The sequence below is a fragment of the Silene latifolia genome, chromosome 3 (assembly GCF_048544455.1).
Source record: "Silene latifolia isolate original U9 population chromosome 3, ASM4854445v1, whole genome shotgun sequence".
Lineage (NCBI taxonomy): Eukaryota > Viridiplantae > Streptophyta > Magnoliopsida > Caryophyllales > Caryophyllaceae > Silene > Silene latifolia.
The window spans coordinates 16,324,112-16,396,200 of NC_133528.1; the positions used below are offsets into that span (position 1 = coordinate 16,324,112).

Here is a 72,089-nt window from a genome sequence, read left to right on the forward strand (position 1 = left end):
TGGTTAATTTAAGTGACTTACATGTGACAATGTTTTGATTCATTTGTCAAGTTTTTACCAGGTTGATGTTTTATTTTGGTCAATGTATTTTTTATATAACTTTAAAGCACCATGAAACGTATGTGAATGCAAATAAGGCAAACCATCATGTGGGTAATCTAAAGAGGGAAGAAATACAAAGGCACGAAACTGAGGTAAAATTAATGGTAAAAAAAATGTAAGGTAGAGACTGATAAGTAATGGATGATTATTGATCTCAAAATAGAAGTCTTATAATATTTATTTTAATTTGTTATTAAACGTATATTGTAGTGTAATTTTACTATTATACTTTTCCGATCAACCTATTTGAATTTGTATTTTTTTATTCCCGAGTATAATCATCTCTAACATATATTTTTCGTTTTCATTTTATATGAACTATTATCAAGGCATGTAATAAAAGGAAGTGAAAGTGAACCTTCAGGTAAATATTAAATAGTATGATTTCTAAATTCTACTTCGTATGTTTTTAAGTTTATATGTTTTTTTTCTATCAAAACAGAAATAATACATAAAACTTACTCTCATAATCTACCAAAAAAAAAAAATTTATGGTAAATAAATAAGTACAAATAATTGAATGAAAAATCTTTAAAATTTCACAATTTACTTTTTGAACCATCATGACAATAATTAATCATTTTAATTATGTCATTTCCTCTTCCAATTTAAGTTTTCTCCAACTCTCACCTTTTGATTGTTTTTCTATAAAATTTTCTTTATTTTTTTAAGTGGTTGATGCTTTTTTAATTATTATAAGATGATCGTTGATCTCAAAATGGAGATCTTATAATATTTCTTTAAATTTTTTATTAAGAATATATTGTTGTGTAATTTTACTATTATGCTTTTCCGATCAACCTATTTGAATTTGTATTTTTGTATTCTTGAGTATAATCATCTCTAACATATATTTTTCTTTTTCATTTCATATGAACTATTATCAAGGCATGTATTAAAAGTGTAATACTACAGTTTTATGAGTCTTTGGGTACTCTATCGAGTGGGGCTTACTCTGTCGAGTAAGTAGTTTTTGACGCAAAATAGTAGTCTGCCTGTAGGGGACTCGATCGAGTAAGTTGGGTACTCGATCGAGTAGGGGGAACTCCATCGAGTAAGTGCCTTACTCGATCGAGTAAGTGAGTTTACGGGTTGAGTTTTGACGGGTTTTGTTAATGATGCGAGATTAATATATAATGATACCGTCACTTTTCTTAAACTTTTTTAACTATTCTAAAAACCTAATTGAGAAGAAAGGAGTTACGTAAGTTCATCTCATCGCATCATTAGCAAATCCCCAAGGCTACGTTCGTTGGATCATCTTGTTCTTTACGCCGTTGTGATCCTTGTGTCGAGGGTAAGCTTTTCATATAAATTTTATAATATTTTATTAAAGTTGGTTAAACCCTAATTGAGTGATTTGGGAGTTTCGAGTGATTTATGTGAATATGGTTGTGATTGTATGTATGTATGATAGGAGGAGGATTCGTTGAGGAGAGATTCTGACTTAACCGCTTGATTATCTGTGGTGTTTGCTTTCCAGGTAGGGTTTCCCTACTCAGTATTAATTACATGATGTGTTTGGTGGTTTCGTTTTAATTATTGTTAAAGTATATTGTTGGTGGTTGTGACGGTTGTTGGTTTTATTGTTGATTAATATCGTTGTTGTTGTATATAACTGTCTGTGATCTTCGGGGTGCGTCCCTGGCTGAGTGGAGTCAGTTGTGGGAGTGGCTTCACGCCCTTAATTCGCCCTCTATGGAACTCGCCACAGGAGGGGATGTGCACATTAATGAACTTGGGTTTATAGCTCGATGGAGATGAGCGGAGATTTGGTGGGTACGGCTGCGGTCCCCCACTGGCGGCGTGGAGTACTTGTTGCGATGGGTACTCTGGAAGGACTACACACTTTAGTGTGTAGTCAGTTATGTGGAGTTTGGAGATGGAGATTGGGGATTTGTGTGAGCTGCTTGACCTGTTTGTGACGTTGTTTCTTCGTGGCATTTGTTTTTATGTAATCAGTACTAACCCCGTTTAAATGTTTTAAAAACTGTGGTGAGCAGTTATTGAGCAGGTATGAGCTGATGCGTATGGGATAACTGGGAGGAGTCACCACGATGCAGTTTAGAAGTCTTCCGCTGTGTCTGATAGTTTTATAGTCTTCTGATAGTAGACAGTTTTGGAGAACTTGTATCTCTTTATCAGTTTTAGTTTTTGGCATGTAATCACGTTAAACGTTATTTATTATTTAAGTATGTTTCTTTATTGTCTGATGATTATCATTATCTCGGGTAACCGAGATGGTGACGTTCCTATACCTGAGTGGTCCTGATAAGGCACTTGGAGTATGGGGGTGTTACAAAAAGGAAGCGTACTAAAAGGAAACGAAAATGAACCTTCAGATAAATATTAAATAGTATGGTTTCTAAATTCTAATCCGTATATTTTTAAGTTTATGTGTTTTTTTTTTCAAAATCGGAATAGATTATTTTATAGTCTTTAATACTATTTTTATTTTTACATAGGATCGTGGACATAAGTATATAACAAGAGATTGATCAAATTCTTGAAATAGTAATAAGGAACTTAAAAAATTTTATGAAACTTTTGGAATTCGGATTTAGGGAATATAGTTTTTTTTAGATTATTGAGCAATTGAAATGTAAATTTAATTCGTAATACATGGAGTAGATACCGACCATACCGTTGAATCGTATCTAATATTTTTCTAACGATATAATAAATGTTTTTCGGATGTAAATAATATTTGAAGTATGCACGTGGTGATAAGACTTCAAAGATGACTATACTGAGATATTGAGTTTACAACCTTATAAGGCGTCATTGAATATTTTTCCATACGGAATTTATTATATACGGATGGTTTCAACTTTTAATATTTAAAACTCACTTTATTATATCGGAAAGTAAAAACACGTATATATATAATGAGTCGTCTTTGTCATTGCTCAGTTGTCAAGTTTCTCAAAATTAGTAGCTAACACATTGTCAATTGCAGGATTCGATTTAAAAAAATAAATCAAAGTTGTCTAAGAAATAAGATATCAACTAACTATTTTTTATGTATTTTAAGACTGTATATTTTTAAATGGATCAACAACTAATTGCTCGAACAAATATTAACAATAAGATAAAAATATCAAAACTAAAATAGATAAACCCATGAATTTCACGGGTCACAAACCTAATTACCTCTCATTTAACACCAAAAAATTACTATCTTTGTGTCAACGGTCTTACTCAAAACTAAGTGTTTCAAAATAACAAATCATATCTGCTTTATAAAATCCAATCCAATAAATGAGTAGGATCCAGATTCATAAACAAAAGCATCTATGAACTTCCAACTTCCTTCCTTCCTTTATTCCTTCCTATCTTTGGCTTAGGATAGGATCATATTTGTGTATATAGTAACCTCCCTATCTCTCCTCTCTATCTAAGCAAAACAAAAAGCCAAAAATCAAATCAATAATTTCCAAAATTAGAAACCAAAAATATAAAAAACAAAAACAAAAAAAGTGAGACAACAAAAAAAAGTTTGTTATGAGCATTTGTACCAAAAGTAACAACACATTCTCTGACCTTTATTCAATGGAAGAACACATGTACTCTTCCATTCAAGCATTTCATCAAACACCTTGCGATCTCAAAGAAGCCGATTTCAACCTTACATCGTGTACGGAAACCTTAGGATCAGAGAGTTCCGACGAAATGATCACGAGTTTTGGTTTCGATTCCGATTTCTATAATTGCAGTAGTAGTAATAGTAATTGTAAGGAATCGTGTCAATCATCGTATAATTCACCATTAATGACGCGTGGCAATATGAGAAAAGAGAATAAAGGAGGATCGGAGAAGAGGAGGCTTCCGCCGCCATTGACGTCATTGAGCGAGAACGGGCGGAGGAATTTTACGTTGAAGTCTGTGAGGAAAGATGGACGATTAGAGATTTTTGAGACGATGATTGAAAGGCCGGAGATTTTGTGCACTTTTCGCCAGAATGGACGGCTTAGAATGCACTTTGTGCAGACGGAGTTTGAAGACGATGACGATGTGGAAGACGAGACGGTCGAGGGGGATGAGGAGGAGAGGGATGAGTGGAAGGTGGTTACAGGGGCGGGGTTGAGGCGGTGTTATGATTTGCGTGAGTCGCGAGTTTGGGGTGAACAACATCGTTATGTGACTAGTGTGTGACATCACATATCTGGTGTAACACATCATCGCCCAGATATTAATTGTCGTTTACGTCATCAAGATATTAATTATTGTTTTTGAAGATATTAATTATAGTTTTTGTTTAATTAGAAACTAGTTGAGATCCCGTGCTAAAGCACGACATTTGTGAGAAACATTAGAGAATTTAACAATTATTTAATTATATTTAACTTATTTTAACTCCATTTGAAATTTTAGTAAAGAATAAAACTTAATATTAGTAATGTTTTGTATTAAAAGATAGAAAAAAAGAAGGTTCAACATTGCTACTCTATATAAAATTGCTGAAACTATTTTGTGTGTATATGTGTTGTAATAAATATACTTATGTATACATTAAATAAAAATAAAAAATAAAAAAATTAACCAAAATTTAAATGCTCGCGTTGTATAGAGTAGAAATAGATATTAAATTAAAGTGTGAGAAATATATATATATTATTGGCAATTTTTTTCGTTTTAGAAGTAAAAAGAATATATGAATGCTCTTATCTTGTAGTAGGTTAGTTGTTGTATGTAATTAATTAGTATTGGCCTAAATGTAGGTATATAAATGTGTATGGAATTAAGTAGTTTGGCCCAATTGTAAATAGAATATAATGAAGCCCAAATATGGAATATTCATTTAGGCGGAAAAATATTAGACTTTTCTTATTCTTTTAGTTTAGTGGGGATTTGTAATATTGTAGAGATTTTTAATAAATACGGAGATGGAATAAATATAATAAATGAGTCGAGCGCTATTATTAAGTTAAGTGTATGTGTACTCAAAATTTAGGATGGAGAATTGGAGATTACGGAATCAACAAACACAAATTCTCATTTGTGACGGCGATATCCGTCACAAGCTTGTGACGGGTACCGTTTCCTCTCATAAAATGTCCATTGATAGGTGAGTGGGAAGCACATGGGGGTGCCCAACCTTTGTCCCCTCTCCCTTTCTATGAGAGGTCACAAGCTTGTGACGAGATTAGCCAATCCCGTCACAAGGAAGACTAGCTGATTAACAAATCGGAGAGGTCAACCTATTGTGTGTGTCTCCGGCGACTTGGGGAGTGGAACCCATAAATACACAAGTGAACTGATAATTAATTTCCATAAATACGTGGCAATTTCCAATTCCTTAAACCTTCCTCATCAAAGATGGTTGGAGAGATATTATGGGGTCAAGGTATCATTTGAATCTTGAGGCCTTGAAACAATGACCACAAATTCAACCATCAATAATTCAATAACTCCAAGTGACCCAATCAAGTAGCCCTGGTTACAAGGCAAGAGTGATTAAATACGCATCCTGAATGATATGCTTTCATCGATTTGCTGACTCGTTTTTAGTCAGTCAATAAACTTGTCTTCTAAAACAATGGGAATTGAAAGCATACATACTTGTAAATCACGCCCTTATTTTATACTCTACGTCACCCTCGTTAACTTTTTTACAGGTGTGGAATATCATACGCACCCTTTTGTTTCTGTTGACATCGGTAAGAGTCAACACGTCGTGAATCCCATGGCTTATACTTAATTTATGCCACGTAATTAGGTACAATTAAATGATTGCATAGGACCGTCTTATACAATAAGACTAACTTGTTATGACAAACAATTAGTGCAACAAAAGTAAACTCATTGTACACGAGCAAGTTTCATGTGAGACTATCTCAGTATATAAAACTTCGGCATATAGGATACTTTTTATATTTGGTAGCACGGATGCATCTCATTTATTCATTGGCATAATAGCTACTTCTGTTCATACAACGGTCTTATACAAGACTAATAGAATGAATGTTACCAACACTTGTGAGGAGTAATATGGTTAATGACTTGGCTATATGCAAACAATCGTCTCACATAAGACTTATTGGCGGAATGTTGAGTCAAACCTTGACGGGGAGGTGACCCATCTTTATCCAATTATTTCTCACTATTATTTACTCTCCGAAGTCTCCGTTACTCCCACAATGTACGAGTATTTGCCAGATCGAAGTGCCATGCCGTGTTGGAAGACGTTTCATGTGGACAACTACAGTGAGTCAAAGTGAAGAGTCGAGGGAACATAGTTACATAGGGCATACGTATTCTTGCAAATAACAAATTGAATTTTTTGAACAATATGATATTATGATGTAAGAATACCCTTTCAGGCTGTCAGTCGGGTTTTGTGTACTCAAGCAGCATGTGTGGTGATCTGTAGATCTTAACCAGCGTCCAGTAAAGGACTTCTTCAACTTCAAGCTCTCCCTCAGCTCTGGCGGTGTAAATGTTCTCGCATATTGCCAACAACCTGCGTTGAACGATGGAAGAACTTTTAAGTATTAGACTAGAAGTCTTGAACCCTGAATTTCAGTATGGACGAGAACGGATAACAAATCACTAAACCCAGATCCGTTTATACGCTTAACAACAAACGTTACCTGTCACAAGAAGGGAGATTCTCGAAGGGTATCCTCATTCTTAAGTCAGCACATTGAAGTCTGATAAACCGTCCAACTGCTAGAACAAAGGTAATGTAAAGACCCCATATGCTTGAATGGCTGAGAGTTTCACCAAGAATGCCTTCTGCAGAAGCACAATGTTAAATTACTCAGATAGTCAGGAGAAACTAGGTCCAAGGAAGAGGGGAGGGGGAAGGGACTTTGTAACTATCATGCCATTCATTCATCATTATTATCTTTGACATCGCAAGCCACTAAAAACGAATCTTCCATGACTTACGTGGAGTTTCCTCAGAAACAATCACAGCAACAGGTCCAGCTGGTCCACAGTGATCACTCACCCCTAGAGGATCGAGGTCATCAAAAGACCACCATCCTGGACTGGCTCTATGGAGGGTGAGATTTGCGCTGACCAACTCCACCTGTATTAAGCTAATATGATTGATTATTAGAAGATAAAAAAGGAACCAAGATAAAAGAAAACCAAGTTCATAGACATACCGCCTCTTCAAGAAGTCGCACATCTCCAGATCCAGTGACGCGAAAGTATCTAGGATAGATGTCGTAAATTGCAAAACTGTCGGTATTACCCTGTAAAACATCCGTGACTTGTTCTACTCTTGGAGAATCATGATCCTGAAGAATCAATTCATATCTGACAACCTCCTTGCCTTTTGGTCGATCCCTTGTAAACTTCCAAGAAAATAGAATGTCCATACTCCAGCCAAGAGACTGGATGAACCTAGATTGGACTATAGGTGGGACAAGCCACATGGAACTTGCATCAGCTTGGCAGCAAATCACCTGAATATCATTCTCGTCATATGCTTTCAAATAACCACGAGGGTCGAGATTAGTTCGTATATCAAGGTCCTCCCCTGAGAGCATTTTGCATAAGGTGGTCTCATATAGAGTAAGCCTTCCACTGACAGTTTTTATATCTACTCGGACACCGGCGTCTTTGATAGGATTCGCAATGTTAGTTGGGTTTCCACTGCTGTACATCTGTTGACAGAAAATATTTAGGGGAAAAAAATTTGAAGTTTCATAATAAAATTTCCTTTTTTAGGCTCTACAGAATATAATATAAGAAGAGAATGAAGCAGGGAATAGGAACTAGGAAGAGCAGGGGATAATTGGCATTTATACAATGGAAAATTAGTTACGTAAAGGACGACTTTGATTTTCCCTGCCATTCGTACAAATCAAAGTCATCAGACACAGGAAAAAAAAATTGAAATCTGTTTCTAGGAAAATGTTCATCCCCGAGTCAATCAAGGCCCCTCCTAATATGAGGTGAGGCACACACAAAATCCCAATAGATAGAGTTCTTAACCTATCATTCTCTAGAAGCTAAGAAAACTATTCATCTTTGTTAAAGTTATCAGAAAACTTGTGAAATGGAACCAGTGCATTATTGTATTAATCAAGTCTTGAAGATTACTTCAGAGGCTATTTTAACAGTAGTACAGTTTGCTGGCCTGCTCTCTTTTCCCTGATTTTCCATGGAACTTGGAAGATATCATATCCTCTATTGATTTTCATTATTTTCATATGATATGATCACGGAGAAAGTCAAGAGTATGCTACTGATTTACTAGATGAAAATATGTTATGCTGAGCACTTACCAGCATAGGAGCCCATATAACACCAATCAGCACAAGGAACAAGCAAATACCATTGCAAAATTTCGTTGTTTTCGTTTGTTTCTGTCCTTGCTTGTGGTTTGCTCTATTCAAATCCGCATCACACTTGGCAAGAAACAAGCTTGCGTGAATATCTTCTAACTGAAAACACGAGTTGTGTTATGTTCATAATTTCATACTTTAATTCTTGGTCAATACTAAGAAAAAAATGAGCAATAATAAGGACAACAAGAAGATAACAGCAGAAGATTTGTTTGTGTTGGAAGTATATGAGCATGTGTAAAATATGTCCAACTTTCCCATGATGTCTGATACGCTCCAAAGGGGAGAGTGGTCCGAAATTCCGGGAGGGAGGAATTGAACCCCTCTCATAGAGCAGCGAGTTGACTACTTTCCTAGAAATACTTCATTTTGTGTTTTGTTTTGAACCCTCTCATGCCCGAATACTGTGTGCACTAAAAGAAGATGCTATGTTTGTCAAAAAAAAGAAGATGCTATATCAAAATAGAAGTTCAAAAGTGAACAATAATATGTTTTTAGGAAAATGTGTCTACCTTCAACCAGTCATACATCGTCAAGGATGTAGTAGTGCAGGACCAGTCAAGAACACACCGTAGTTCATGGAGGAACGGCAGAGCACGGTACACTCTGAAGGCAAGGTAATTAATTCTGGAAACATTGCTTGTCAAAAATTGCTGGTATAAGGTGCCTCTATTAGGAATACCAAATCGAATTTGAACAGCCTGAAGTGCTAAGGAGATTGTCTTCATTAGGTATATACAGCGCAATCCAAATCTTCCTGAATGATGTGGAGAAGTCTCTGTTGACCAAGCATACTTGGTCACAGCAAAGGTAAATAGAACTAGGTTGAAGATATACAAGATAACTTTCCCAGTGGCATATATGCGAAGGTATGTAACACGATCAAGAACAATTAAGAAAAATATTATCTGTAAGGAGAATACAAATTGTCAGCGAGCAGAAAAAAACTGCTAAATTAAGAAAAAAAAAAATCGGAACTGCAGGTATACTGAAAGAGGCAAGTGCACAACTCTGCATTCTTTATTCACCATTAAGTTATTATTTTACCTCCTTTTGCCTACATTTTGAGGTTTATTGTTCTACAAGAACAAGTTAAAAGGTGGTCAGGTGGATTTCAGACCGAGATTTTGGGGTGATTCAAAATTTTTAGTCATTCCTGAAAGTTTCTAGCTTTCTTTAGCGACACGTAAAATTTTCTCATTTGGATAGAACACAATGTCTTATATTGTCAGAAAATTTACGTGACGCTAAAGAAAGCTAGACAATTTCAGGCAATGACGTCCGAAATCCACCTGACCACCTGCTCAGATTGGTAATGCAGCTCTAAAGGACTACCATCAGCTCAAGGGTACCCAAATAAAAGATATTCCAGAAGAGGAACTTACCATCAAGATGAAAACAAACTCCTTTGGGAATTGGTCTTCAAGCTGATAAACTTCAAGAAACTCAATTTTGTTTTTTATGATAGATTGGTAAAAGATGGCAACTAAGAAGAAAACAACCAGGTCAGCACAAAACACATAAGCGTATAAATCAATCTCCTTCTTTCCTCCCCAGACGATAGAAAGTACGTGATAAGGAAATCCAATCTCTTCAAATAATCCTTCACGTTGGCCTTCGAGCAACTCCTTAGCCACATCTTCTGCTGGTGTTAGAGAGTGGTGCCATTCCACTGGGATACCTTCTACCAAGGAGGAAGCATATAGCACTTCTAGAACAGCAAGAGCTATATTCGGGTTTTCTGGACTTTGCTCAATGCTTTGAACACGAATCCTGCTAACAGGATAACGATTCGAGCAGTCTCTGGATCTCCGATCATTAACAATTTTGAGCAACCGGTTGATTCTGAACCCTATTTTTTCTGGTTGAATCCCATCCTCTGGCCACACATTGACCCTCATAGACAGCTGTACAAAGTAAGGAGGTGTTTCTGCACCCTCTATTAACGATCTCCAATACCTGTATAGAGTACTTAGTATCAACTTTGTCACCTTAATTAAGGAGAGTAATAGCCTCTCAACTTTCTCCAACCAATTTGAACTCTTATGATCTTCACCCTTGTCAGAATCTTTCTTTCTAAAAGAGCCTAATTCCTTAATAACAGCCCATTCACAATCTCTTGCGGTTATAGAAGACTGCAATAGTGTGAATAAATAAACCAGAAAAAGAGGCCAATTGCTGATTACGAGAGATGACGTCACTTTATACCCAGGAAACCCTATCTCCTGCAGAAAACTAAGTTCAATGGTGAAACCACAATGCTGAATGTTGATCTGGTATAGATACTGTAGTAATATGCAGAACTCAGCATACATTAGTGTTATTATCCAGAACACATTGCTTGGTCCGGCATGAACACATAGTGCATACAAGAAAAGTCCAGCAAGATAAAACATTGATTGCAGACTGAAGTTCCAGAGAAATATTAAGACAAAGCAGCAATAACAAACTACATCATTATGTGACCGCATCTGGGCCCACACGTATCGCAAGAGCATGCTTATATAAGCATGCAAAGCTTCTACTGTTCCACAATCAGAATTAATAGAAAAAGTACTCGTGCTTTGAGACTGTAACCCATAATATTCCACATTTTCAACAGACTGCTCTTCTGAAATCAGCTCCTCGACATCAATGTTTAGAAGATTTACAATATTGTTAACCGCCAAATTCCCAAGAGACTGTACATGAGAAACACCATCACCAAATAGCTGCAGAGCAGACTTCAAAGGGCTTTCCCTATCTTGAAGTTTCTCTATTTCTTTTCTGTCCAAGTTGTCAAAACTCACTAGATTGACCTCTTTATGTTCCCTAATATCCCGAACAGAGACTTTCAAATCATTCTTCTCCGCTGCAGATTCAGTGATTTCAAAATTTAATGAGTCGAAACTCCTGCAAGGGTTCTCTTCGTTATAGTTATTTCCATTGCATGAATTCATTGATGACATTCTCCTGTGTCCACTTTTTGATGAGGTGTTCCCACAATCTTTAGGGCTGGTGGTTCTTTGCAACTCTGTCTGCAAGTTAAGCATCTCTGCCTTCATTTTCTCAACCTGCAAATTCCGTTGATTTTTCAGCTCTTCAACCCTCCTAATGTGTAGAAGCTGTTTAGTCTTCCAAGCCGCTTTCTTCTCCTGCTCGCGAAGTGCAGCTTGAATTTGTTCCGCTTCAAGATACATTGATACATAATCAAATTCCTTGGATTCAAACATATATGACTGTAAAGATACCAATGCAAAGATTATGATCTCAACAAGGGCTGATCTTGATGTTATCTTGAATCCATAATCGTACTTATAAAAACCAATGATCTCATAAATGTAATTTGATGTGTCACATTTTCCTTCATTTGCATCCCCAACAAACGGAGACTGGTAAGCCAGGGAGAGAACAATTAGGGCAAAGTTGTATACACGCAACCAACTAAAAATTTGGTTCTTCTTCTTCAAGATCTCAAGCCTCATACGAAAAAATACAAGTGCGAACCCAAGATATCCCAAGTGAAGAATGTCAAATTCAAGGGTACCAGTAACCAAAACTAAAGTAAGAACAAAATCCAGCAAATGGCAGTAACTTTCAAGCCTCAAGAAGTCAAGTGATGTCCACATGCATTTTGTTTCAAAAGAGAGATCACTCAGTACACATGTAACATTTCTGAAGGACTCTATCTGCTTATACAAATGTGTATTAGATAGATTGGAAAGTTGATCAGCACGTAATTTGAAACAAGAGATCATGAAAACAGCCCAATAACTAACAAGCATCCGGTGATCATCAACTATTATACCTGAAGATAGATCAAACACAAAGCCAAGTAAGACTTCTGCAATATCACTTCACGAAAGACATATATCCAGAAAAACCTCTCGAAAAAGGTCCTCAACATGTGCAAAGATGCAAGTTAGAGCGCTTTTTTGGGATCATCCTATGGGGTGAAGAGGGACCGAGGTTCTGTTGACCAAACCTATACGTTGATTTCTTGCACTGAGACAAGAAGGATAATTGTTAGTTAATTGCATCTCCACATAAAATCATTCTGACCCCCCACATGCATTCCGTTTTGACTTTTGACCATGGAAGGGATCGTCCCAAACCTAAAAAAAAAAAAGGAACATGAATCCTCCTTTGGAAGAAAGTCTTGTCACCCCGAACCATAGGGATAAGCTCCATATCTTCGACCTCCCTAACTTCACTAAGATCTAAGGCAAAGTACATATGGGGTGGTAGGTAGTGGTGTACTGGTGTTACATACTAGCCAAGGAGCGGATGTCAGCTATAGCATAGCTGGTATAATAATTGATTGGTACTCATGACCCTGGTTCAAAAACCCCATCAAAATTGCACTTGCAACTCCTTTTACACCAAAAAGAAAACACTCCAAAACATGATTAGCCAAGGACATTCCAGTAGATTGGTGACAATACACTAGATTGGTGAATATAATAGCAATTCAATATTAGTCCATCACTTTCAGAACAAAAACCAAGAATCAATTAATTAATCAAACAGAAAAGGTAGATGAACAAAGTAAACATACCTAGCCAACATTTTAGGCAGTAGTCAAAGAAGACATTCGACTTTTTCCAACAGTCATGGCAGGACAAGTCTACATACAATGTGTCTACTTTTGTTGGAGATGTTAGATACTTGCAAGCTGCCAAGTACTCGAGGATGAGGACTGAGCCAAATGCAAAGACAAAAATAGGCCATGATTTTTGTATGACATGTCTCTTCATAAGAATACATGCAGCTAAGGCTGCTATGTAAAGCAAAGAAATTGAATTCAAAATAGCAAAGCTGCAAAGGAGTAATATTATCATGTTTAATTCAAGGCCAAACAAGTTAAACATATTTTCTATCCAGAACTTCACATACACCTTTAGCAAAGTCTTCTGCATTTGCAGCCTCTCCTTCCTCAAAGATATAATGTGTTTCTTGTTCCACTTTCCACTACCTTCTGAAATGCCAGAGAATTTCTCGTTAGGCTTATCGGCATCCTTAAAGCTTCTTGTTTCTCCAGAATGCTGAGTATTTGCGTCTAGGGATACACGGGATTTGAAAGACAGAAACACTTTCTCGTTTTCTTTTTGTGTCTGTAAAAGAGGCTCGCTAGTTATAGGTAGTTTAGTTACAGTTTCAGAGGAAAAGACCGAAGTAGGAGTTTCATAAGCAGGACCAAACAAAGTGAAGACTTCTTCCCATTTCCCTTCTCTTCCAAGTGTGCCAGGTAAATTTTCCACCCAGCGAAACACCACATACTGAAGCATGCAAGAAATTATGACAAAAATCTTTCCTCGCAAACCAAATTCCAGACTCCAAAAATCTGGCTTAAATAAATGTAAACCAACCAACTGGGACAGGCGATAGTGTTTTTGACCAGGCAACATTCCAGCTTGGCCACCCCACATTTGGAAAAGATATTCAACCATCAGAAGAATTCCCGAGTAAACTGAAAAGAATTTTGATGGGACCCGACACGATTTCTGTAAAGTTGAACTGATAACCAAACCAATAAGATAAATCAAACCAAATATGCTTACAGGAGACAAAGATGCATAGAATAAGGCAATGAGCAATATTTTCTCATTGTGCAAGACTAGAAGGCGCCTCATGAAAGAACATGTGTTGTAGTCTGGTTTATCGTAATCATCTGAGGAAAATGATTTGCTTTGTCTTCTTTCATAACTATGTAGTTGCATGACTATTAGCACAGCCAAGGAATCCCAAACATTTTCAAAAGCTGAAGCTTGTGGGTTAAACCCAAATGAGGAATGTAGATCCACCAAGTTCGATAGCGAAGACCGGAAACTTAAGGAGACACTTAAGGCATAAGTTAAAAGGAATACAATAACTGAATATAATTTCAGAGGAAACCAAAGGCGCCTTCTTGTTCTTCCCATGATTTGCCTTCCAGTCAGCCAAAAGAGAAGGAAAAAGAGATATCCAAATGATACATAGTTGGGGGGCACAAGGTATACTGTTAGGAGTATGGTAAGAAATGCAATGTAAGTACCAAATGAATGGTATATTGACAGAAAGTGCTGCCCGATAGCACCAAGATAAGATGCAATCCTCCTGTCTGAAAGCAAGGGGGGATATGTCAAGCTTGTAGTCAAGGCAAAACGCAAATAGATTGTCAATATCTTCTACTTTACTAAAATTGGTGCCTGCGTTGATGATCACACCTTTAAAAAATACCAAGAAACTATGGAACTTTCGTAGCTCTTGATTATTATCTTAAGGTTATTCTCCAAACTGAAATTAAGTATTGAAAAGATTAAAAGGGCATCCCCGTGCACAATGGCGTCCCCGCAAGGCGAGGGTCCGGTAAGTATTGAAAAAGATTATGCCTGGAAAATTAAAGCAAAAGCAATTAAGCAAACAACATCGTTAGAGGGTATACCATGGGAAGAACAGTGTCTAGGATTCTCCTTCGACTTAGAAATATACACCGACAAAAGAACAGATTTGTTCAAGCCAGCTTTTAAAATGCTGAACCCAAAAGGAAGGCAAGGAGCATGCTGTAAAATTGCCGAGAACGAGAAAAGGAGTTCAAATCCATGATTATGGATCACACAAAAGCAAGCAAGTAACACTATCTTCAAGAAATCTCCAGTGCTATCATACTCAAGAAGACCTACAGAGCACAACAGCTACAAATTATTCCATCCATCCCATTTTAACTGTCCCCATTTGACTTTGGTAGTTTACCGATGTCAACTTTGACAAATAATTTACGGAATGTATAATAACTACAACCTTTTAAATATTATACAATGAAAATATACTCTTGATAAATCAAACGTGACAAATTTAACATTTTATCCACTTATATCTGGAGAAAATAAATGGTCAAAATTGACATTGGTCGACCACCAAAGTCAAACGGGGACAATATAAATGGGATGGAGGGAACATTATAGGCTCAGAAGGAAAATTTACCAACTATAATAGCAGGGCAATTATCATTGTTTGAAATGATTGGGTATGAAACCTTACCTACTTGTGAAAGCACTTTTAACGGCCATGATCCTTGTGATTTCAGCAATTCAGCAAAAAGATTGAGCTGAAGAATGTATAACAATGCAAAATGCCCCTCGCACAAAAGAATCAGCGCTTGCCGCATTCTCCAATCGATTGTGGGCCTCAGGAGATACAGCATGAAGAATATAACTAAAATGGGAAATGTAAACTTTCGACAGTGATAACAATAGGTTTTAAACAATGAACATTGTCAAAGACGAAAAAAAACAAAAAAAAAAAGGAAAATAATAGAATGTAAAGCCACATACTGTATAAAGCATGGATGAAACCAGGTTTGACAGCTATCATTAGGATGATGGTCATCACTATAGCTCGAGAACATTTGCTAAAAAGCCACACAATTGTAGCAACGATTAACACTTTGGTCTCTTCTTTCTCTGAAAAAGTCAGATTCATCAGTTAGATTGTGGATAATGTATTACATTTCTACATAAATTGTATCGAAAGGACATGGCAGATCATGAAAAAAGCTGAAAATAAATACAGAACTTATACAAGGCGGTAAGCCCAATCTGTTATCTCTATAATTAAATGAGGTTTATGAAAGGATATGGTATGTTCTTACATGTGAGACCGTTTTGTAAAAGACTCACTGAAAAGTAAATATACTGTGAAAAGAAGAGAGCATGGAGGGCATCAAAGTTATAAATATACATATGGTGTTTGTGGCCTCAGAAGGTGCCAAAGTCGGGCAGGAACTCTGTAGTTTAAGCCAAGTTGAAATTTTTGTTCCAGCAAGAGGTAAGTGTGTAAGGGCAAGATATATTGCAACAACCAGTTAAGTTTTACTTTGACAAGTTTCTCAAGTAACCAAAAACAATTCAGATTTGTTCTTTTTTAAATATCTCAAGTGATGAAAAGAAACTCAAAGAAAACCAAATATGGTTGCTTATTTTGTATATGCTTCATTCTGAACCACATTGTCACTTAGTAGCACGTACATATCGTACACGCGATCATGGTATTAAATCTCAAAATGAGACTTGATCTCAGAAGAGGTTGTTGCGGTTTCATCTTGGTTATCGGGTTATAAATGCAGCTGATAGGCCTGATACCACTTCAAATGGGCTCTTGGGAAATTGCTTCTAAAATAAATAGAAACCTTTGAAAAGGCGCGATGTTGTAATACATTATACTCCGTACGAGTTTAATGAATTTCTATTAGTTTGAGCTTAACCCTCCATTAGACCACAACTTTATAAAACATAGTTCACGTAATCACATTGTACTTACTTAGATATAGTGCCACACTGCCATTAGTGAAAATAAAACAGCTAACTCAGAACATTTCGATTCCAACTCACCTTCCACTGCAGAGTCATTGGATAAAGATTGCTCAGCCCCATCGGGTAAGAAAAAGAAAACAGAACTATGCACTTGATTTCCCACAGCTATCAGGACACCAAGGCAGAATTGTGCAAAGAGATAGGCACCCGGAAAGGAATAACGCCACAAGCCGATAGTCTCCCAAATCTCTCTGTCCTGTCAAAATTTAAGGTTTAAGCCCAAAGGTGCTACAGGGGTGCAATATGTAAGGCCCAAAATTATTACCTTCTGCATTTTTTCATTACAATACACATTGAAGACGTAAGTGCAAGTAGCCCAAGAAAGAATGAAGATGAGAAGCATGCTGTTCAGCCGGTGGAAGTGGAACAAGGAAGGGAACACAGATAAGATGTAGCCAACATATACAATCAAGCCAAACGAAAAGAGGCTAGCAAACTGGAAACTCCAATATGCTAGCGCAAAAAGTGTGATCTGTCAAAATAAACAAGGTGAGATTCAAAATCATACCTATACATACAACCAACAATGATGCCCACAAAAATACACATCAACATTACCCCAGAGCAGGAGAGGCTCCCACCAATGGTGGGGTAAAGGGGTCCGGAACTCCGGAAGTATGCAGCCTTGCCCATGTGCGTTAACACAAAAAAGGCTGTTTCCGGACCACCGATGACGAAAATTGCGTCAGGAGTTGCATTAAATAACTGCTACTTCATGATAAAAAGAAGTGCGACATTTTAATGGGTCATTTTGCTTTATTCCAATCATAATCCAAAAACCAAAGAATGGCAAGTATTTGGCTGAATTGAATATAGAAACACAGTAACACACATAAGCCTAATATAGGGTATTAGGATGTTTAGTTGTTTACTACTAAGAGGAACATTATCTTCCTTCAAACTCCAGAAAGGAAAAAAAAGGTGTGCCTTACATCAGCATAGTGAGAAATTAAACGCGCCGAAAATGAACTTGGTGCACTGAAAAGGCTTTCTCCCGAAATTTTACAGTTCTAATATAGTTATTTTGTATTTTTTTCCCACGGTTAACGTACAAGATATCACTTTCCTTTAGCAAGTAAAATTTATTCCCCTCTCCCCTTTCCTCCACCCGAGCCCCAACCCTCTTTATCAGTGATTACATATCGCATACCTAACAAGGTTGACACCATCACCTCCCAGGCATTATTTATATATTAGTTGAAATTTCCCCGGGCATTCTTTTCTACTCAGTAGAATCATAGTAAATGTCAGCTGAAAAATATTATGTATACATGGGTGAAAAATCATTCCTTTCTATTAGATGTTTTGTCAGGTCAGAAAGAACATAACTTATACATCTGTAAAGATGCACCATTTCACCTATAATCCTATTATAGTGAGTTACAACCTTGTGTCACTAGCATGCATCTAATCACTAATAGGTTAGCCTGGAAGAAAATAAGACAGCAAAGGAAGGGGGGAAAAGGCACATACATTAGTGGCAGGCATACCGGAAATCCATACGTGAAGAAGTTGATCGTGAATGTCTGGAAAACAGCTCCAGTGGACAGAAGATTGCCATACCTTAACCCGGATCTATAACAAGTAAAAAGATGAATGATAATGAGTATAAACAGCCATATTTCTCAACCACAGAACATTCTTAGACATGGACAACATGCCGAGGATCCCTTTTTCCCCCTCTCAGAAGAGTAAGGGCGATAATTTGGCAACAATTACATTGAAGTAGTTTGGTACTAAACAAATATTAGAGCGGTAGCCCGATTAAATACCTTGATTGGCAAATAGGCAAAAAATTGTTGGATGGCAGAAGAGGCTCGGTCAAACCGCTTTCGTTTGAAGATATAATGCTACCTGCTTCAGCAAGATCACATCTAATACTTGCAAGCTGGATAAAAGTGCAACAACAATGAGCTCCAATTGTTATTAAACTTCACAAGTCAGCAAGGAAGTTAATCCAACAAAAAAGGGCAGGACATTCTTCAAATACAGCAATATGCTTACCATTATATAGAAAAGCAGAAGAAACAAGCCGTAACAAATTTCTGACCAATTCGACACTGAAGAGATTTTATATAGCCCTATGAACCCAGCAAACCCTTCGAATACATCAGGAAACTCAACTGGAAGTTGGTAGATATACAACAACATTATGTTTGAGACAGCGTAAGGTAAGAATTTATTCCACCACCTTCAATGAAGAAGACTAATTGTCAGTTAACATATATGTATATAAGCCAGAATCTAAGTCCCGAATCAACTAGAAAGCTTACCGAAAAAGACCTAGACGGTTACTATTCAGAGACCAGTCAACTAGCCCAACACAACTACCAATGAAATATGGCAAGGAAATCCAACAAGGATGACTAATGCTCACGCCAAGCTGTATAATTGGCAGGAGCAACCAAGATGCTTCCCGCAGTTTAGAATCTGTTGAAGTATTAATGGAAAAGCTAGATATCATGAGAAAATATTCACAAGGTAAAACTCCATGCCACAACCTATTTGTTGCCGATTGAGAAGTAGATATTAACACTTCATGGTAAATATATACGAACATATGAATGTGACATGAAGTAGAATATATATATTAACTTATACAAATAGACAATCCACAACAATTAATCAGCTTTATATTTCACTAGAGTAAACTATGTACCTTACTAAAATATTCTTTATTACTTTTACAGTGGTGAGGAAACAAGCTAATGAATACCTTTTGGAAACAAAGTGCCTAATTAAAGGGTCTAAGGTTAACTTACTATCGAGTACCCCGAAGCAACCCATAGAAACAAGGGAGATTAGTCACTAGTCAAGTGAGAGTTTTATACTAAAACCAATGGGTGATAGGAGTAGTAGCCGGCTAACATATAACCTAGTCTCTCCCTTCTACTTCTACATATAGAGGACAGTGCTCTGTACAGAAATGGAAAAACCTCAACATTTACATATGTACGAAAAAGTAAACAGCAAAATCCTCCCTCCCCCCTTTCAAACATTCTCCTGCAATGATTACAGTCCATGTGAGAGGCCTGTTATATCAGTATAGTGTTTCAAAATTACTGCCGTGCTCTAACAGAACTTCACAGCGATGTTCTGCTCAAAGAATATACAGTTAAACAATAGTTTGACTTCATGTACGTTATGTATAATTAATCTCAGCAACAGCTAATAATGTTCAACCATAAACTATGCTAGATGTTGTCTTAAGAATTATTGAGAATGTCATAAACCTAATCGTTCCAATGAAGAAGATAAAGTCCTCAAGAAATATGTCCTTCCTTCCAAGTTAGCTCCATTTCCATAAATATCAAACGCAGTAATCAGAGCCACAATTACATGTAGCGTAATAAATACTATAGCAGAAAGGGCTGTGGTCTGAACTCTGCAACAAGGGAAGAAGGGAGTCAGAGTTACTTCATGCTCTCAAAAGCTTTCCTTGACTTGACTAATGCTTCCGAAAATGAAGAGATAAAAGTAACTAAAACATGAAGTTACCTTATAAGACCCATTAGCTCTGCCCATTGAGCATCCTCAGTAGTCCAATGATCTCCTTGAATTGCTAGATTTATATGAAAGACGGCACAGGAAAGTAAGACCAATAGAGAAAATATAAGAAGCAACCTAGATAATCCTCGGTTCCTTGATCGTATACCTGATTGAAGAAAAAGAGTTAACTTCAAACACTCACGCATGTAACAAACGATAAATTTGGTCTTTGTTGGAAAATCAAATACAGTCCAGCTGAGATGCACGTCATGTGTGACAAAAATAGCAATATAGAAAATACAAAATCCTAAGCACAAAAGAAGACGGGTATCCATGCCTCGGAATAATCAAAGAATAAGTTTCCCTCTCCCTAGAAACTATAGAGTTTCATGTAATGATGGCTGCATCAATTACAACTTTACTAGTTTACTCCGCCTTCAAAAAAATGAATTGTACATGTGTACATGGCAAGGAATCCTGAGCATATAATCAAAAAAAAAAATATTTGATAAGTAATAAGAGAAGAGAATCTGATCATTTAGCCACTTATTTTAGAGTACCGCTTTTTAGAGCTAGAGTTCTTTACAAAATATTTAGAGTGAGCACCAAACCGATTGAGTTTATGGTTCAAAACATTCAACGGTGCAGAATCTTCCATCAAAAGCATCCAACTAGCTTACTCCTTTCACCCACTCTTAATTAAGCTTTGACAAATAATGACAATGCAAGAAGCTTATCACATTCCCTTCTTAAAACTAGAGAGGAATGGAAATGACAAGAGGCAGACAGCGTAAGAGAATGTTCAGAACTTACCAATTTCAGAAGCAACATACTGAACAAAGAGGAACGCTATTAGATTCAGCAAAGATATTAAGCTCCAGCTAAGTAAAGCAGCTGCATAAAGAAGATCAAAAGATCAAAGCTAATAAAATGCAGAGGGGGAGGAATACCTGAGAAACTCAGCAAAAGAAATCAGGGAACATATCATCTTAATATGCAGTATGATTTTTCAAGTAGAGCTTGAACTATGCAGACTCACGGTTTTCTTTTATATAAATATATATTCCCTCCAATTCAACCCACTCCCCCCCTCTACACACATTTCAAAATCCTCCTTGCATAAATCTGGGTAAATAGGATTGGAAAGGAAGAACAGCAGAAGAAGTATATATTTCTAATTTCTGAACACGCTTTTTACTAGGTGTAAACATGATTAAAATACTGCAATACTGATGCATTAATTGTTAAGTATATTTTCTAGCAATCAAGCTAACTTCAACAGTAATATATCCGAAGCAGTGATATAAGGGCCAGTTTGAGCAAGATCAGTAGCAAAAACTAACAGAATAGATCTTGCAACAAAATAAAATCTTAGAAGCTCACTTGCATAAGACTCAAGATTTTCCACCCTTTTGAAAAGCATGATGCACAACAATAAACGACACCTACGGATCCTCGATATTATTTGCAAAAGTTCCATCGTAGAATATAAAGTACACTTTCATTCCCATTCAATTTCCTATTCTGGTAGTCCAGCAATATTAAACTGCGTGTGGGATTTATTGGTCTCCACGTAATATAACATAAGAAAACCAGTTCATCTGCAAACAATTTGTCCTCATTATTTCTTCTGAGTTGCAACAATAGGTTGATACTTGATAATACAGGGATGGTCCGTGTAACACGTTTCATGTCACAGAAGAAAGCTTCATGTTTCTGTGCGTTAATAGGAATAATTATAATAGTTGGGCCTCAACCATCACCGTATGGTTTTGGTTGAGATGGTTCATCTATCATGGTATCAGAGCCAGGTGACCTTTAGTCACGGGTTCGAATCCTGACAACCTCAAAACTCCTCAAAAACTCGTGAAGTGGAATTCCAGCACACGGTACGGGGGAGCCGGTGCACAACTAACCACTCTTCAAGCCCAATGGGCATTTGAGTGAGGGAGCGTAATAGGAATAATTATAATAGTTGGGCCTCAACCATCACCTTAAGGTTTTGGTTGAGATGGTTCATCTATCACGCGTAGATAGTCAAATTCCACTTAAGCCAGGTGAAATTATAGGTTTGTTCAGATAGGTTTCTGCATGTTATGAATGTCGGTCTTTCCTAGGCCAAAAGATAATAGGAGCAGATCGGGAAAATGCTTCAACTTCTCTACAGGATTGAAGAGAAGGCATTTCAGGCAAACTCGATTACATTATCAGTAGGTAGTCATGCTGCTCTTGTGACTGTTGTGAGTCTTCACTTTGTTCTGATTCAATTATTCAACCAATCAAAGTCTTCGACTATATTCCAAACCATTCTACTTTCTACATGAGGTTACACCATTAACTTAAAGAAAGTTTTGTTATATCCATCGACATCTGTCACTAAGACAACACAACAGTTGCCATGATTTCACTATTTATCTTACCATAATAGTAGTGCTTATACAGCTACAACCTATCTTCTCCATGTGAAATCCGTCATTCTCCAGTTAACAATCCAGTATGTTCTATCTCATTATGGCAACGGCCAGAGGTAAAGTCCCAACCAGTCAAATTTTTACCTCACTTGTGTTCCTCACATTATTTCCAATCCAATGGAGCCAAAGATCCACTATCCACTGGCTTCGGGAAACGATAGATTTAAAGTAAAATGGCTCAATAAATTTTATGTGCCTCTTATATGGCAGAGTAGCAGACTAGCAGTCACTTGACGCAATTTTCATCAAGCCTATTGGGAAACATCTTATCTATGTTTCACACAGTGACGGGGTGAGTAAAATGATATACTCGTATATAACAATTTCTGTTTGAAGTTAATCTCTTTCTAACTTCCTCTAGTTGCCTTACAAATCCCCAAATTCCCATCCCCGAAACATTTTCACTCTAAATTTTAGCCCTCAAACTTCGAATATAACTCCGCCAAGCATAATCTACGTCAAGAGTGCAGTCAACAATCTTCGACCATGTTACACATAATCTTTCCACCAATCATAAAATTAGCATCAGATAGTATCTGATAGTTGATCAACATTATCTGAAATCAGTCATTAGTAGTCAGTAACTTCAGTACTTCATTCTCATGTGGCATTGTGGCCTATTTTCAAAGCAAAGAGTACCCATATCGATACGTTGTACTAGCCTATGCACCTCATAACCCGGCTATAGAAGTATAGAACAACAATAACAACATATTAAAGATTAAAAAAAAGATGGAAGATAAAAAATTCATGCTAGCTAGTAGCGACTTAAACGAATGAGTTGATCTTGTGTAAGACGGGTTTGCACTTTGCACTATGTTAGTCTAAAAACATAGCCTTCAGCCCTTCACTGAATCATGTATAGAATAAAAGAAGTCCAATGTAAGACGGTCTCACACAAGAATTTGAGTAGGTAGAATGCTAAACAAAATACATTCCCAAGCATTAATAAACTCGTAAAAACCCTAAAAATAGATGAATTAATCACATAAAAGATGAAAACAAGTTAATTGATTAGTTCTAACCTGTCAAAAGCAGCAATGGCAATAAAATTCCAGTCAAAAATCTCCCCATTTACATCAAACCAAGTGAATTACTCAATTTAATTCACATTTAATAGCAAAAACAATCAATATTTCCATGCATTGCTGAATTTTGAACAAATTCATGCAATCACACGAATTTTTCCAGGAAATTGAAATCTCAGAAACAAAATTGTTAATTTTATATTCCAAAAAAACATGGATTTCCTTGTATTTTGTTGATCGATTGATATTATAATGGTGATTAACGAAAAGGTTAATGCAATTTTTGTGATTCATCTCGTAAATTGATCGATATTTGTCCCAGAAATAGAAATGTATGCCGATTATTTCGGTTGAATAAGTTACGGAGTATAAACTCACTCTGTTCTAATACATTATGCTTCGAGAAAGAGGGAAGACTACGAAGAGTGCCCGATAAAGGTGATCTAATGCAAGCTTGTGCCGTATATTGGCCCGTTCAGATTTGGATCGCGTTAGGGAAAAGATTCTTTATGGCCTGTTTGGAAACAGGTATTTCATTTTAAATCATGGATTTGGCCCAAATATGGTGTTTGGGCTGATAGCATAATTTGAATTTGGATTTGATAGAAATCCTATCAAATTCTAAACATTAATAAATAGGCCCATTTCAAATCCACACCCTTACCCCTCGTATTCCAAATTACAACTCCAGCCCACAGTTCACATCTTCATCATCTCGATTCATCAACATCGATTTCATCGACAAAGTTCATCCCCAATTTCTAGGGTTTGTGCCTGCGATTTCATCGACAAAGTTCAGTCTGCGATTTTTCCTGGATTATAATCATCGTTTTTCTTCTCACCAACATCCATCAGAGCAATTCAAGTATGTTTATGCCTCTTTCGATTTTTCTAGGTTTAAGTTTCGAATTACTCTGCTAAATTATGATTTGTGTGTTGAAATTTATCGTTTCATTTGTTCATTGAATAGCTGATATTCGATTTTTTTTGTGTATTGAAGTTTATAGTTTGATTAGTTGATTGAATGGATGATATTCAATTTTTGTGTGTTGATATAATGGAGAAATGGACGAACCCATGCCTCTTTATAGTTGTTTCGTTCATTTTATGTTTTTATGATGGAGAGATGGAGTTTGAATTAGTTTCGTCGCTGAATTAGTTGTCTGGTCGTGTGTGTTGATGATGAAATCGACTTTTCGGCTTTAGTTTTGGTTAGTTAAAGTGTAAATAACATTGATTTGAGGCTAGAGTGTATGATAGGGATGGGTTAGATTTTGAGAAGAGTTTCTATAATCTCTGGGTGCTAGAGATGATAGAGTGTGTGCATGTTCAAGGTAGTCTATTTGCATTATTCGTGTACCCTACCTGATACTTCAGACTTTGACATGGATATGAGAGTTATGCAACATATATGGAGTCACACTCATGCTTGTAGTCTTGTAGGTGGATAGTGTTCTAGGTTGGCAGTCTCGAGACTTATATTTTGAGCATTTGAGCTAGCCTTTAGGGGTGTATAACAAATAATGTACATAAATCAGAATGCATTGAGCTGATGCTTGATGTACTGTACTCTTCTGTTTACATTTTATAAACTCACTATAATTTTTCAGATTTGAGGCTCTTGAGTAATATGGCGGGTAATAATGAACGGGAATCACGGAAACGTGTCAGAATAGAAGAAGAAGAAGATGGTGATATGGAGCTTTTCACGCTAGTTGTGAGTTGTGTTGTCGTTATAGTAGGGGCGTTGAATTACAAAAGGTATAAGGTTAGGGATTTGGCTTGGAACGAACACGAACGTTCACAAAAAAGAGCAATGAGCAATTGCGTTTCGATAGGCGTTGTTTTGAGAAATTATGTAGGATTCTGAGATCAAAGGGTGGGTTAGTTACCTCTAGAAACGTGACTAATGAAGAAGTTGTCGCATTTTTTCTCCACACCCTTGCTCACAATTTGAAAAATCGAACTATTCAAGCTCTTTTTGCACGATCAGGAGAAACCGTGAGTCGCAAATTTCACACGGTGCTCCGAGCTGTTTTAAAAATAGGAAAATACTACGTGAAGGAAGTTGATACTACCACTAGTTTTGTCAATGATCCAAAATTTAAATGGTTTGAGGGTGTGGTTGGCGCCCTTGACGGCACTCATATAGATATGACTGTCCCTTTAGAGGATCGAGGTAGGTATCGGGATAGAAATGTTCACATTAGCACAAATGTTTTAGCAGCTTGTGATCCAAATCTCTGTTTTACATATGTTCTACCTGGGTGGAAAGGGCCCGCTTCTGATCAACGTGTCCTCCGCGACGCTCTTCAAAGGCATGCTTATAATCTTAGAGTACCAAAGGATAAGTATTTTCTTGTGGACTTAGGGTATACCAATGGTGAAGGTTTCTTAGCATCATATAAAGATACAAGATACCACTTAAATTTATGGCGAGGGAACACCCCAACAAATTCCAAGGAGCTTTTTAACTTGCGCCATTCATCAGCTCGTAACACAATTGAACGAGCATTTGGTTGCATGAAAAAGCGTTGGGCTATTATGAGGACCAGTAGCTTTTATGGTAAAAAAACCCAAGCCAAAATCATAAATGCTTGTGTCATTCTACACAACCTCTTAAGATTTGAAAAAATGGATGAAACGACTCTAATGAATGAGGTAGAACAAGATTTACAAAATGCAGTGGTACAAGAAGAGGATGGCGGAGAAGATTATGTAGTGAGTGTTAGACAAACAGAAGAGTGGAATAAGTTTAAAGACGATGTTGCAGCAAAAATGTGGAACGATTATCGAGTTAGGAGGGGTATCTGACTATTCTCTAGCTCCTTAAAAAAGAGGAAAATGATGGTGGTAAATAGTCATTAAAAACTCTTCATTTATGCTCTCTAGCTCCTTAAATTTATGCTCTATGTTTTCTTTTCTAAACAATGATTCGACTAATGGTATCTAGATAGTCTAGTACTGAAAAAATGAAATTGGCAAGGCTTTACTGAAAAAACCTGCTGATAATGAATGTACTGTACTTGATATATTGACAGAATGGGGCATGTACTTACTATCCATCCGGTGCTTTGCCTCTCTAGCTCCTTAGAGTACGATACAGGTGATATATAATTTAGATGGAAATATTCCTGAAGGGTTTAGTAGTTTGGTTAGTCTGAAGTATCTGAATTTAAGTTCTGTTTGCATTACTAATACTACTCTGAGATTGGTAACTGTTCTGGATTGCAAGTGCTTGAGCTTGCATCCAGCAGTTTGGTGGGTAAAATGGTTTAATTTGCACTCATCAGTATTTGTTTCAATCGCTTTGTTTAATATTGTAGATTCTGACCTATCTTTTTATAGATGATGGCTGAAAAAAGAAAGCAAGTTTTGGTTCCTACACAACCAAAGAAGAGAGGATATATTTCTTGGAATAGCCAAATGGATGCTCTTTTAATTTCAGTGTTGTATAATCAAGTAAGTCAAGGAAACAAGGGAGATGGAGATTGGAAGCCTCAAGCCTACCAAGCGGTGGTAGATGAGGTAAGAAGCAAGCTAAATGTATCCGTTACTACTGAAAATGTGAGGAATCGTGTCAGGATTTGGAGAAGGCACTATGGAACTATCATGGAGATAAGAACCAAAACTAAATTCAAGTGGGATGAGGAGAGAAAGATGGTGTTAGTATCACGTGACGATCAGGATGAATGGGATACATATATCAAGGTAATCCGTCTGCTTTCTATTCTATTTTTTGTTTTGGTTATCTGCTTAATTATGATCAAAGATTGTACTGGCATATTCCTTTTCGACTGTACTGGGATATTTCTTTTGCATTCTGTTAGGTGAACGTTGGATTATATTGCTTCATTAATAGCATTTGTAGCTGCGGTGACATCTAATGTGGCATAGCTAGTTTTCATGGCCATTGCATTACTGACAATAACTGTATCATATAGTTACAGATTTACATTTTACAGTGCAATCTGTGATCATAATTAAGCATTTAAGCATACACCTGTATGAGTTAGGTTCAGCTTGTGTATGAGATTGTCAAATTGGTTAGCTGCAGTACAATGGCAGATGCATAGTTGTAGTTCAGCTTGTCGGACTTTAATGTATTATGTGAGCAGACCTTGTATTTTATCAGATTATTTTATTATAAGCTTTTGAGTTGAGACCTTGTTTATCAGACTAACATGTATTTATCAGACTAACATGTATGTGTCTTTTTTCTGCATACTCATTGTAGGCCAACCCACCTACTTCATCTTATGCCAATAACTATATCGAGCATTGGGATGATATATCGATATTACTTGGACCCGATAGAGCTGTTGGTGATGGAGGGGAGCACTATGAAGAGGGTGCTACTATGATGGATGAGGAAGCATGTGATGGTTCGACTTCTAGCATCGATACTACTTCAACAAGCTCCAAAAAGAAGCGAAAAAGTGATAGTCTAGCTGATGCGGTTACTCAAGTTGCTATCACACTCCAAAGTTATGTTGAAGCTAGACAAAAAGCAACTCCAACTTTGGGAGGAAAAGAGGTATTTGATGAGGTTTCCAAAGTTGTTGGCATCCTACGTCCTCAGATTCTACAAGCCGTAAATATGTTCGTGGAGGCGCCGGTGAAATTTCAAGTTCTCAAAGACCTTCCGAGTGATAAAAAATTAGATTGGATTTTGCTTTGTCTTGATGAGCGTAATCGAGCATTCTAGTTGAAACTGTAAACCGAATTTGATCATAGTTGGACAATTTGAGCATTCTAGTTGAAACTGTAAACCGAATTTGAGCATTCTATTTTGTATTGCGGAAAATTTTAGCCTAAAAAACCTTGCAATATGAGTTAACTATTGAGTTTGGATCAAATTTGGATTCTCAAATTCTTTATATTGCCAAACATAAAAATTGGATTTCAAATTCTAAATTTCAAATCCCTTGTTTCCCAAACAAAGAATTTGAATTTGAGATTCATGATTTCACATTTCTAATTTGAGATTGGTCATTTAAAATGAAATTCTAGTATCCAAACGGGGTCTTATGGAATTCTAAAAATATTTGGATCTATTAAATCTAAATTTGAACTCGGCAAAATTGGGTTTTAACCCGTGCTCAAGCTCGAGCTAAGTTCAATAAAATATGAACTCGAAGCTCAATAAAAATTGGATCGAAAATTCATTTTACTTTTTTTTTTATTTAAAAGAAAAATTACAAATAATCACCACGTATTTGCGATTTTTTACAAATTACCACCACGTATTTGCATTTTTACAAATAACACCCAACTTACGCCGTATAGTCCACAATTACCACCGTATTTTTACCGATGATCACTTTTCTTCTTTTCCGACTTGTTAAGTGACAATTCACGCGAAATTCCCAAATTACCCTCACTACAACACACCCATTACTCCAAATACATTAATTTTCCCTAATTCAATAACCCTAAATCCCCAAATTCAAATCATAAATTCCCCCAATATATTAGCTTCTCACTTCTCAATCAAGACTTCCATATGTGCATCGGTTAATTTATCTACGAGAACAAAGCAATTGAAAATAATTCTGGGTGCATATAATCTATCAGCAACTACTTAGATTGTAACAAGAAAATATTTTGGGGTTTCTAGTGAGAGAAGCTCCCACCTCTCTCTAGAAATCTAAAATACCAAATTTATAACCTAGTTCTTTCTTTCAAGCCTCCTTTTCTCCATAGCAAGGATTAGATATCCTTCTATGTTAGACTAATAGCAATTGTAGCATCTCACTATCTCTCTTAGTCATTGATTCCACTTCTGCTGCATGTGGATTGCTTCTTTATGAAAAGTTGTATATCAATCTATTACTCTCTTCTTAACTGTTGAGTGAAAAATTGATTTTATGGAGTTTTTAGTTGTTATTGCTCTTTCTCTTTGGTTAAGATCAATTTTTTCAGTTAATAAATTCAAATCCTTTCCTTTTTTGTGACTAGACTGCCTTTTTGCTCTTCATTTTAGCCTAGAAGAGCAATTTGCAGTCAGATGTCGGCTCTAAAGAAGGTTTGGATCAAGGATTTGAGACTTCGTCTTAGCTAGTATCTATGGAACTTGTAAAATTTTACCTTGCTAGACCGAGTTTCTTATAGCAAATCTGTTTGCTTGATTCTGGAAGAATATGTGGCAGTAGTTCTTTATTTTATATTTCTAAATGTACTTTTATGAGTTTTATTTTTGTTTGTTTTCTTTTAATAATGCTATTTTTGTCCTGCCTTTTCATTAAGTCACTTACATTTTTATAGCATGATTGTTTCTGTTTATGGTCCGTAAGTGTGTGGCTTTCGGTCACTCTCACATCCGCAAGGACGCTATAGGTTGATTTTTTACAAGATCATCTTAGTTTCTTTACCTTATCAAAATAAAAAAAAATAATAAAAAAAAAAACTACTTAGATTGTAGTTACATGCTCATTCTAGTTATGAATAATCTTGTATTATGCAACTTTGGGGATTTGGATTTGATTCACGGATGAATGTTAATAATAATATTAACATCACATTACGATGTTGTATGGTTTTCAAAGGGTCAAATTACATTGTTGAAAGAGTTTGAATCCTTGAGTTTAATTAATCAAGAGTGCACAATATATACAGTCAATAGAACATTCTAGATCCTATATGTTACCATAACTAAAGGCTACAAATTAGGAGAAAATAATTACGAAATAATGTGGAGAATAACAATAATATCACTAAGAATATTTAGATATTCTAATACACCCTCGCAGTCGAAGCGGGAGGAGGGCGAATGCTGAGACTGGAGGAAGTGGTCAAAGAGGGGTCGAGGGAGACCCTTAGTAAAGATGTCAGCATATTGATATCGGGAGGGCACATGAAGTACATGGACTTGGCCGAGAGCAACCTTCTCACGGACGAAGTGGATATCCATCCCGATATGTTTAGTACGTTGATGATTGACGGGATTGCCGGAGAGGTAAATAGCGCTCACGTTATCACAGTAAACAGTCGTGGCTTTGGTAATAGGACAGTGAAGTTCAAGAAGCAAGTTCCAAAGCCAGCATGACTCGGCTACAACATTAGCAACACCTCGATACTCGGCCTCTGCACTAGAGCGAAAAATTGTAGGTTGACATTTCGATGACCAAGAAATAAGGTTGTCACCCAAGTAGACACAGTAACCGGATGTTGATCGTCGCGAGTCGGGGCAGCCACCCCAATCCGCATCACTATAAGCGGTCAAAGTATGCACCGTGGAAATAGTGAGATGAAGACCGAATGATTTTGTACCTTGTACATACCTGATGATTCGTTTAAGTGCAGCAAGATGAGCGGTGCGAGGATCGTGCATATGTAAACAAATGTGTTGTACCGCATAGGAAATATCGGGCCGTGTGAAAGTCAAGCATTGCAGGGCCCCTGCCAGAGAACGGTATAGAGTAGGGTCCTCAACATTGCTGCCAGATTCGGCACCTAGTTTGGACTTAGTGTCGACCGGTGTATTAGCGGGTTTGCAATTTGTCATCTTGGCACGAGAGATAATTTCTTCCGCATATTTCTGCTGATGAAGAAACAAGCCATGCTCATGTCTGATAGCTGAGATGCCAAGAAAATAATTAATGGGTCCAAGATCAGTCATTGAGAACTCAGCTCGAAATTTACCATTAATATCATCCCTGAGATTATTAGATGATGTAGCTAGGATAATGTCGTCGACATAAAGAAGAATATAGGCAATATTGGCACCGCATTGATATATAAGTAACGAAATGTCGGACATACTATGTTTGAACCCGATTGTGGAGACAAATTGAGCAAACCTTTGGTACCATGCTCGGGGTGCCTGTTTGAGGCCGTATAATGACTTCTTAAGAAGGCACACATGGTCAGGATAGACACGATCACGAAACCCGGGGGGTTGATGCATGTAGACGGTTTCGGCCAGCTTACCGTGGAGAAAGGTGACATCAAGTTGATGTATTGGCCATTTCTTGGACACGGCAATGCTTAAGACAGTGCGAATAGTAGCCGGTTTAACCACCAGACTAAATGTTTCATCACAATCGATTCCGACCTACTGAGACCTGCCATTGACAACAAGACGAGCTTTGTATCGCTCCTAATCACCGTTAGCTTTGAATTTATGCTTAAAAAGCCATAGACACCGTGTAACATTAACGTCATTAGGACGAAGTACCAAGACTCGAGTCTTATTTTTAATGAGAGCATCGTATTCGTCGGTCATGGCATGTTTTCAATTTGGGTCGTTAAGTGCCGTGAGTGGGTTTTTCGGCATAGGTGATAGGGTCGTGGTGACGGAGAGGTCGAAAAGCTGCTTGGGTTTAAAAATACCATGTTGAGCTCGGGTTGTCATTTGTGGCGACAGGGGAGGGTGATGTTGTGTCCTGCTGCGAGGCCGGAGAGGACATAGGTGAGGCCTGGTTCATGGCAGGGGAAACTGTCGAGGAGGGAGAGGGAGAGGGAGTTTGCACTGGTGTGGTTATTGGTGTGTGTACTTGAGTGTGTGTCGTGGTGGGAGGGGGTGTCGGATTGTGGAGGGATTGGAGGATATGTGTGGTGTAAGGGGATGTGTCATCGTTCTACAAAAAAGAATATCACGATACTGGTACCGCATCTTTTTCAGCAAACAGAAAAATAGGCTCGTTAAATGTAACATGTTGAGCAATAAAAATCTTACGTGAGGACATATCGAGACAGAGGTAGCCACGATGATTCGACGGATAACCAACAAACACACACGGCATAGTACGGGCATCAAGTTTATGAATACTTGATGTGGGAAGGTGAGGGTAACATAAGCAGCCAAAGGTACAAAGGTGAGAATAAGACGGTGTTCTAAGGTATAGACTAGATGTAGGCGTTGAAATATTGTTGGCCTTGCTCGGAAGTATATTGTGAAGGTATGTTGCCATCGAAAGGGCATAATGCCACATTGACGGGGGAAAGGTGAGCATGTAGAAGGAGGGTACACCCCCATATACCAAGGAGCCTTAACAAGACTTTCCCTAGCATATAAGAGCGTTACCATCTCGATTGCCCGAGGATAGTAATAATCCAACGTCGATAAAGAACAATTAAAGTTTATTACAAGTGATTAAACAGACTAAGATAACAAAGATACAACTCAGACTACTACCAACTAGGTGATCTACACTTCTGTCAAAACTCGTGAAAGACTCATCCCGCCAAGTATCCAACTATCAACCAAGTCATCACCTGCTAAGTCTGACTGCTCACCATAAGGGATCACGGCAGACACAACAGAAACAGACAAGAAGACAAACCACACAAGGTCAGTAACGGAGGAAAAACACAACAACAACAGCCGACACACTACAAATACAACCAAGCACACGCACAAGCCACAACCACTCCAACCAATCACCGTCACCGACTATCCACTGGACCAGCCCTGCCAGTGGGGGACCGCAGTCGTACCCACCAAATCCCCGCTCATCATAACGAGCGATAAACCCAAGTTTCCTTAATGTGCACATCCCCTCCTGTGGCGGGTTCCACAGAGGGCGAACCAAGGGCGTGAAGCCACTCGCGCAAGTGACTCTACTCAGCCAGGGACGCGCTCCGAAGATCACAAACAGATACAAACCAATCAACAGTATTACGTCAACGATAAACACCATAGCACAGTACCAACCAACTATCACCATCCGACAACCATACTGATATAACAACAACCAAACCACATCACAAGACACTCTAGACATCCAACAGTACTGAGTAGGCGAACCTACCTTTAGCCAACCGCAGCGATTCCACGATCAATCACACGACATCAACCAAGCAAGAAATACACCTATACAAACAGTACAATAATCCATCACAACCACTACAACCCTAACTGAAAACGACAATGACAAAGATGATGACGATGACATACCTACGCATAGCATACCGGCGTCAAGATCGCTACCCGACTCAAGCAACCCATCCGTACAGCACAAGCATCCTCAAAGGCTTCCATGGAAGGAACTAGGGCGAAGGGAAGAAGGAGAGACGACTTTTAGGTTTTTAGGAAGAGGCGGAAATGATTTGCGATTCTACCAAAACACGATTATAAATCCCCGCTGAAAAGACGCTACTCGATCGAGTAACTAGTTTACTCGATCGAGTGGCCTCTACTCGATCGAGCCTCAAGGCTACTCGATCGAGTGGCCTCGACTAGATCGAGTACCACACACCCAAAGCTTGCTACGTCACAAGTCATCGCTCGTAAGGTTTCCTTAAAGACTAATACATGTCACTAAGGTCGGTCAACGCCAGTCAACGGGTCCCTAAAAGGACGGGTATTACAGTCTTCCCCCCTTAAAAAGAACTTAGTCCCCGAAGTTCGGCTCATCCTCTCCCGAACCGCACGACAAAGAACTAAAGTCAACACCACCGTTTACCCGACACAGGTCAACAAAACTGTTTAGAAATATTATCCCACTATGTACGTCTATCAAACATCATCACTGTCAACCACCTAACACACGTCACACACTCAAACCTCAACAACTACTAACTTCCTTTTGAGCTACTGATCACATATCATACACTAATACGATCAACTCGACTATCACTTATGCTACTACATCGAATTATTCAGACATGTACCAACACGATTGCAAGACTATACATTCATTCATCACCGGTCAGCAACTACCACTTACCAAAGCACAGAACCCAACTGGTTTGTCACCAGTTCACCACGACACATGTTTCATTATACTCAATTACCCTGACCTTACAACACAATTCCGCTAAAATCATTAAAGTCTTAAGTCATCATAGCGAATATTACCGAAATGAAGTATACAACTATCATTCGACAATTATTAATTCTTACTCAATTGCACTAAGATCGCCATAAAGCTATCCAAAACAATCATACGAAACTTATTCAAACCGTCATTCATATACTTTAAAATATCACAAAAATACCGCAACGTTGTTATAATTACCTCATTTTTCTTTTGCGACATTACTCTTCTCCTCTTAAAAGGAACTTCGTCCCCGAAGTTCACCATCAAACAACTTCCATGTCTCTCAGACCGACACAAACATCACTACTTTGACATTACTCATTACCCACCAAAACAACATTGATTCACATGCACACTACTTACTAACGGGAATTACGTGATTACAACTCATACAAATGTAAACCACTGAAATTACGTACTACATCATTGATATAAACATTCTGACAACTTAGCAGCGACCCAATAATTATATTATACGACCATACTGAACAAGTGAGAACATTATAAACATAATATTCGATTCATCGAATTTGACCGCATACCTTTACTAAGTGACACAAATAACCCTTAAAACTGAGGAAAATGATCAAAACCCATACTCAACTCATGGCAGAAACAACACTTTATTGACATTACTTGACCACGACTCACAAGATATACAAATACGAACTTAAACAACATCACTTGCACACTAAGTTCCTGCAACAACATGTCCTATCGTTCCGACGCACCTATATTGCATAAAAATTTACTCATAACTCAACCACAAGCCAATACATGACCAACGGTGAAGCTAAAACATGTTACTAAACACCAACAACCATGACCAATGTAAAAACATCCAAAAATATGAGGATTCAAACAATTTAAACATCGAAATGTGCCTGTAACAGTGACACTTGATCGAGTTGGTCAGGCACTCGATCGAGCTAGCTCTACTCGATCGAGTTCGTCAGCTACTTGATCGAGTAGCCCGAGATCAGAATACCCCTCCAACTGACACACCTGCAGCTACTCGATCGAGAGAGGGGCACTCAATCGAGTTGCCACAAGTCACAAAATGCTCAAAGCTCCAACCATAAGGCATATAATCACATAAATACGAGTCGGGATGCTAACCCGACCCACAAACCCTGCAAAATAAGTCCAGAAATACGCAAGTACGGCCTTATGGCCACCGATACAAACCAAGTTCGAAAAGTACCAACCAAAATAAAGTAATATCCATCATAAACTACAAACATAAAAGAAGAAAATGGAGTATCATCATCACTCCTGCTGCTGCTCATCCATCATTGCATCCTTATCACCACCTCCACCCGAAGTGCCTGCTCCCGACGCACCAAGACCCGCATCACCACCGGCTCCAGCATCTGCTCTCGTGTGCCAAGGGGTCAAACAGCCGTAGGGGTACGACTGAGGCTCTCCCCAGGTAGACATATCCACACCATAAGAGTGAAAAACCCCACTGCTGTCCCCGACTCCTCTCCACCAAACCGGCTGAGGTCCCGTGGTCCCATACTCCTGAACATAAGCCATCTCGTGCAGGTTCCTGAGTGTCAGGGTAGAAAACACTCTCTCTGAAAGGTAGCTCTCACGCACCTCTAGGCTATCGAAAGAAGGGTAGCCAGGGAACTGGTACTGTGGCGGTACTGGCTGCTCCGGCTGAACGGGCTGAGTCTCAGCCACTCTCTCCCTCACTCTGCGTGGTCCCCTCCCCAACCTAGGCCGGTCCTCCTCAGCTCTCTCGTTCTCCCCCTTCCTCGGCTCGGGCATAACCTGTAGGATCTCCGGGTCAATGAGATACGTCTGCACCGATGGACGCCCCTCCTCCTCCTCATTGTCAGAATCGACAGCTATAACTGCCGGTGGTAAAGGCTCAGTCGCAGGTAGGTGCTCAGAAGCTGGTATCCGCATCCAACTCATACCCCATACTCTCCATGCTAAACTCCCATCCGCCAATGTTCTCCACCATTTCTGGTCGAGGAAGTACTGACGGTCTAAGATAGGCACTGTGGTGGTCAATGGAGTATAGGCCGAGGAAGCCTCAAAGGATGTCAACCTCTCTGCTAAACGTGTGGCAATGACACCACAACTCAGGAATCTAGTGTCAGATGAGGCCATCAAAGCTAGACTGGCACACACCATGGCATGGGCACTAAAGGTCACTTTCTGAGACCGCTCGGGGTTAAGGTACGCCATCAACAACATCAACTCATGTGAGTTCAACTTACTCACATCCTTTCTCTCGTAAAGAAGACATGTCAAAGCACGAAAGAAGATCTTCAAAGTGACATGTTGAACATCATTAATCAACATGTTACTTGAAGTAAGAGCTGGTTTCCTGGTGATACAAGGCATGAGACTACAAATCCCACACTCCTCAGGTATGTCTCGAAGAGCTCCCTTGGCGGGTTTAGCAAGGCCAAGGTGAGAAGCAAACAGGTCCATGGTCAAGATAAAGCCGGTGTTCATGAGGCGAAACTCCACAGTTTGTTCCACCGCCTCGTATTTAAACGAGCTCATGAAATCGAGAGTCAAAAAGGCATAGGAGTGCTTACGGAGGTGATACACCCAGTCATCCCCAAGGTCTCGAAAATATGCCTAACGTCGGTCTCAATCCTCAAGTCAGTCAGAAGGGTCGTGTCTATACAGCGGGTGGGTCTCATCTTACGGCTCTGCAAAGCTACAAACTTCTTCCTTTGTGTGAAATCCACAAAAACTACAGACGGGTATTCAGGTACAGCCGGAACTACCGGTCCACTCCCCTCTCCCACCTCGGGCTCAGAAGCCCTCCCTCTCTTGCTCTGTCGGGTTCTCACTGTTGGTCTCGGCATCTGTTTCAACACATAACTTAAATATACCACCACATATATATGAAAAAAACATACAAGACAACTCATGTATGATCATAGAAAGAAGCAACTAGGTACACACTTTCACCATCAATCCAAAAGTTTTAAGTAAAATTCTCAATTCTAGTCATCAGACTGTCTCTACAGCTGTAGAAATTTTGACATATTTAGCATGAATTAACATAACCATTACTACTTTTAGGACTCAAACCTTCAAAACATCCACATATATAAACCAATTTCACAACAACATGAGACGAATTTCAGTTTGGGGCACTTTTAAGACGGAGTTTTAAGGCAAATTTTTGAGTGAAAATCACAAAAATCAACCCTAAACATGATATATATGACATAGACTACCCAATTTTCATCCTTTTACACACAAAAGACAACCAAAAATCAATTCAAATTTCCAAATCCTAGAAAGGTCGAGTCACTCAAACCCCTATTTTGATTCGATTTTTGCATAGCTATCAATAATAATCATCAAAGGAAAGCATCCAGATCATATTACAACAATTAGAAGCAAGATTTAATTCATATAAATCGATTTTCCAACAATTTCCAACATTTTACATGTGTCTAACTAATTAAAAACATCGGAATAGGATAAACATTCATACCTTAACTGATTAGCAAGTAAGAAGAAACGAATTAAGCAAAGAAATCACCAAATCCAGCCAAGCACCAAACCAACAAGAATCAAAGTATTGAGAGAGATTTAGGGGTTAGGGTTTGCGAAAAGAAGAAAGAATAAGAAGAAAGAGCAAAAGAAAAGGGTATATAAACCCGCAATTCCCCGGGTACTGTAGCACTTACTCGATCGAGTAAGTATGTTACTCGATCGAGTGGCCTCCACTCAATCGAGTTGGAGCTACTCGGTCGAATTTTCGTAGGAAATTCCAACTTTCTCGACGTTATAGCTTCCTAACTAGATCGAATGAGGTCAACTCGGTCTAGTAGGCACTCATACTCGGTCAAGTAAGGTTAGGTATATGATCGAAAATATATATAAATATATATATATATATATATATATATATATATATATATATATATATATATATATATATATATATATATATATATATATATATATAAGATTAACTAAAGATTCCTGCAAAACAGCAACGCGTGTCGATTCCAAACATGAATTCGAATATCGGCACTGGTTAATGTATTCATTCACATAGTATCACTACTACACAAGTATAACGTATCAATCCAACCAATACATTATTTCATTCAACTCTTCATTTTTATTTCATGACGACCATTACGCAACCAAATGATTAAACGTTCAACTTTCTCATGCATACTCTTAACACATTCCTTTTGTTTATAAGCATACATTACAACTACAACAAAATAACTTTTAAGCCCATCACTCTAATCATTCATATAACACTCAGCCCTTCTTTAACATTCAAGCCTTCTACAATCTAACTTTATTACGACCATCAACGAAATAACTTCTAACCATATTACTTTAATCATACATCTAACACTTACCACACACTAACTTGATTACTCAACTGAATTATACTACACGCGGAAACATTCAATCGTTCATCTATCACATTTACTCCCATACTATTTTGATAACCACTACAACAATTTTACAACCTACTAACCATCACTATCACTACTATATACAAGGCTCACAAGCTTTTATATCCGTTACTAATATCAACCATGTAGAACAGGCATTACCAACACCACATCATGCACACAATCTCGTATTGCAAACACATCATCACTTCTGCTACTACTCAACTATAGATTTTTCACAATCCTAATCACAACCATAGACATTTAGCATCCGGAAAGACTCCGCTACAAACATCTCTACGTCACTATCATACACACTCTATGCACATAATTCCCGACTCAAAATCCCCTTAACCAGTGACTGGCTTAAGCATAATAGGGTCATGATTTTGAAATGAGGGTGCCTACTCACCCAAAATCTAGCATCAGTCGGGGCTCCCAATATACATACACCAGGTTCATTTTATTAGACTCACTACATTCATTAGGCTCATTTGTTACAGATTCCAAAATCGTCGCTCTGATACCACTTTGTAACACCCCGATATACCAAGGAGCCTTAACAAGACCTTCCCTAGCATATAAGAGCGTTACCATCTCGGTTGCCCGAGGATAGTAATAATCCAACGTCGATAAAAGAACAATTGAAGTTTATTACAAGTTATTAAACAGACTAAGATAACAAAGATACAACTCAGACTACTACCAACTAGGTGATATACACTTTTGTCAAAACTCGTGAAGGACTCATCCCGCCAAGTATCCAACTATCAACCAAGTCATCACCTTCTAAGACTGACTGCTCACCATAAGGGATCGCGACAGACACAACAGAAACATACAAGAAGACAAACCACACAAGGCCAGTAACGGAGGAAAGACACAATAACAACAACCGACACACTACAGATACAACCAAGCACACGCACAAGCCACAACCACTCCAACCAATCACCTCACCGACTGTCCACTAGACCAACCCTGCCAGTGGGGGACCGCAGCCATACCCACCAAATCCCTGCTCATCATAACGAGCGATAAACCCAAGTTTCCTTAATGTGCACATCCCCTCCTGTGGCGGGTTCCACAGAGGGCAAACCAAGGGCGTGAAGCCACTCCCGCAAGTGACTCCACTCAGCCAGGGACGCGCCCCGAAGATCACAGACAGATACAAACCAACCAATAGTATTACGTCAACGATAAACACCATAGCACAGTACCAACCAACTATCACCATCCGACAACCATACTGATATAACAACAACCAAACCACATCACAAGACACTCTAGACATCCAACAGTACTGAGTAGGCGAACCTACCTTTAGCCAACCGCAGCGATTCCACGATCAATCACACGACATCAACCAAGCAAGCAATACACCTATACAAATAGTACAATAATCCATCACAACCACTAACTAAAAACGACAACTACAAAGATGATGACGATGACATACCTACGCATAGCATACCGGCGTCAAGACCGCTACCCGACTCAAGCAACCCATCCCTACGGCACAAGCATCCTCAAAGGCTTCCATGGAAGGAACTAGGGTGAAGGGAAGAAGGAGAGACGACTTTTAGGTTTTTAGGAAGAGGCGGAAATGATTTGTGATTCTACCAAAACACGATTATAAATCCCCGCTGAAAAGACGCCACTTGATCGAGTAACTAGCTTGTTTACCTTAATATTTTGTGTGAATATTACGGTAAATTATTTGCCAAAGATTAAAAGATTGTAAAATATGGAATAGAAATATCCGGAACATTCCAGAACATTTTGACTCGGTTTTAGAAAATGAAGACGATTTTATGACCTCGGACTCCAAATGTACTCTAATTACTGCCAAAACGACCGTATCGGCACGTAGATGACAATTAAGAGGTAGACACACGTGTTTGAGCGATCACTTGACGATAAACTTACGAACTGTCAGAAATCGTTCCGCGCACCAAACATGCGGCCCAATCATCACCGGTTGGTTTGCGGGAGGTGCAGAAATGAGGTATCTACACACTTATACTACTACATCGAATTACTCAGACATGTACCAACACGATTGCAAGATTATACATTCATTCATCACCGGTCAACAACTACCACTTACCAAAGCACACAACCCAACTGGTTTGTCACCAGTTCACCACGACACATGTTTCATTATACTCAATTACCCTGACCTTACAACACAATTCCGCTAAAATCATTAAAGTCTCAAGTCATCATAGCGAATATTACCGAAATGAAGTATACAACTATCATTTGACAATTATTAATTCTTACTCAATTGCGCTAAGATCGCCATGAAGCTATCCAAAACAATCATACAAAACATATTCAAACCGTCATTCACATACTTTAAAATATCACAAAAATACCGCAACATTGTTATAATTACCTCATTTTTCTTTTGCGACATTACTCTTCCCCTCTTAAAAGGAACTTCGTCCCCGAAGTTCACCATCAAACAACTTCCCTGTCCCTCAGACCGACATAAACAGCACTACTTTGACATTACTCATTACCCACCAAAACAACATTGATTCACATGCACACTACTTACTAACGGACATTACGTGATTACAACTCATACAAATGTAAACCACTAAAATTACGTACTACATCATTGATATAAACATTGTGACAACTTAGCAGCGACCCAATAATTATATTATACGACCATACTGAACAAGTGAGAACATTATAAACATAATATTCGATTCATCGAATTTGACCGTATACCTTTACTAAGTGACACAAATAACCCTTAAAACTGAGGAAAATGATCAAAATCCATACTCAACTCATGGCAGAAACAACACTTTCTTGACATTACTTAACCACGACTTACAAGATATACAAATACGAACTTAAACAACATCACTTGCACACTAAGTTCCTGCAACAACATGTCCTATCGTTCCGACGCACCTATATTGCATAAAATTTTACTCATAACTCAACCAGAAGCCAATACATGACCAACGGTGAAGCTAAAACATGTTACTAAACACCAACAACCATGACCAATGTAAAAACATCCAAAACTATGAGGATTCAAACAATTTAAACATCGAAATGTGCCTGTAACAGTGACACTTGATCGAGTTGGTCAGGCACTCGATCGAGCTAGCTCTACTCGATCGAGTTCGTCTGCTACTTGATCGAGTAGCCCGAGATCAGAATACCCCTCCAACTGACACACCTGCAACTACTCGATCGAGTGAGAGGCACTCGATCGAGTTGCCACGAGTCACAAAATGCTCAAAGCTCCAACCATAAGGCATATAATCACATAAATACGAGTCGGGATGCTAACCTGACTCACAAACCCTGCAAAACAAGTCAAGAAATACGCAAGTACGGCCTTATGGCCACCGATACAAACCAAGTTCAAAAAGTACCAACCAAAACAAAGTAATATCCATCATAAACTACAAACATAAAAGAAGAAAATGGAGTATCATCATCACTCCTGCTGCTGCTCATCCATCACTACATCCTCATCACCACCACCACCCGAAGTGCCTGCTCCCGACGCACCAAGAACCGCATCACCACCGGCTCCAGCATCTGCTCTCGTGTGCCAAGGGGTCAAACAACCGTAGGGGTACGACTGAGGCTCTCCCCAGGTAGACATATCTGCACCATAAGAGTGGAAAACCCCACTACTGTCCCCAACTCCTCTCCACCAAACAGGCTGATGTCCCGTGGTCCCATACCCCTAAACATAAGCCATTTCCTGCAGGTTCCTGAGTGTCAGGGTAAAAGACACTCTCTCTGAAAGGTAGCTCTCACGCACCTCTGGGCTATCGAAAGAAGGGTAGCCAGGGAACTGATACTGTGGCGGTACTGGCTGCTCCGGCTGCACGGGCTGAGTCTCAGCCACTCTCTCCCTCACTCTCACATAGATGTAGAGAAAGGCAGTTTAATATGCTTACCGAGCTGACATGAATAACAAAAAATGTTTTTAAAAGCACTACAAGAAATAGTATTATTATTGCGAAGAATTGAAAAAAATAGCCAGTGCGGGGTGTCCTAGGCGACCGTGCCATGTAGGTGCGGAAATGGCAGTGAATGCTTGAGATGAGGCGTTTTTTGTGGGAGGCGAGGCAAGTAAAGGGTAAAGATCTCCCGTACTACTGCATCTCATAAGTGGCTTCTCCGTCTGAAAGTCCTTCACAGTAAAACCAAATTTATCAAATTCGACAGAAACATTATTATCGGTGGTGAGTTTGCGTACGGAAACGAGATCCCTTTTAATAATGTTTGGTGCATGGAGGACATTTTTTAGAACAAGCGGAGGAAAGGGAGACGGTAGTGTTTTCGCACCACAACCCATAATGGGAATTTCAGTGCCATTACCAACAATAATCTTACGATTACCGCTCAAATTAAAATAAGAAAAGAGGGTACCTTCGTTCGACGTCATGTGAGACGATGCGCCCGTATCCATATACCAATTATCATCCGGGGGTTGCAACATGAGAGACTGCATTGTGGCAGCGAGTTTCGTTGGTTTCAAAGCTCCTTGAGGGGCCCCAACCATGGGTGATTGAGCGAGAAAAGCTTGAGGGCGTGGTCCGAGAACACCGGGTCTGCGGTTGGTAGGAGGATCCCAACCCGTGGTTGGGTAAGGGCAAGGCGGAGCAGCCCACGCCTGCTGCTGTCAGGGAGGTGGGTTGAGGGGGACCCACGTCTAGGAGCAACGCGTGCCTTGGGATTGCTGCTGCTGCTGCTGGCCATTTTTTTCGGTGTCAGACGATTGATTGGAGAACGACTCTCCACCCCCGTTGTTGTTGCCACGATAGTTCTTGCCGCGACCCCCTTTTTTGCGATTGTTGTTACCTTGATTATTTTGCGAGGAGGAATTGTCGGAGTTGCGAGTTGTATTGTCATTGCAGCTGTTGGATTGAGTAGTAAGGAGAGCAGAGTTGGGAACCTTATTTTGGCGAGCCTCTTCAAGGGTTATCATAGAGCGCGCTTTATAGTTAGCCAGTAATGGATCACGTTTTTGCATGACCGTAGCAGTGCTATCATAGCCCTTTGATAGACCAGCAACGAGACGGAGGACAAGACGTTCCTCGGTGATAGGAGCCCCGACATTTGCGAGTTGATCAGCCAACATCTTTAGATCTTGGCAGTAAGACGATGCATTAGGGTAGTTGTCCATATGAATTTGCGAAAACTCTTGTTCGAGATATACAACACGAGAATTTTTATTATCATTGAAAATATCCTTGAGACGGTCCCAAGCTTCTTGCGCCGTAGAACCAGGCTTGAGGATTGTATGAAGGAGATTAAAGGAAATCGTATTATAGATCCATTGCTTGACGATCGCATCGAGATGAGTCCATTGGGCATCTTTGGCAGTTGCGGCACCCTTAGGTGGGACGATGTGGTCAGCCACATCAAACGCCTGAGCGGTATTGAGAAACAACTCTGCCCAAGATGCATAGTGAACATTTTCCGTCTCGATGGTAATTTGGACATGATTTTTGATGTTGGATACGAAAAAACAGGGTGAAATGGGCTAGATTTGGGTGCATCGGATTCGCCAGGCATGATGAAGGATTGAAAAATTGGGACTCGACTGGGGAGAATTAGAAGAAGAATATAAGAAGATGAAGAGGATCGAATTAGGGTGATACCATGAAAGAGTTTGAATCCTTGAGTTTCATTAATCAAGAGTGCATAATATATACAGTCAATACAACATTCTAGATCCTATTTGTTACCATAACTAAAGGTTACAAATTAGGAGAAAATAATTACAAAATAATGTAAAGAATAACAATAATATCACTAAGAATATTTACATATTCTAATAATTGTAACAAATTTAAGTATCAATCTGCACTCTATTAATCTATGCTTGCATCTTGTTGAATCATGGTTCTACGAACACGAGAATCACCAACTTAGCTGTTGAATTGAGGAAAATGAGTTATTTGAGTAATGAATTTGTTCTAGTAAGTGAGGCTAATTTTGGAATTTTGCGTGAATCGTCCCTTAACAAGTCGAAAGATAAGAAAAACGATGCTCGGGATAAAAATACGGTGGTGATTGGGGAATATACGGCGAAAGTTGGGTGTTATTTGTAAAAATGCAAATACTTGGTGGTAATTTGTAAAAAAGCGCAAATATATGGTGGTTATTTGTAATTTTTTCCAAGAATAATATTATTCAACAAAATGTATAATTAAACCAGTCAAACTAATCCAGCGAAAAACAAAATATAACTCAATTGTTATAAAATAAGAATTAGAAAAGAAAGTATAGAGAGAAAACAAGCAAATAGATTAAGAGAGGGAAGAGAGTTGGATATTATTTATCTCATATGGAGTATATATAGTACATAAATGGACGGTGAATTACAACCTAATTACATATATATACGGACTATACTGGATAAAAGTTCAATGGACATCCATACTAATTAATGTTTCATAACACCCCCTTAGATGTACATTACTGAAGAACATGCCCCGTTAAAACCTTACTAGAAAAAACCATGTGGGAAAAAACACTAGTAAGGAAAAAGAGTACGATATTCCTCTAACACGCAAACTAATAAGCTACCTCATTAAAACCTTTCTATGGAAAACCCACCGGGACAAAACCATAGATAAGGAAAAAGAGTACAGCGCGTGCACACTCCCCCTGAATGTTACGTCACTTGTAAAACATCAATGCAACTCATGATGCGACAATCTTTCTTGATCTTAGAAATAGCTGACATTATACTTGATTAACTTGACAGATGTCTTCGATTACCAAGATTCATTGATCGTTTCAAATTTCATAATATGACGATAGTCATTCATAACGATTTTGTAGTTTCACTTCAAATGATCTTGTCACTTTTGTAGTTTGAAATCACATGAACTATTCTTTGTAAGTGTAATTTAATATGATAAAACTTCTTTCGTTTTACCAACTTTTCACTTACTTTCTCCCCCTAAGGTGGTAAAAACTATATTCAAGATAGATTTCAATCATTCACTTGACCACCTTAGAATGCGATCTCTCATGATAAATGAGATTTAATGAGTGGGCATTATTGTAAGTCTTTATAAGATATCTAGGGAGTAGTGTATAATTAAATTGATTATCAATTTGCTGAATAAAAATGCCCAATTAAGAAGATCAACTTGTTCACATAATAATCAAATTGTGAATTTTAATAACACAAAGTACTCATATTTGTGTTATGTGACTTTTAAACCACTGAAAATAATATCAATTCGTAGAATTTAATTTATAAGGTCTTTTCAACTTCGAGTATTAACGTGGAACGCCAATGTTTAGATCTTCAAATATCAATCATACTCAAGTTTAGTGTAGCCTCCTTTTGTAATACGGAGTAATATTTATATGCTACACAAAGAGTTTTAACACATTATAAGCCTTATGTTTATAATGAACGGGTATAGTAAAAACCCAAATGAACTCAATGTTACATCAAAGTTATTTAAGCACATGTTGATCATATATGTCATTTCATGTCAACTTTTGATAGTAGTTCGCAAACAATTTATTATAATCCTCCATATATGGGGTTGGATATGCCTTAATGTGTGCAATTGTGTACTACTGATTTGACAAACTAAAGTTAGATGCTAACTTATGGTTAGCTATTACCTCATTCGATCCAGATAGATGTAAACATAAGTAAAAAGTGGTTATTTAAGAAAAGGTGGAAAGGTGAAGGGTAAAGTAGGAAATATTGATTGGGGATACATGGGTTTAGGTGGATTAAATAAGTAGTTGGTGAGTGGGTGGTAAAGTTGTAAATAGGTAGTGGATGTAAGAGTAATTTAGTTATTTTTCATGCCAAATATGGTATGTTACCATTGGTGTGGTTCATCCATTTTAGGTAAGTGTTACCATCTGTCTGGATAGGAGGGAGTATATCATATGTGCTCAAAATAATTTATCATCATTTTGCAAATATATGAATTGTTATATGACGTATATAGTGTCTTAGGTAAATTCGCAAGAATTAATATCCCTTTGGGAAATATGACGAATGGTAAATAATTAAGTCATAAGTAATTAGAAAATATGGGTAAGACTACTCCATAAAATTAGTCTCACATTAAAATTTATAGGAGCTTCAGTCACATTATAGGAATAGTGAACTGATATAAGGTTGTATTGATAAAAAGGCCAACACACATTATATATTATACTAATAAAAGACATGGATTGATAAAAGATCGTCTTAAATTATTAATGATTAATGACTGATAAGAGATCATCTCATGTTAAGTAGATACGAGATGTCGAGGTGTCTCGCATGAAATATATAGGAGCTCCTCTCAATTAAATAAATATGAGATTGTCTTGAAATAAATAGATAGAAAATCGTAAATTATGATGACAGGAGATCGCCCCACATTAAATAAATAGAAGGTCGTCTCACTCTGAACTGGCCGAAGATTATGTCAGGTAGGAGAATGTCTCATATTATATTAATAGAAGATCGTCTTAAATTAAAATGACGATTGTTTCATGTTAAATAGATATGAGATCGTCTAAAATTAATTAGATATGAGCTCGTCTCAATGAAATAGATATGAGACCGTCTCAATTAAATAGATGTGAGATTGTCTCAAATCTCACTTTGAATAGATAGAAGGTTGTCTTGCATTATAAAGAAATGAGACTGTCTCACATTAAAGTGATACCCCGTCTTAAATTATGATGACAGGAGAGAAGTATCTCGTATTAAATAGATAGAAGATTGTCTTACGTTAAATAGATGTGAACAATTGTTATACTTAATATTTCGTAAAATCGCTAATACATCCAAGTATCTCTGGTAATAATCTTTACCATAATCAAATAATCTAAAGGGTAAATTGATAACTTATACCTCGTATAATGCCATTTTTCAAATTTTATACCTAAGATAACTTTTTTCCAAAACTTATACCTAAATTCTCAAATTCTTCCAAACTTAATACCAAGTTACATTTCCGGCAAAAAAAAAATGACAAAAAGACCGTTTTGCCCTTACTTTATCCAACCACTTTAATCATCTCGCAGGACTCGCACTTTTCACCATAATTCAAAACAAGCTACAATTTATATGACCATTTTAAGAGTATAACCCATCAACATTCACGACCACACGCTTATCGGCGACCTCCTGCCACCCCGCCAGAGGTGACTTCCCTCTTCCTCTCGCCACTAAGCCAGAATTGATCCTTATTTGCATTTTAGCATCACATCCTCATTCAGCCGCCTCCGACAGCAACCAAGCAATACCAAACTCCCTTGCGCTCCCGCCTATGACCTCAGCTGATCGATTATCATGGTGAAATTCAGCCACCAGAAGTCCAGAACATATACAACCCCAACAACACCCTTCTTCCATTGACATTAATCCAATCGAGGCTTGACGACTTGTGGTGGTGGGTTTCTGAATGGTGGGTCAGATCTCGAGTTATTGGGCGTGCTTGTTGTGGTATTGGTGTTGGGCAATGCTTGCCGTGGTGGGTCAACTCTTGTGTTGGTGATGGTGTTGGGGGATGCTGGTGGAGATAATAGGTAGTAATAGTGCGTGTTAGGTGATGATGGTGGTGTTAGATGGAGACGGTATTGGGCAACGGTGGTGGTGTTAGATGGAGGCGATGTACTGGGCGGTGATGGCAGCGGTGTAGAGTGGGGATGGCATTGGGCGACGATGGTGTTGGTGTTTGGGGGTGATGCTCGGGTGTTGATTGAAACATTAATAAGAGAAGTTGATTAAGGGCAAATTTGGCAAACAACAACATATTTTATCGTTAAAACTTGATTTTAGCCGGAATCCGGTCATTTTATTTGCCGAAGGTGAAATTTGGCATTAAGTATGAAGGAAAATAGGAAATTAGGTATAAGTTTTGAAGAAAAGTTATCTTAGGTATAAGATTTAAAAGGTGGTGTTATAGTAGGTATAAATTATCAATTTACCCTAATCTAAATAATATAAATAAGATACATAACCATATGGATTCATCAACTGTTATAGCAACTAGTTTAGATCCCGCGCAATGAATGCGCGGTATTTATAGAGTTTTATGTTTGTATTACTTAAATTATGCTAAAGTAACGCCTCATTAGTTTTTCATATTTCACGTCATTATATTTTGATATGAGAAAAAAAAAAAGAATAGAACTGTAAAATTATTCAAGAAAACTAAATAAAATTAAATCGTAAAATAATAGTGGTATATTATTAATTGTTCATTTTTTTTCGTTATTATATCTTTTTTCGAGCAAAAAAAAAAAAATTAAAACTGAAAATTAAATCCAAGAGAATTGAGTAATATGCTGAAAGGTATTATTTTTAAAAAGTATTTTTCACAAAGCTAATGATTCCAACTTATAAATTCTCTCTTTTTTTGTTATGAAAGTAATCAAAACGATTAATAATTTTGTTTATACATGGTATAAATAGGAGTCAAGTCATTCTCAAATAATAGCATCAATAAAAGATTATAGATTAGAGTTAGTAAAAAAAATATAATTTGATGAAAAGATTAATTTTAATGAAAAGATAATAATTTAATGAAATAAATTATTATAATGATTAACTTCCTTACTTAGTTAATGTATAAGTAATTGCTATTAGCTACCTTATTTAGAAAGATGCTTTTTAGAGGGAAAATTTGTGAAGATGCCTATTCATTTAGTAAACAGGGGATGACAGAAACAATTGTCAAAATGGATCTTTATCCCTAGTAATTATACGAGTTTACTTAGGGTCATGTACTGTCATACAGATCTAATTCACGATGCAAACACCACTGATCTAATCTGCCTAGAAGCGCAAAATCAATAGTGTATACAATAATACATCTAAGAATTTGGGGCTTTCACAATCTGTACACATAGGCAAACATCACTGATAAAATACGTACGTAAGTAATTCAGTTTGTTCAAGCATATTTACGGAAAGGAAAATAATGCATTCACAAACTGCTTAGAATGAAACTCAACAAAATTACACAAACTATGTCACATGACATGACCAACTCGATTTTAATTCGAAATACCCATGAATAAGTAGCAGAATGTAATACTTCGTATTTTAGTTGGAGTACTCGGTCGAGTACTTGGTTGGTACTCGGTCGAGTGTGTGTTACTCGGCCGAGTGCACTTGACCGAGTAAAGCGGTTCAGCAAGTTGACGGTTTCTTTTATGTTTTGACCAAGGATATCGTTATAATGCTTATATCATTTCTAGTTCATTTTAACATCTCTATAAACCATTTTCTAAACCTAGAGAGAGGGAGAGGAAGAAGAGTGTCGAGCCTTTCATTGGATTGGAGATTTCTCATCTTTTTCAACCTAATTCGATTTCCCTGTTGGTAAGTCGATTTCATTCAATTGTTTACACTATTTTAAAGTCGTTTTCTTCTAAAAGTTTGAAAAGAGAGTCCTGTTTATTTGAAGTTTAGTTTATGCATATCAAATCTCATAGTCAAATTCCTTATGGTTTGTCCTAGGTAATTTATTTATGAACATGTCGCTGAAAAGTCCGCGAATCTGATTTGGTTGTGTAAAATGATTTGAAACCCTAATTTGTATGTCGATTCAGTTTTGGGGATTTTTTATACATCATCTTTGTAGAGTCTAGATGACAATAGAATTTGGAATTTCTGAAAAATAATGTTTTAAACTCGTTTTATGAATCAATACTTTTTATGCGACGGATTCTGTCAGCTTTTGGAAATCAGTCTGAAAACCCTTAATAAGTTTGGAATTTGAGAAACCTTCGTTAAGATATAATTTGTAGCTAAGACTCATGGGGTTCCAATCCAATTGGTCTTGTATCAATTTGATTTTTCTGGAATTAGTTATGTATTTTATTCCGAGTCTGTCATGTGCTGGAAAATCAGGAAAGTCGTGTTTGATCTTTAAGTTGATATTCCTATTAAGTTATGATGAGTCTAGGTTATGTGCATGATTAATTGATTTAGTAGGTGGTAACTATACATAATTATGTTATGTAGGTAATGGATATGTGAAGGATCATAATTGATTGCTTGAGTATGCTTGGATTGCGGAAAGGTAGGATTTCCCTACACAGTTTACTGTTAACTGATTTAAGATTGTGATTGTACTGTGTATGATTGTTGTCTGCTGATCATCGGAGTGTTGGTGTGGTGGTGTTATGGTGTGTGTGATGATGTGGAGATGATTGTGGTGGAGTCACTTGCGGGAGTGGCTTCACGCCCTAGTTCGCCCTCCGTGGAACCCGCCATGGGAGGGGATGTGCACATTAAGGGACGGAGTTATCGCTCGTTGATGAGCGGGATTTAGGTGGGAATTGGCTGTGGTCCCCCACTGGCGGCGAGGATTACCTGTTGCGATGGGTAATCTGGTAAGGCTACACACTTCGGTGTGTAGTCGGTTACTGTGTGAGATCGGGAGAGCGGCGATGGAGGATGATCAGATGGTTGCAAATTGTACTTGTCTTACTTTGATTATGCAGTAACTGACCCCGTGTTGTTGTTTTGTAAAACCTGCGGTGATCCATTCGGGGATGGTGAGCAGATTATGACAGGTAATGCAGATGTTTAGCTATGGGACAGTCATGGGGAGTCATCACTCGAGTCTAGCTTCCGCCGTCAAGAGACTTAGCTTGCATTATTTGTAGTTATTAGACCTTTCACAGTTATACCTTGGTTTGGTTTTGGAATCATGTAATCACTAACTCCTTATACTTTAATAAAGGTTATTTGGAATTGGTAACTTTGATATACTAACCTCGGGAAACCGAGATGGTAACAGTCTTTCATGCTAGGGTAGTCCTTGGTAAGGTACCTTGGTATGAGGGGGTGTTACAAAGTGGTATCAGAGCCGACGATTCTGGCACCTAAAACTAATGAATCCAATGAACTTAGGGTGTCTAAATAAAATGAACCCGGGGAGAGTTGTTTGGAGCTACCGCAAAGACTTGGGAGACGTCCCGAAGTTGCATTAAGGCCCTTACGATCTCAAGTCGGTCACATGTGGGGGGGGACTGTTGTGTGTCGAGTCGTGTATGTGTGTGGTACTTGGAACTTGAATAGTTAGATAATGCGGTATGCGAAGTGGTATGTGGAAACATGTGAAAAGCGTGGCGAGATTTACTGATTTGAATTTTAGTATGGAATATGTTGGCATGTTAAGTGTTTATTATGTGGCTTTCAAAAGGGTAGTGGTACATGCGTATTTGATCATGATGATGTTAATGTTTGGTTGTTGGTAGTAGCATGTGATTAAGGTCATGCGTCTATATATATGAATGTCGTGTTTAATTTTCATGTGGGTATGATAAAGTTCACTTATGTACTGGTTTTTTGAAGTATCGAGTTGTTAATGTTTGCTTTATTCATGTTCAAGTTGTTTTGTTTAGAAAATTTGATTTGTAAGAAGATCGATTACAGAAGGGTTGTCTTAAAACTGTCATAAGTTGAGTTCTAGAAATGATATTGCTGTAATTCCAATTGGAGGTGATAGCTTGTCTTCTTACGATTCTAACGATAGGTCACACGCTCAGATTGACCATGTAACGAGTGAGATATGACTGTTTTACGAAAACTGGACGGTGCTGAAAACTGCGCCGATACTCGACCGAGTAGTCCCTACTCGACCGAGTATCTTTTATACTCGACCGAGTATTCCATATTCGGCCGAGTAATCTCTCTGTGATAATTCTGTTTAGCTTCTGGAGTCGTTAACTCGGCCGAGTAGTCTCATTACTCGACCGGGTACCCTGTACTCGACCTAGTATGCCACGTACTCGACCGAGTACCTCAGTGGGCGACCATTTTGAGTCGGTGGCTATGTTCTTACATTTGTTTTGAGTCGTGGGGTATGTGCACATGTATGTTTTGAGTCTTAACGCATTCTTTTATATATGTGACGGTCTTGATACGTAAGTTACCAGATGTTATGATATGGAGAATACCGGCTTATGAGGAAGACATGTGTTAATGTAGTTGTGAGAAATAGTGGAAAAAGGAAAGGGAAGAATGATGAGCCAATCGAGGTAAAGAGCATGTTTTGGTGAGATATGGTGAGTGATATGGTCATGTGTTGAGTAATATAAAAGTAAGTGTTTATGGGCAAGAGTGATACAAGTGTAAAAAAAAAAAAAAAAAAAAAAAACGCGAGAATGAAAGATTGAGTTGAGGGATGCGAATAGTGACAAATTGGGATGTGTAAGGATTTATGGTGGGAGACGGTTAGGATTGTGTTGGTTAAGTATATATGTGATGAAAGGTCATTATAGAGGGGTGGAAACGAATGGTGTATAGTGAGATCGAGTTATGCCGTGATGGGTAGATAGTGGTCGAGTTTGGGAATTTGAAATATCAAGAGGTGAGCCTAGTGTATAATTCTTTGGGCAATTGACGATATGAGGTGAATTTTTGGTGTTATAGAGATACGAAAGGGAGATACGACTAATTGAAAAGTAACCGTTAGTGTGTGGATTTGATAGTGACAAGTGTGAGTGAGTAGTATGATGAGAGAGGATCGGTGATAAGGATGAATGAGAAGATATTTATATGAATTAATGGAATTTGAGCTTTGGAGTAACAAGAAGGTAATCGGATTACTAAAGAGTTAGGTAGAAAGAGGAAGGACATGAATTATTAATTGGTATTATTGCGTGAAAAGTGGGAAGGAAGTAAGTAGGAGATTACGGAAATGTACGATAGCCTCATTAGAGGGTGTGAGTTAATGGTTATATAGGAGAACGGGACGACGTGTTAGCCGTGAGTTTCGAGGTATTAAGGGAGTATGAAGCTTGTAGAATGTTTGCACGGTCTGAGATTTTGGCGGAGAGTTAGGTGAGGATACGATAAAGGATATAATTGGGAATAATGTTGAGGAAAATTTTGTTGATGGATCTGATGCTCGTTGTATGGGATGACAACCAAAAGAGGAAATAAATTGTTATATAAAGAAGTGATAGTGAGAGAGTAGTCACATGAAGGATGGTGGTGTCGTATTGTTGTCACTAGTGGTTGAGGATGATGTTACATTAAGAAAGTTAGTTGTCCTAATGGGGTTGATTCTGTGGAGATTGATTTGTATGTATGGTTGTGAGGGAGTACGAGAGGTGGATATATGAGGTGTTCACTGGAAGTTGGGTACTGATGTTATGGCTACGTTTGCCGGGGGTGATAATTGTGTGTATGAGATAATATGTTCTGAAGGGCACTTGAGTTAAGTCCGGATGGGAGGTATTCATTAACAAGTGGTAACTTACGTGATCAGGATTGGCTAGTTAGATTCGATTATGGGTCCATGAGGTGTGTAAAACTTTGTGTGAGGTCCTGGCCTCACGGGTAATGGTGTGGCGTAATAGTTACGAGTCGTTATATGTGTGTTCCGCGTCATATGTTATACTTATATATGTATGTATGATATCTGTAAGTAATGGTGTGAGGTTCCGGCCTCAAGAGTCATGGTATGGATAATATTCATAAGGTTGGTATTTGTGATCCCGTCTAATATGCTGCGTCGTGATCTGGTAGAGCAGTTTTAAGAAAGTCTTGTGGTCAAGGAAGTTGTGATGAGTCAGTGTTATGAGATTGTAAAATTTGTGATGGCTATCGATGTGGTTGTTGTGTACTGTGCATGGTAATTCGTGTTGTGATACGAGTATTTTCGTGTCGTCATAGATCGTTGTTTGTTTACTGCTATTTCTTGTCAGTGTCGGTCGGGGCACATAAACCGTTGTGTTGTTTCCCGATGTTTCTTACCAGTGTCGGTATGGGTATGGTCATATTAGTTTTTATAGAGTATGATATGAAAGAGAGTGAGGTATGGTTTTGTGGTTGTCATGGTATAGTAATATTCTGTTAATGGGACACAGTAGTGAGAGGTTGTTGGAGTACTTTTAATCTTGTTTTAGATAAGGCGTTGGTGGACATAATTGTGGCAAGAGAATTGTGGAGCATGTGTGGTATTGAACTGAAACTACATGTGGTTTAGCACCTTTTCTTGGGACAGTGAGTACGGAGTTTTAGGACTTAGTATCATGTCAAGTCAAGGGTGAGTTTTGTGGTAATAGAAGAGATGAACTTGAAAAGCTAATGGGAGTATGTGTAACTCTTGAGAATTGTGAGATAAGATTGTGGAGATAAGTGCATGTATAAAGAAGTATGTCGTTTGTGGTATAGGTTATGTGGCGTGCCGAATGAATTGAGGTATGAGAACAACTAGAGTAAGAGAGCCCTGGATATAGGAATAGATGTAGTAGGTGTCGAGGCTATAGGCGGATATCGTTGACATGTGGTAGTGATGAGGATAATGAGAATATATAGTTAAGGATCTAGTATTAGTGAGTTACGAGGACCTAACATTTATCTTAAGAGGAGTAGGATGAAATAAAGAGAGTTTGATGGTTGTACATGTTATAGTATAATCAGAAGTTTGAGTGTTGGTGTAGAGTAAAGGATGGATTTGTGTTGGGGTTGATTTTATTACAGGTAATGTCAGTACTTGTAGTAGTATGATGTTTACGAGTGTGAGTAAACTTTGAGGACGAAGTTCGTTTTAAGGGTGGTAGAATGTAACATTCCGTTTTGACGGTTGATCTTGTTTGGTGGATTGTCTTGGTATTGAGGGTGCTAGTGAGCGTTATGGAAGTAAGACAGAGTTGGCAACACTTATGTTTTGGGTATCCGATAGTACTGTGGAGTTAGCATTGAGAGTTTATGCTGTAGTTGAGACGATATCGTGAGCCATATTGTGGAAGTAAGCGTGGTTGGTGGAGTTAGTGTTAGGTGTCCATGTTTTATAGGTTGGGTTGGAACTTCGAGGAAGAAGTTATTTTTAAGGAGGGATGACTGTAATTCTCCGTATTTTAATTGGAGTACTCGGTCGAGTACTTGGTTGGTACTCGGTCGAGTGTGTGTTACTCGGCCGAGTGCACTTGACCGAGTAAAGCGGTTCAGCAAGTTGACAGGTTTCTTTTATGTTTTGACCAAGGATATCGTTATAATGCTTATATCATTTCTAGTTCATTTTAACATCTCTATAAACCATTTTCTAAACCTAGAGAGAGGGAGAGGAAGAAGAGTGTCGAGCCTTTCATTGGATTGGAGATTTCTCATCTTTTTCAACCTAATTCGATTTCCCTGTTGGTAAGTCGATTTCATTCAATTGTTTAAACTATTTTAAAATCGTCTTCTTCGAAAAGTTTGAAAAGAGAGTCCTGTTTATTTGAAGTCTAGTTTATGCATATCAAATCTCGTGGTCAAATTCCTTATGGTTTGTCCTAGGTGATTTATTTATAAACATGTCGCTGAAAAGTCCGCGAATCTGATTTGGTTGTGGAAAATGATTTGAAACCCTAATTTGTATGTCGATTCAGTTTTGGAAAATTTTCATACATCATCTTTGTAGAGTCTAGATGACAATAGAATTTGGAATTTCTGAAAAATAATGTTTTAAACTCGTTTTATGAATCAATGCTTTTTATGCGACGAATTCTGTCAGCTTTTGGAAATCAGTCTGAAAACCCTTAATAAATTTGGAATTTGAGAAACCTTCGCTAGATATAATTTGTAGCTAAGACTCATGGGGTTCCAATCCAATTGGTCTTGTATCAATTTGATTTTTCTGGAATTAGTTATGTATTTTATTCCGAGTCTGTCATGTGCTGGAAAATCAGGAAAGTCGTGTTTGTTCTTTAAGTTGATATTCCTATTAAGTTATGATGAGTCTAGGTTATGTGCATGATTAATTGATTTAGTAGGTGGTAACTATACATAATTATGTTATGTAGGTGATGGACATGTGAAGGAACATAATTGATTGCTTGAGTGTGCTTGGATTGCGAAAAGGTAGGGTTTCCCTACTCAGTTTACTGTTAATTGATTTAAGATTGTGATTGTACTGTGTATGATTGTTGTCTGCTGATCATCAGAGTATTGGTGTGGTGGTGGTGTGGTGTGTGTGATGATGTAGAGATGATTGTGGTAGAGTCACTTGCGGGAGTGGCTTCACGCCCTAGGTCGCCCTCCGTAGAACCCGCCACAGGAGGAGATGTGCACATTGAGGGACAGGGTTATCGCTCGTTGATGAGCGGGATTTAGGTGGGGATTGGCTGCGGTCCCCCCACTGGCGGCGAGGATTACCTGTTGCGATGGGTAATCTGGAAGGGCTACACACTTTGGTGTATAGTCGGTTACTGTGTGAGATCGGGAGACCGGGGATGGAGGATGATCAGTTGGTTGCATATTGTACTTGTCTTACTTTGATTATGCAGTAACTGACCCCGTGTTGTTTTGTAAAACTTGCGGTGATCCATTCGGGGATGGTGAGAAGATTATGACATGTAATGCAGATGTTTAGCTATGGGACAGTCATGGGGAGTCATCACTCGAGTCTAGCTTTCGCCGTCAAGAGACTTAGCTTGCATTATTTGTAGTTATTAGACCTTTCACAGTTATACCTTGGTTTGGTTTTGGAATCATGTAATCACTAACTCTTTATACTTTAATAAAGGTTGTTTGTAATTGGTAATTTTGATATACTAATCTCGGGAAACCGAGATGGTAACAGTCTTTCATGCTAGGGTAGTCCTTGGTAAGGTACCTTGGTATGAGGGGGTGTTACACAGAATTAAATACACAGTGTAATGAATTAATTATTGTCTGAATGTATTCCAAGAACATGATATTAGAGTTCAGGAATTAATCGAGAAAACTCTAGAAAATCAAAATAGGATTCCTAAAGATGAAAGGAAATCGAATTGTTGATTTATATTGAAATGAATGTAGATGATTACAGAGAGAAGTTTTATAAGAGAATTGTGTTTGTATGATCGATGAATGAAATGAAATGCTATAGAGTTGCTACTTATATACAAGACTCTCAATCTACTTGTAACAACCTGCAACTAACTCCCAACAGATTCTCCCGCCACTTCTTCTAATAACCACTTTCCAGCTTGTAACAGCTTTTGACAGCTAGCTAACCTAACGACCCAATTTTGCTGTTAATTCTCTTTGACAGAGTATGCACAGCGTATGCACATATCAATCCTTCCCCCTTAACCAACAGCTTGTCCTCAAGCTGCATCCAAATCAAAATTAGGAAACCTTCTCTTGATGTAATCATAAGGCTCCAAAGTAGCATCCTCTTTAGTAGAGTTTGACCATTGGACCAACACATAAACCACGGCTCCTAATCCCTTCTTAACTAACCTTCTACTTAGAACAGCCACAGGTTCAGCTCTGATCTGCTGTAGCTCATCCACCTCAGGTAATGATCTCAACACTGGTGCAGGCCCCTCATGTCTTCTCAACAAAGAAATATGAAAGACTGGGTGAATTCTGGCATTTGCTGGAAGATCCAGTTTGTAAGCTACCTGCCCCACTTTAGCTATCACAGGAAAAGGTCCAAAAAACTTAGGAGACAACTTGGCACAAGTCCTCTGTACTACAAATTGATGTCTGTAAGGTTGTAACTTGACATAGACCAAATCATCCACAGCCAATTCCTTCTCCACCCTTCCCTTATCAACCATCTTCTTCATCCTTTCTTGTGCTCTGTGCAAATGAAACTTCAACATTCTAACACTCTTCCCTGACACTCAAGCTCCTATCCACTGCTTCCACCTTACTATCCTTTAAGACATAAGGTATATGTAAGGCTGGAGTTTGTCCATACACAATCTCATAAGGAGTACTCTGGGCAGATGTATGAAAATTTGTATTATACCACCACTCAGCCAATGGAATCCACTTTGCCCATTCTTTAGGTCTTTCACCAGTCATGCACCTCAAATAAGCCTCCAAACACCTATTCACCACCTCAGTTTGCCCATCCGTTTGGGGGTGATAGGCTGTAGATATCAACAAGTCCACCTGCTGCAATCTGAACAATTCATGCCAGAAATTACTCAAGAACACCTTATCCCTGACACTTACAATGGACTTGGGCATTCCATGTAACCTAAACACCTGACCAAGGAAGATTTGTGCCACTGTAGTTGCAGTGAAGGGGTGGGTGAGCACAAGGAAATGTGCATATTTACTCAATCTGTCCACCACCACTAATATAGTATTTTTGCTCTGAGATTTGGGCAGTCCTTCAATAAAATCCAGGATATGTCTACCCGTATTGCATTTGGAACAGGCAAAGGCTGCAGCAACCCTGATGGTTTTTGCAGGATTGGTTTACACCTCTGACACACCCCACATTGCCTGATAAAGTTCCTGACACTCCCATGCAAGTTCTTCCAATAAAACATTCCCTTGAGTCTTTTCAGAGTGGCTTGAACTCCTAAATGTCCCTCTAAAGGAGAGTCATGTATCAATGTAATAATTTTGCCCCTCAAATTCTCATCAGCTCCTACCACCAACCTCCCTTTTCTCCTTAACTCACCATTTTCCCAGGTATATTTCCCCTGATTCTCGCCTTCTTCCAATTCCTTAATCATTCTCTGAACATCCACATCTTGTTCCCAACTTCCTTTAATGAGTTCCAGTAAATCAGTTTGTAACTGAGAGACCAACATGGTCATTAGTTGCTGACCTGTCACCCTGGATAGAGCATCAGCAACCTTGTTTTCTTCTCCCCTCTTATATCTGATTTCATAATCCAATCCCATCAACTTGGGTAGGCATTTACTCTGAAATGGTGTGGTAATTTTATGTTCCACCCAATATTTGAGACTGAAGTGGTCAGTTTTGATCACAAAGTGCCTACCAGTCAGATAAGGCCTCCATTTCTCCACAGCAAAAACCAAGGCCAATAATTCCTTTTCATAGGTAGAGTATGATTTAGCTCTTTCAGAAAAAGCCTTGCTAATATAAGCAATAGGGTGGCCTTCCTGTGACAGCACAGCCCCCAATCCAACATCTGAGGCATCTGTTTCCACTATAAATTTTTTATTAAAATCTGGGAGGGCTAACACAGGTGCATTAACCATAGCGGCATTAAGATTCTGAAATGCCTTTGAAGCCTCCTGGTTCCATGCAAACGTATTCTTCTTCAGCAAATTGGTAAGGGGTTTGCTAAGTATCCCATACCGACGTATAAATTTCCTATAGTACCCTGTAAGTCCCAGGAACCCTCTCAACTCCTTCACATTAGTGGGTTTAGGCCACTGCACCATGGCTGCAATCTTAGAAGGTTCAGTTGCTACCCCTTCCTTGGATATGATGTGCCCCAAATACTCCACCTCAGCCATCCCAAAAGAACACTTGGACATCTTGGCAACCAAATTATGTTGCCTAAGCAACTCAAAGGTGACCCTAAGGTGCTGCAAATGTTCATCCAGTGTCTTGCTATAGATGAGAATTTCATCAAAAAACACCAAAATGAATTTTCTGAGGTAAGGTCTGAATATGGTGTTCATGAGATGTTGAAATGTAGAGGGAGCATTGGTGAGACCAAAAGGCATCACCAAAAACTCATAATGGCCTTCATGAGTTCTAAAGGCTGTTTTCTCAATGTCAGGAGGGTGCATCCTGATTTGCCAGTACCCAGACCTTAAATCCACCTTGGAAAAGATGCTTGAACCTTGTAATTCATCTAAGAGTTCTTCAATAACTGGTATAGGAAATTTATCTTTGATGGTAGACTTGTTCAACTCTCTGTAATCCACACACAACCTCCATGTACCATCCTTCTTTTTTACCAACACAATGGGGGAAGAAAAGGGACTCTGACTTGGCCTGACCACCCCATTGTCCAGCATTTCTTGCACTATCTTCTCAATGGCATCCTTTTGGATGACTGGGTATCTATAAGGTCTGGCATTTACTGGAGTAACCCCTTCCTTCAAATGAATCATGTGATCCTACTCTCTATGAGGAGGTAGAGATGTAGGTTCCTTGAAAATATCATCATAGGATGTCAAGAGTTCCTTGATTCCTTGATCAACAGTGGTCTCTTGAATTGCTGCTAACTCTCCTCCATCCACAGGGTAAGCTTTGATAGCAAACAACTGAACACCTGCTTCCCCCTAGTGTAGTTTAGCCACCATATTCTACATCTGTCTTCCACTCATCCAGTGCAAAGTAGAGGCGGCTTGTGATCCTCTCAACACATGTTTCCTCCCTTGGAATTTAAATTCCATCCTCATCTTACTGAAGTCCCACAACGCATTCCCTAATGACGTGAGCCATTGAATGCCCAACACCATCTCACAACCCCCTAACGGTACTAACATCACATCAGTGCTAAACTCATGACCCTGCAACTCCCACCTGAACTTTTGACACATTGATTGACTGATAATGGTTTCTCCATTAGCCACAAAAATCATCAAAGGACAAGTACTCTTGGACCTACACCCCAATTTCTTAGCCACATTAGCATCTAGGAAATTGTGGGTACTCCGAGAGTCAATAAGGATATGCAAGGCGTTTCCCCTCACTTTACCTGTTACCCTCATTGTCTGATAAGTGGTGTTTTCTGTTATAGCATTTAGAGAAATAAGTGGGGCCATTTCCTCTAGCTCAGCACAACTCTGCCACTCCTGCCCATTTTCTTCACTTTCCACCAACGACATTTCATCAGACACCACTGTAGTAATCTCAATACTATGCAACTGAGCCCTACACTTATGAGTAGGAGACCACTTTTCATTACAAGTAAAGCACAAATTCTTTGCTCTTCTGTCAGCTACTTCTTTCTCACTTAATCTTGCAGTTGTTATCTTTTTATTTTGGACCTGATTCCAGGGGGCTTTCTGACCAGAAAGAGTTTCTTGAAACTGAGAGTTTCTAGTCTGAAATGGTTGGCTAAAAGTGGGTTTGGCGACAGGTTTCTCCAGCAAGGGTTTATATTTCCTTATGAAAGAAGAAATAGTAGCTTCTTGAAGCTTAGCTAATGCAAAAGCATCCATTAAACTCTGGGGTTTGTGCATTCTTACAGTATTTTGTATGTCTGCATCTAAGCCTTTTAGAAAACAACTCAAAGCTTGCTTCTCAGACAAATCTGTTCTATTCAACAGCCCATCGAACTGTTCTTGGTATTGTTCTACAGTCCCCTTTTGTCTTAAATTCATAATTTCACCCATGGGGTCACCAAAAGAGTTGTTACCAAACCTAGCAACAATGGCGTCTTTATACTCCCCCCAACTAGGCCAATTCCCAAATTCCCGTGTTTTCATTAGTGATTGATGCCATAACAGTGCTTTCCCTTCCAAATGAATTGACACCCTTTTTACTTTAATGTTTTCAGAAGTAGAATCAACCTCAAAAAACTGATCACATTTGTAAATCCATCCTAAAACATTATCACCATTGAATTTGGGAAATTCTACCCGCGAAAAACGACTGAAATTGGAATTAGAATTGGGGAAATTACCGAAATTAGGGTTTGGGTTATTACCAGGAATTAAAGACCCAGCTTGCCCAGAATTTCCAGAATTTTTCTCCAAATTCACAACCCTAGAACTCATTGCAACCAATTGCCCCAAGACTTGCTCAATTCTTGAATTCATGCGATCCATCTTTTCATTTAACCCTTGTTGTTGTAGTTGAATTGTTGCGTTCAATTCTGCTTTATCTTGATTATGAATCCTCACGAATTCCCCCAAATTCGCCTCGATATTGACCATTGCTTCACCCGGATTCTTTACCTTGTCATCCATTGATGGGGTAACTTCGTCAAGCACATTATCAGAGTTTCTTGAATGTTTTGGCGCCATTTTTATTCAAGAGAATCCAGGAAGGATCTCTGATACCACTGATATAGAGTTCAGGAATTAATCGAGAAAACCCTAGAAAATCAAATTAGGATTCCTAAAGATGAAAGCAAATCGAATTGTTGATTTATATTGAATTGAATGTAGATGATTACAGAGAGAAGTTTTACAAGAGAATTGTGTTTGTATGATCGATGAATGAAATGAAATGCTATAGAGTTGCTACTTATATAAAAGACTCTCAATCTACTTATAACAACCTGCAACCAACTCCCAACAGATTCTCCCGCCACTTCTTCTAACAACCACTTTCCAGCTTGTAACAGCTTTTGATAGCTGGCTAACATAACGACCCAATTTTGCTGTTAATTCTCTTTGACAGAGTATGCACAGGGTATGCACAGGGTATGCACATATAAAAACATAAGAACATCCACATTGAAGATGATTGACATCTTCTTAGATGAGAGAAGGTACTAAGAAGATGTCCTCTTTAATGTGGAACCAATATATAACATCCTCTTTGAAGGAAGAAAAGGAAGACTTCCTCTATTTTTAGAGGAAGTACAACCCTAGGCCCTTATGCCAACTTTCTCCACTCACCTATAAAAATTGCACGTGGATATTGTTTTATTTGATTTTGAATAAAAAAAATAAATAAAATATAAAAGAGGAAATAGAGAGGATCCTCTTCGATGTGGGAGGAAAAATAGAAGAATAGAAGGAGGAGGATGGAGATAGTGGAAGATGAGTTGGATGAAAGATAAGGTGATGTGTCAAAAAGATAGAAGGAAGTGAAAAAAATAAAAGGATGATAACATACTCTTCAATGTGCATGTTCTAAAGCCAAAACATTCAAATCATTAAAATAAACATTCATTGAGATTAACAAAACATATACGGAAAAAAGAGGAGCAGTAGACAACATCAAGTACAAAATTTGTCTAATATCCAAATAACGCATTAAATTACTCATCGATGTAATACCCCGTAGTTTAATAACAATTTATGAGAATAATTTATGTAATTTAAGAAATGTCATTAATTAATTATTTAAACGGAAAATTCACTTTGTCATTTTGCACGTGGTATCCACCTTTTTAAGTTTGTGCACAAGATATCCTTGAGATTTGATTTTCAAGCACAACGTGCCCTTTTTATGTTCTTAAGATTTTCAATTGAGCATAAATCATAGACTAGAAATCGGAATTGACTATTTTTTTTTCAAATTCATTACCTCTTCGAGATATATAAATTGATAAAAGAAAAATGGTTATTCGAAAATTTAAGATCGAAGATATGGTTGATTTGAGATTTCCGTTAACAAAAACCCTATAAAATGTCAGTCGATAATTTTTTTTCTCTCAAATCGTAAATTATGACGAGATAATCACTTTAGGAAAAAAAAATTGGCCAATTCTGAATTTCGGTCTATGAATTATGCGCAATTGTGTTTTTTTATAGCGACAAAAAGGACGTGTTATGAATGAAAATCAAACATAGAGGATATCATGTACACAAACTTTAAAAGTTGGATACCACGTGCAAAATGAAAAAGTTCGAGGGTACCACGTGAATTTTCCGTAATAATAATTGCAAATAAGACGTTAATTGAATAATAAAGTAAGTAAGCAAATCGGGAATTGGGTTTGGCTAGTAATAAGGCCTTGGGCCGTGTGAATAAGGTAGGTAGACCGATTATATTTGGCCTAGTATGAGCATGGTCGGGAATTGTTTCGGGATTTAATAATAATATTAATGAGGAAAATAATAATAGGTAAAGGTAATACTAATTATAATATTAATAATCCTAAATAATATTAGTATTATAATAAAATTAGTAAAAGAAATATGTAGTAATTCTACTTATGGGAAGGCTAATATAATATGTAGTAGTAATAATAATAATAATAATAATAATAATAATAATAATAATAATAATAATAATAATAATAATAATAATAATAATAATAATAATAATAATAATAATAATAATAATAATAATAATAATAAAATAATCTATAATGGTAATAATAAAATAATCTATAATGGTAATAATAATATGGTAGTTCTTAATAATAATCGGAAATAAGGCAATAGTTTGCTAATGGGCCTCATATATTCTCTAAATTTAGACTATAAATACCATGATAGCTGGAAAATAATTCATAAAAGAAGAAGGAAGAGATCAGAAAAGCAAAGGAATTAACTTTTATTATTGCCTCAAGCTAATTTGAGATCATCATAGGACTTGCTTTGACCGTGAATGTGACCGTGGACCACCAGGGGGTAGCCGGACCTCCGTTTGACCACCAATGACCGGCGGGGAAGGGGTGTTTTTATGGGTTTCGTGTAGGTGGTTAAAGGTGTTTGTATCGTAGGTTATATGAGTTTTTGACCCTTGTTGCGTGTAACCCAGACCTGACCGAGACTAGGGTTGAGACCAGGGGTGAGAGTTGACCGTATTGGCGGTGTCGTGGGGGCTGTTGAGGGTGGTTTGTGGCGGTGAGGGATTGAAACACGTGAAACAGGGGAGCATGGGACTTCGACCCCAATTCGAAACCTAAAATAGACGTGGCTTGACCTGGGTATGTTAAGAATGGGACCAGGTGTTTGGTTCGACCATGGTGGAGGTGTTTTGGTGGTTGCAGGTGGTGGTTGGTGATGGTGGTGGTCGGTTTAGCGTAAAACAGAGGAGGCGACGTGGTTGGTGTTGCTGCCGGTGTAGGGAGGTTTCTGTGGTAGTATTGTTGGGTCGAAGGGATTGAGGGACCACCCTGGAACCACCTTGTTCCAGTGGTGGTAGTGGTGGTGGTCACGGTGGTGGTAGGGTGGTGAGTGTTTGAGCTATGTTATTTTGTGTTGGGTTTTCGGGGGCTGTCTAGGGCGTGTAAATTGGAGGTTGTAAGGGGTGTTTTAGCAGATGGTAGGTGGTTGTCGGGATCGTCCGTGGTGCAGGCTAAGGTGTGTTAGGTTTGGGCGGTGCTGACGGTGACTAGGGGTGTCGTGATAGGCGGGTTAAAGGAGGGGGCTTGAACACAGGGCTTTGAGCACGGTAAAACCGTGATTATGGGGGGGGGGGATGCGTGGGTTTTCACGGGTGAATGGGTTTGGGTTTGTTCATTAAGTCGGATTTTTACGTAATCATTTACACGGGTTTTGGGTGTATTGTGGGATTTGTTTAAAGACGGGTTTTAATAAATAATGAATGGGTAATAATAATCTAAGTAATATAATTAAAGATAATTAATTCAATTGAGTAATTAGTAGTTATAATATTTATGTTAGGTGACGAATTGTGAAGAAATTATAATCGGGTTCGGATTGCTTTAATTATTTGGACCGCTTGAACTGCTTAATTGGAATTTCTTGTCAGGTAGAGATAAATCCTACTTAACTCTTATTCGATAGTGTTTGGTATAATGGATGGTTTATGTTAATGTGGAATTGATCATATGTCTATTGTGTTGGTTGATATTATCGTAACTGTTGGAAAGGAGAATTATATTGCATTGTGTTGGTTGATATTATTGTATTTGTTGGAAGGGAGAATTATATTGCATTGTGTTGGTTGATATTAATAATTGTGATGAGATGATTTAAATTGTTATCGTTTATTGTGAATGTGGAAATTGTGAAAAGCTCTGCTACGGTCAGATGTACGTTGTTGAGGGAGTTTGTACTCTGGGGTGATGGTAATATGTACGTTGTGAGGGAGGGGTACTATTACATGATGGCGGTACGTTGTTAAGGGAGGGGTACCAAAGTAATGTTAGCACGTTGTTAAAGGAGGTGTGCTAAGTCATGGAAAGGAGCACGTTGTCAAGGAGTTGTGTTATGTGAATGGAAATTGGATTGCCTATCGTATGTTCTTGTTGTTAGTTTTTATTCCTATTAAACCTCATGGTTGACTGTGTATTCGTGAACACCTGTGATGAACCATAATGGGGAGCAGATTTGACAGGTACTAAAGCTTAGCTGACTTGGGAGCTATGAGATGCGTGAGGACTTGACCAGTCTACCTAGAAGTCTAGAGCCCATAGACTATTAAATGACTTATTTATTTCCGCTGCGAGTTGTATTTTATTTTATATTAAGTTTTAATTTGTAATAAACATGTAATCGTTAAAGTTTTAATTAAAGTACTTTGGTTTGTTGTACTTTGTTATTCACTACCTCGGGAAACCGAGATGGTAACGCTCTCATTTATTTGGGATGTCTAGCTAAAGGCTCCTGAATATATGAGGATGTTACATCGTATCATTTGATAAAGTTGGTGATGGATGCATACCTCAATCAACAAATTAATTTCTCGTTTGCTCAGTCAGTTAGGTTTCGTGCTGATAACGTGTTATAAGGAGTAAGAATTAGAGAAGAAAGTGTAGAGAGAAAACAAGCAAATAGATTGAGACAGGGAAGAGAGATAGATATTATTCATCTCATATGGGGTATATATAGTACATAGATGGAGGGTGAATTACAACCTAGTTACATACATATATGGATTATACTGGATAGAAACCCAATGGACATCCATACTAATTAATGTTTCATAACATCAATCTGTTTTACCTCATTTTTATCAAAGATGATTCATGACCCAAACAATTAAACTCAGGGGTGTTTTTAGTGGAGGTTCAATTGAACCTCCACGCACTGACGCTAAAAACATAATATATATGAGTGAGAGTGAATATGATAGGCTATCGCACACCTATGCAAAGATAATTACTCTAGACACAAATTAATGTAGTAATAGGGGTCGAACACAAGGAGACGGGAATTGCGCTATGAAATGCCATGGAAAGATTTCTATCAAGGTCAATTACGTTTGGTATGGTTTGTTGGTTGGTTTGATGATTAGCAAATATAAAGTGATGTAAACTATATGATTAAAGGAGTCTAGGGGAGTCGGGTCACACATGCAAATGTAAATATATATTCATGCTGAACTCGGTAATAATAACATTGTCATTTGTTTAGGCTTAAAAACACCCACCTCACGATATTAGTGTCAACCATAGACCGGGTCTTAGAGAAACTCTCGCTTATGACTAGGTCGTCTACTACACATGCTTAGTCTAATCCGACTCCGTGCCTCTCGACTTATAGAACGAATTAACAAACTTAATCAATGATTATGGCCACTAAACAAAGATTAAACGTGACGATGCAAACATGTGATAGAAACAATCATATATCATATATTATATTAAAGCAACAACCACAAGCCCCGTTGATCGCCACATGTCACAACTCCTTCAAACGCCATGTGTCAATTTCTATTTAAAAAAAATATATAAAGATTTGGAAATACGTTATGAGATGTTTGCACAATTTAGGAGATGTAGATACCCGTATCCGTCGATATTGGAATTTATAGAGAACCCGACAAACACCCGATGATGATAGGACACACGTATTCTTTAGTTTTCATTGTCATTATTTGGAGCTCGTTTACGAGGTAGAATGGGCGTCGTCGATGAATATTTTATTAATTTAAATGATATTTAAATTAATGTTTTTTTAAGTGAATTCATTTTATTATTTTAAATGATACTTAAATTAATGTTTTTTAGTGAGTTCATTTTTTTAATTTAAATGATATTTAAATTATGGTTTTTTAGGTAAATTCAATTTATTTTATTTTATTTGGAATTTATTTTCCCCAGTTTATTTTATTGAAAATAAAATAAATAATTGATTTGAAAAATCATTTTATGAGTATATTTGATTTGAAAAGTCATTTATTTTAATGGGTTAATTGATTTGAAAAATCGTTTTGAAAATCGAAAAGAACTCGTTTTGAACACTTGTTTTTGAGCTCGATTTTAGCTCGGTTTTTGAGCCCGTTTCCTTTACGAATTGGCACGAATCTCGAGTACACTAACCAACCCAAGCCTCTACCCATCCACCCTTGTTCGAACCCCCTAACCAGGGCCCAAATTCTCGTCCAAAACAGGCCCCAAACAGTCCGCACTAAACCGAGCAGCCCCCTGTTTTGGCAGCTCAATCCCGAGCCCAAAACCCGCTCCAAATACCACCAAAACCCGTGCCCATTAACCCTAACCCATACCCTAGTATCCTACCCATATTACCTTACCTTAATCACCAAGAAAACCCCCCAAACGAACCCTAGAAAACCCCCCAAAAGCTGCTGGACAGCAGCTATGCTCAACAGGCCCGACTGCCTCCTCCTCCCTTTTACCCTACTTTAACTCCTTATAAATACCCACCCTTTACCATACATTCATTCCTCTAAGTTCTCCATACATCCTACCATCACTCACAAGCTCTAAACCTCAGAAACAAACCCTAATTGCCTCTCAAAAACCCTCCACAAAACCGACATACAAACTGAAACTGTTTGTGTGTCCTCCTCGAAAGACAATTCGTTCCTCCCTCAAACCTCCATCAAAACTCGATTTTCTTGTTCCTAATTAACCACATAACATCCATCTACACATTAGACAAAGATTTACGAGCCAAATTGCCCTTGAGAGTACACGAAATCCCTCGAAAAACAGAGTGTTATACACTCTGTTTTCGCGGTTTATTCTTGTCTGTCCAGTTCTGTTTGTGCTCGTTTTTCGTGCCCAATAACCCAAAACCAACAGGGGTTGCTTTAAGATCCCTGTTCTCCTCTCTTTCTAGTTTTCAAAACATCTTTTAAATCGAATTTTCGTCGTGAAACGAGGGAGATATCATCGTTTGAAAGTTGCTGTCCAGATTTGTCAAAAAACGCGTGTTGCTTTATTTCTTCGTCGACGACGGCCTCTCGAGATAAAATCTACCATCGATTACGACCCAAGACGGTGTCAACGATACATGTAGGTTGAGGGTGCATCAAATCCTCTTCTTTCTCCTTTTTATTTCGTTTTTTTATGCTTGTTCTTTTATAGTTTGTTTTATTCGTTTATCGTTTTTTGTTTATCGATTGTTTAATTAACTATGAAACTAGTTTAGTCCGAGTATGAGTTAAAGTACCACCGTGAACACCCGCGTTGACTTGATATGGGAAAATAAACCGCTACTTCAGTCGGTCGTACACCCCCGTCTCATTTACATATCCTCGTGTTCAAGGTAGGGCATAAATAAAACGAATTTCTAACTTCGCTCTTCGCTTTTGACCCCCTTGTTGTTTCGGCCAATTCGACATATCCTAGGATCCGTCACATGTTAGTATGACCTCTGGTTGTTAACATATAACTCATTTAGATAACATTAGATCAATTTAATAACCTAATTAGACACGATAGGTGGCTTCGACATAAGCTTTAAAATCAACTAACAATTCTGTAATTCAATCGAATGCATCTCTCTTTCACATAATTTCTCGCTAGTATGAGAGTGCGTGATTAGCACCTTCTTATTGACACTCGATGAGTTAAATTAATTAGCGAATTTGATCTAACTTGACCCCTTTTAGGCCGTGTAGAATGCCCCTTTGCGCGACATCATCTCAACCGATCAACGTCGTTTTCAACTTGTTTTCTAATTTGTTTCGAGTTCGTTTCGCAATCTTTTGATCTAACTAATGAACCTGACCTAGGACCTAGGGTAGCCGTGTTTGATTTGGCCGTGATTTGGCCGTGTCTTTTGGTCCTTCTGGTTTCGTCCGTTTTATGAATCGCTTGTTCTTTATCGCTTTATAACTTGTAATTTATCGTTTGTTCATCGAGTTGTAATTTTCAAGTTAGTCTCCCTTTATCGAGTCAAAACCTCTTTCAAAAACCTTAGTCTTGTTTGGTTAGATGGTTGTGCCCCAATGCATGTAAGAGCGTAGTAAATCGCATGTTGTTTAAAGCAACATGGCCCGATTTATGCTAATGCATGCTTTGGTGTGTGACCCAATGTCTAATTCGATGAGATTAAGTGAAAGCACACATTATGAGGAGTGACCCAAGGCCGTGAGTCATGTGAGCCGTGGGCCACCCCTTTGTGCACGTTTTCCTAGGCCGAATGGCCATGTGTCGTGTATGGTGTCGTATGTAGCAATTGTATTTAGATCGAGTTGTATCTTTAATTTATCGTTGCGTCGGCATGAAATGCCTGGTTTGTAATAGGTAGATCCCAACGGCTCCCCCATTCCCCCTAAGCCTTGTTTGCTTTCGTTCATATGTTGCTTAGATCAATCAACCCACATGCTAAATTACAACTTTGACAAAGTTAGTTTAGTTGCATCTAAATCGACATAGAAACTTCACATGTTAGGGTTAAAACGATGTTTGCATTTCATATATCGTAGTAGCTATGACCTTGTTTGAAATCCATACTTGACTTAGTAGAGGCCGTTATTGACGGGCGGGGTTGGGTGTCCTTATGGGCTTCCCAACACGTACCCTCACCCCTTACTCAAGATCTATGGTTTGTGGATCCGTCTAAATACCATTGGATTACGAGAGTCATTCAAATCGAGTGATATAGGGTACAAGTCTTTATCTTTAATCACTCGTAGTCGATTGGCTTTATGCTTTTCGATGAAAGGTGTAAAGTTGACTTGAACGGTTCCAAGTTCCCAAAAAACTTGGTGGCGACTCTAATATGTCTTAATTCGATTCGAAAGAACCTCGGGTCGATTATGCCTAGTGTGGATCCCGCGGACGCAGTTCCCGAGGGCCTTGTCCACAGGAGATATTTTCATTGTATCATTTTTCTCATGTTTTAGGAGTCATTTTCAGCAGAATATTTCAACAAGTCAACTTAAAAGTTATTTTGGATATATTTTCATTATCATTTTTCTAACATATTTTCGATATAATATTTTTTAGGAGATATTTGTACAATTTTAAAGGATAAAGTTTCGGTAGAAGTTGCTAATTTTAAGTTGATTTGGGGTAAAATTTAGGAAAGAATTTAGTACAAAATTAACCTAACAAGAACAATATTCGGAGTATAATTTAGCATAACAAATATACCGCAAAAATGGCAATAAGAAAATTCGGAATATTTTCTATAATGGAATATTCCGAGTATTTTCTATGTTTCATAATTGATGTAATATTGTATATATACCGAAAAATAAAGTCCAAAACTATCATACCAATAAAATTGTTACAAAATAAAGCAAAAATATTTTACAGAATTTCGCTCATATCATTCTACAGAATTTAGCATAACAAATATACCGCAAAAATGGCAAATAAGAAAAATTTGGAATATATTCTGTGATGGAACATTCCGAGTATTTTCTATGTTCATAATTGATGCAATATTCTATATATACCGAAAAATAAAGTCCAAAAATATCATACCGATAAAATTGTTACAAAATAAAGCAAAAATATTTTACAGAATTTCGCTCATATCATTCTACAGAATTTAGCATAACAAATATAACGCAAAAATGGCAAATAAGAAAATTCGAAATATTTTCTGTGATGTAATATTCCAAGTATTTTCTATGTTCATAATTGATGCAATATTGTATATATACCGAAAAACAAAGTCCAAAAATATCATACCGATAAAATTATTACAAAATAAAGCAAAAATATTTTACAGAATTTCGCTCATATCATTCTACAGAA

At 38.0% G+C, this 72,089-nt stretch overlaps 2 protein-coding genes and 1 pseudogene across 5 annotated transcripts; 1 reads left to right on the forward strand and 2 right to left on the reverse strand.

Moving 5' to 3' along the window:
- Nucleotides 1-6,215: 6,215 nt before the first annotated feature.
- LOC141647298 (piezo-type mechanosensitive ion channel homolog) lies at nucleotides 6,216-24,099 on the reverse strand. 4 transcript variants are annotated; one of them, XM_074455432.1, is made up of 22 exons: nucleotides 23,721-23,996; nucleotides 21,038-21,118; nucleotides 20,234-20,390; nucleotides 19,969-20,120; nucleotides 19,009-19,165; nucleotides 18,740-18,926; nucleotides 18,508-18,623; nucleotides 18,226-18,310; nucleotides 17,001-17,207; nucleotides 16,754-16,931; nucleotides 15,698-15,826; nucleotides 15,405-15,578; nucleotides 14,809-15,042; nucleotides 12,943-14,484; nucleotides 9,791-12,192; nucleotides 8,918-9,313; nucleotides 8,346-8,504; nucleotides 7,218-7,721; nucleotides 6,997-7,138; nucleotides 6,696-6,840; nucleotides 6,418-6,565; nucleotides 6,216-6,304 (listed from the first exon to the last, which is right to left on the reverse strand). In XM_074455432.1, the coding sequence occupies exons 1-21, from the start codon at nucleotides 23,767-23,769 to the stop codon at nucleotides 6,430-6,432; spliced, it is 7,332 nt and encodes a 2,443-aa protein (XP_074311533.1). In that variant the 5' UTR covers nucleotides 23,770-23,996; the 3' UTR covers nucleotides 6,216-6,304; nucleotides 6,418-6,429. The 4 variants fall into 4 exon arrangements, 3 of the variants coding, with proteins under 3 accessions (XP_074311533.1, XP_074311534.1, XP_074311532.1); XR_012545705.1 differs by having other exon boundaries at nucleotides 6,281-6,565; nucleotides 6,997-7,148; XM_074455433.1 differs by having other exon boundaries at nucleotides 6,281-6,565; nucleotides 18,209-18,310; nucleotides 23,721-24,099.
- Nucleotides 24,100-25,353: 1,254 nt separating this feature from the next.
- On the forward strand, nucleotides 25,354-28,431 carry LOC141648746 (uncharacterized; annotated as a pseudogene).
- Nucleotides 28,432-57,966: 29,535 nt separating this feature from the next.
- LOC141648747 (uncharacterized) lies at nucleotides 57,967-58,470 on the reverse strand. The gene has a single exon (XM_074457464.1). The coding sequence runs from the start codon at nucleotides 58,468-58,470 to the stop codon at nucleotides 57,967-57,969; it is 504 nt and encodes a 167-aa protein (XP_074313565.1).
- Between the last annotated feature and the right edge of the window lie 13,619 nt (nucleotides 58,471-72,089).

Bases quoted from the DNA above. Each gene is read 5' to 3' on its own strand.
- LOC141647298 (XM_074455432.1), bottom strand. From the start codon at position 23,769: ATGGGGAGATTTTTGACTGGAATTTTATTGCCATTGCTGCTTTTGACA. The intron at 8,505-8,917 runs GTAGACACATTT...TCGTGTTTTCAG, and splicing joins CGATGTATGACTGGTTGAAG to TTAGAAGATATTCACGCAAG. The intron at 7,139-7,217 runs GTATGTCTATGA...AGCTTAATACAG, and splicing joins TGCGACTTCTTGAAGAGGCG to GTGGAGTTGGTCAGCGCAAA.
- LOC141648747 (XM_074457464.1), bottom strand. From the start codon at position 58,470: ATGTTGAAGTTTCATTTGCACAGAGCACAAGAAAGGATGAAGAAGATG.